The sequence below is a fragment of the Carex rostrata genome, chromosome 30, assembly GCF_964058835.1.
Source record: "Carex rostrata chromosome 30, lpCarRost1.2, whole genome shotgun sequence".
NCBI lineage: Eukaryota > Viridiplantae > Streptophyta > Magnoliopsida > Poales > Cyperaceae > Carex > Carex rostrata.
This window is the reverse complement of record NC_135947.1, coordinates 3,829,125-3,890,360: the sequence shown is the minus strand read 5'-3', so window position 1 is coordinate 3,890,360 and position 61,236 is coordinate 3,829,125. Positions and strand designations below refer to the sequence as shown.

General features: G+C 34.9%; 6 protein-coding genes and 1 pseudogene across 8 annotated transcripts; 3 read left to right on the top strand and 4 right to left on the bottom strand.

Moving 5' to 3' along the window:
• Positions 1–1,676: 1,676 nt before the first annotated feature.
• On the top strand, positions 1,677–8,262 carry LOC144546958 (peroxisomal membrane protein PEX14-like). 2 transcript variants are annotated; one of them, XM_078295551.1, is made up of 12 exons: positions 1,677–1,762; positions 2,637–2,815; positions 3,439–3,487; positions 3,567–3,724; positions 4,418–4,631; positions 5,342–5,467; positions 5,649–5,683; positions 6,157–6,199; positions 6,657–6,724; positions 7,027–7,071; positions 7,354–7,422; positions 7,970–8,262. In XM_078295551.1, exons 1-12 carry the CDS (start codon positions 1,729–1,731, stop codon positions 8,126–8,128), a joined length of 1,179 nt encoding a protein of 392 aa, XP_078151677.1. In that variant the 5' UTR covers positions 1,677–1,728; the 3' UTR covers positions 8,129–8,262. The 2 variants fall into 2 exon arrangements, with proteins under 2 accessions (XP_078151677.1, XP_078151678.1); XM_078295552.1 differs by lacking the exon at positions 1,677–1,762 and having other exon boundaries at positions 2,655–2,815; positions 3,572–3,724.
• A 2,993-nt stretch (positions 8,263–11,255) lies between these two features.
• On the top strand, positions 11,256–14,659 carry LOC144546642 (putative F-box/LRR-repeat protein At5g02930). The gene is made up of 4 exons (XM_078295178.1): positions 11,256–11,376; positions 12,668–13,586; positions 13,876–14,040; positions 14,132–14,659. The coding sequence occupies exons 1-3, from the start codon at positions 11,256–11,258 to the stop codon at positions 13,934–13,936; spliced, it is 1,101 nt and encodes a 366-aa protein (XP_078151304.1). The 3' UTR covers positions 13,937–14,040; positions 14,132–14,659.
• A 6,972-nt stretch (positions 14,660–21,631) lies between these two features.
• Positions 21,632–23,645, bottom strand: LOC144546876 (putative F-box/LRR-repeat protein At3g59170). The gene is made up of 3 exons (XM_078295461.1): positions 22,536–23,645; positions 22,249–22,413; positions 21,632–22,158 (listed from the first exon to the last, which is right to left on the bottom strand). Exons 1-3 carry the CDS (start codon positions 23,493–23,495, stop codon positions 21,916–21,918), a joined length of 1,368 nt encoding a protein of 455 aa, XP_078151587.1. The 5' UTR covers positions 23,496–23,645; the 3' UTR covers positions 21,632–21,915.
• A 1,173-nt stretch (positions 23,646–24,818) lies between these two features.
• Positions 24,819–27,227, bottom strand: LOC144546853 (putative F-box protein At1g58310). The gene is made up of 5 exons (XM_078295424.1): positions 27,090–27,227; positions 26,924–26,995; positions 25,683–26,759; positions 25,281–25,445; positions 24,819–25,188 (listed from the first exon to the last, which is right to left on the bottom strand). The coding sequence occupies exons 3-5, from the start codon at positions 26,703–26,705 to the stop codon at positions 24,949–24,951; spliced, it is 1,428 nt and encodes a 475-aa protein (XP_078151550.1). The 5' UTR covers positions 26,706–26,759; positions 26,924–26,995; positions 27,090–27,227; the 3' UTR covers positions 24,819–24,948.
• Positions 27,228–39,741: 12,514 nt separating this feature from the next.
• On the bottom strand, positions 39,742–41,954 carry LOC144547103 (small ribosomal subunit protein RACK1-like). Its single transcript, XM_078295711.1, has 5 exons — positions 41,695–41,954; positions 40,991–41,218; positions 40,319–40,632; positions 40,134–40,239; positions 39,742–40,006 (listed from the first exon to the last, which is right to left on the bottom strand). The coding sequence occupies exons 1-5, from the start codon at positions 41,935–41,937 to the stop codon at positions 39,854–39,856; spliced, it is 1,044 nt and encodes a 347-aa protein (XP_078151837.1). The 5' UTR covers positions 41,938–41,954; the 3' UTR covers positions 39,742–39,853.
• A 4,014-nt stretch (positions 41,955–45,968) lies between these two features.
• Positions 45,969–48,723, top strand: LOC144546877 (uncharacterized). 2 transcript variants are annotated; one of them, XM_078295462.1, is made up of 4 exons: positions 45,969–46,360; positions 46,698–46,936; positions 47,324–47,407; positions 47,492–48,723. In XM_078295462.1, the coding sequence occupies exons 1-3, from the start codon at positions 46,233–46,235 to the stop codon at positions 47,404–47,406; spliced, it is 450 nt and encodes a 149-aa protein (XP_078151588.1). In that variant the 5' UTR covers positions 45,969–46,232; the 3' UTR covers position 47,407; positions 47,492–48,723. The 2 variants fall into 2 exon arrangements, with proteins under 2 accessions (XP_078151588.1, XP_078151589.1); XM_078295463.1 differs by lacking the exon at positions 47,324–47,407.
• A 3,024-nt stretch (positions 48,724–51,747) lies between these two features.
• On the bottom strand, positions 51,748–53,351 carry LOC144546640 (UDP-glycosyltransferase 88F3 pseudogene; annotated as a pseudogene).
• Between the last annotated feature and the right edge of the window lie 7,885 nt (positions 53,352–61,236).

The window sequence follows — 61,236 nt, the reverse complement described above, 5'->3', positions numbered from 1 at the left end:
GACTTCTTCCTGATTTTCCATTTTTGAAATTCCCATACAACATTTCCTATTTTTTTTTTCATTTTTTTATGAATAAACATTTCTGAAAGAAAGAATGAGATGAGAATAGATGTCTCTGCATCATTTATGCCAAAATTTTTATTTATAGGAAATAAAAAATATTAAAAATAAGAACCATTGGTTGAAAATTTTAAAAACAGAAAGGCAGTAACGAGCCGGGGGGGTGCTTGTTATGATTAAGTGAGACTATTCTAGCTGGGAAATCAATGCTTAGTGTAGATGTGCATGTATAACTCAATCATAGTTAGTACTGTACTACTGTTAATAGTAATTTGTAAATATGTAAATATTAGCCTCTTGCACAATGTCAAACATATTATGCTTGTAGAATATATACCATGGGTAAGAATTATTCAAAAGAGTATCTTGTCATTTTAAGTTTACTTAATTTGTCAAACACAAAATAAATTTTTAACCAAGGATTTGGACCTAATCATTTATAAATTAATATATTCAGTAGTTGGATGATTCGACAATAGAATTATATAGGAGCGCTCTAATGCAAAATAATTCGATACCAGGAATGGCAGACACATGTTTCATCAATAACATAACAAAGATTTTTTTTTTTTTTTTTGAAACAAACATAACAAAGATTTTGCATATAAACGGACCACCTATGGCCCATGGCGTTCTAGTTTTAATTTTAAATTTTTTCCAATTTTCAGGCCCAATTGGCTTATGGCGGCCCATTATATAAATTTCTCTCTTTTTTTTTTGTTCTCTTTCAGATTTGAAGGGAGATATGCCATAGCGTCCTTTATTATTATTTTTTTGAAAAATAAGTGTGCTAGAATATCTCATTTCCCTATCTAAAACTGAAGTGACAAGATTTTTTTTTTTTTTAAATTCCACCCGTGTTGTCAAAATTATGACAGTAGATACGAACTTGTATATATATAGATGTGCTTAATTGAGGAATGGATGTCTTTAATAATATAACCAACATTATGTTAAGCTGCTAGAAGGCACAGTTGTTATACCCAAAAAAAATTAAGAAGAAGCTAAGCTGTGAGTGGAAGATTTGTGGAGATATTTATATTTGCATTTGACTATTATCTTCAGCATAATTTCAGAATAGTTTTTGTATTCACAACATTTGACTATTTTCTTGCACGCCCCTTGTTTTTACAGAGAAACTGACAAACGAGCTATATTACCACCAGGCGGTTTCTACATTGAGCCATCCTTTCAAATATGTGCATGCATGAAAAATAATCCCTTCTTATAAACTAATTCTATTTATGTCGTTGTATTGGACCAAATCAATTGATTACAGAAAATATGTTCAAGACCAACTAATCATAGGCTCTTCAAATAATGCTATTTTTTGTTTTGTTTTTTTTATTCAATCCAATTATTTACGAATTCCTTATCCAATTGGGCCCGGCCCGGTTCGATATGAGTCCAAATCCACTGAGGTAACAGAATATTTTTATTTAAATACAGACCGTACGATCAGAATCCGGCCTGATTCAGGACGAGTAGGAATGCAAGGGATCCCTTTAAAATTCATGCAGATTCTGATTGAACGGTTTGGATCTAAACATATATATTATGTTACCTTAGGTGACATGAATTCGTCCGATATATAGCAAGCATGACTTCTTTCTTGCCCTTTTAATTGCCATCAATTTGGTTCTCCAAGCGCGAAGCTGAAATAGTGCGATGGCTAAGCCGATCGATGAATCTCAAACTGAAGGTATTTGATTGCTACTAATCACTTGCTCTTTCTATTTTATTTTTTATTTTTTTTTGCTGTTCTTACCGAGTGGAATTATTCCGTTTACACCAGCTTGCGAATTCCTTGATGTAATTTCGTACTGTTCAGATTGATCTTTACTTCTCAGCTTACTACTTGCGGAGAAAGCTAAACTGATATTGTACTGTTTAGTGGGGTCCACATGTATGTGTCTGAAGGATAACTGAAATTGCAGTGGGAATTTGGGTATGAGGTGATAAAACTTTTAGCTGAGGTTTAACCTGAATTATATCAGATGAAGCATACTGGATAATACTAGGTGAAAGTTTTAAAAGAAGAATTGAAGAGAAAAAGATAAACAGGAACAAAAAGAAAGAAGTAATTTGCAAAGAGAGGTGTTTACCACCAAAAAAAATTCCTTTTTCTTGCTTTAAATTTGTCCAAGGTTTACTCTTCAAATGTATAGGGTTCGCCCTCTCTGAAGTGAAAAAAGAGGGAACCCTTTACTGGAGGAAATCTATGTGATTTTTCCTGGGAGAGAGAAATCGTTACCCTTTTGCAAATTATACCAGAAACTTTCTTATATTTGCTAGTTCTTCCAGAAATTTCTGATAGTTGCAGTAGATCCATGAGATTCACAGGGTTTATTGGTTAATAGAACCCTATGTGGCGAAACCAAGGCCAATGGAAGAGAAAAAATTAATAGTTTGCCACCAAAAACTTTCATATCAAATTGCTTCTCAAGTGGTCCATGTGTCGCAACATCTGAAATATGCTCATCTTAATTGACAAGGATACATTTTCCTTACACTAATACTTATACGTAAGAAGTATAATTTCTGGTAAGTTAATTGCTTCTTCGTGCAATGTCCAGGGGAAAATGAAAATATGCTAACGGCCTCTGAACCAATGAGAGAGGAGCAGATACGAAATGCTGTTACTTTCTTGCAACATCCTAAAGTAAGGGACTCTCCAGTTGTATACCGACGTTCCTTTCTTGAGAAGAAAGGTCTCACCAAGGAGGAGATTGATGAAGCGTTCCGTCGTGTACCTGTAAGAATTAAGCTATGGTGCATTTGGGTACCTGGATTGCGGTACCAAATTTTGTTTCTTGCACTTTATCTATTATTATTTTTCTTGGATTGGGTTTTGGGGGATTTGTGAGAGTGAAAATTAGGATGATTGAGGATTTTGGTTTTGAGAATCAGGCACGATTTTAGGCCTTATCAAAGCAAATTTGGATGGATTTAGGGCTTTAAGCATAATTAAAGCTTAGTCGGGCTTGATTGTACATTTAGGGTAAAATGGACCAGAAATGTCTGTTACACCTTTTCTTATTTATGGAAATAAAACCCTCAACCTTGGTTTCGTGACTACGGTTTGGGTTTCATTTCTAGCCTACCCCAACTTGTTTGGGACTAAAGGCTTTGCTGCTGCTGCTGCTGTTGTTTATTTTCACAATTTTCCTAAAATACACTACTTCCTGCCTCGCTTGATGAAAGAGAGGGAGCAAGGGACCCACTTTGAACTTTCTTTATAGAAAATGGAAAGCCAAACCCATGTTTCATGTCCTTTCGGTGAATTTCAGTTTATTTCAGGGTCTTGGAAGGCTATAGTGGGATGCATGCCCTTTTTATTTTTACAGTTCTCACACTAAGCTGTTGTTTAAATTACAGGATCCACCACCAAATGCAACACCTGCATCAGCTACTAATACAAACAACGGTAAATTTTTTATTTCCAAGAATGCCCCCTTTGATAATCTGCTCAACTTTCTTATAATATGCTATCAATTTTTATCCAGGACAGGGGACTCCTGTTGTTCCTTCCAGTGCTCAAACCACAACTGCTATTGCTTCAACAAATCCAAGCTTGCAGCAGCCTAGGTTTAACTTGTACCATGCTTTAGGTGCTATTAGTATACTTGCTTCTGCAGGAGCTGGAGCGGCTGTACTCTATAAGGTACTACATATTTAAAATTCAAACGATGAAATTAACAAGTTTGTGGCTCTAGAATATTCAACTGATCAATTAATTTATTATGATGTACTGGATTTTTCTTTGGCAAATAAGCCAGCAACCGTTGATGTTTTCCCATAATTTTTCGTAGACCCCTTTCCAATAAAAAATCTTTTTTGTGCAGTTGAGTATGGAAGCTTGTAATCCTTACCTTAATGAAATTCATAACTTTCTGTTGAGAGCTAAGCATTTAAAGCAAAATTGATGCTTGAGGAGTTCAATTAGAAAAGCATATGCCATTCAAGCCCTATTTAGTTTAGCTGTTTCTTGAAGATGATACTTTAGGCAAACTAGGTATCTTACCATGTAAATTATGAATATCAAGCCCCATAAGCATTATGGAAGAAAGTTAGCAAAATGGCAGTAATAAGAAGGATATTAAAATAGCATCAATGCATGCGCAAAACTAAGATTTGTGTAAAAATATCACCAATAAATGTGCAAACTAAAGATATCGTGCACGTCCCTGCTTGAAATAAAGGGGCATCACTGATGCGATCGCACCTTTGCTTTCCTGTTTTGTAGAAAATACCATACACCCCTTTCAAACATGTATATGCAATTTATATGTTCAGTGTGGGCATTGCTAGGTTTTTCAAATGAGTAATTGGTTGCCATATTTTATCAACTTCACAGAAAGCGGTAATTCCTAGATTAAAAGCCTGGATTAGGAAGGTTGTAGATGAAGATGGGGATTTAAATGCAAATGATAAATCAAAATCAAACTCAGCTAGAGAAGCAACAAAATCAAATTCAGCTAGAGAAGCAACAGAGGCAGCCAAAGCTGCTACCTTGGCTGCAGTTGAGGTGGCCAGAGCTAGCCAAGAACTGCTCAACGCTAAAAAAGAAGGTCACCTTTTGGTCAATTCTTATATGAGTGAGGCTATGTTACTATGCAAGTGCATGTTGATTCGTACTGTGGATCAATATCTCTATTTTTGAAGTCCAAACAGAATATTGAACCGTTTAACATGATCTTCAATTGAAAATGTACTTGTAGATCAAATTTTGCATATTTTTGGAATTTCTTTACTATTCTTTTAGATAGGTTAACACTTGATCTAAAGATTCTAGACCATTAAAAAGTATTGATTTCTACCTATATAAAAATATAGTAAATAAAATTCTAAAAAATGTAAAATTTAGTCTGCAAGTACATTTTCATATGGAGATCATGTTGAATGGCTCAGATCGATTGTTTGGAATTCGAAAACAAACATATTGATCCATAGTATGGACCAATCTACGCTATGCATAATACCATAGCCTCACTCTTCTTTTATCTCTTTATGGAGTACAGGTTCTTTTGTTAGAACAACAGGTGTTCCCCTCTGTTTGCTAAAACACCCAACACATCTTGTCATTTGAAATAGCATTATCCCCACGAATTAAATTTCTATTTTTTAATATCTGGGGTTAATTTAGTTATTTTTAACTTGATCTGACATTATTTTGTTCACTTGGATGTCATAGGCAAATTACTCAAGAGTATTATAAGTGCTACAGAAAAAAAAAATATATCTATATTGAGTGCTGTTTACAAACTACATTTTAGTGCAGATAAGAAGCATATGGATGTGGTGATTGACAGAATTGATGCAAAGCTTGAAGAGATGGAACTGATAGGAAAATCTCTTCGCAAGATAAAAGTTCAACGACACGTCGATAAGTCACGGACTGAAAGGGGTATGTTGCCAAATAATTTCAATAAAAAAAAAATGTTGCCAAATAACTGGATGCATTCTTTGTACCATGTAGGTATGCAGTAGTCTGGTACAGATGGTTGGTTGTTGTTTCCATTCTTTTGTTTTTCTCTTTACCTGGTAATGCTCTTGACTTGCTCTATTTTTCTCCCCCTGTTCTCCAGGCACAAGTATACCGACTTCGAGCTTTCAATCTAGGGTAGAGTACCTCTCATTCATTCTTTTTGTTTCTTTTCCAAATATAAATTTACTTCCGGCTCTGATGTTACCATCATACTTTGAAGGGGAAAATATGCTGCCAATATGCGCAGGGGGGGGGGGGGGGGGGGGACATTTGCCTAGAACTGTCCGTGTGATATATATTTTTGTTACATATTAATGCTATGTCATTATTGTATATACAATATATACCTTGTTCATAATTGTATCAACTTCAGGTAGTATTTTGGTTATTTGTCTTCAATTGTGAGTACCTCAATAAAAACCTACCAGATTATGTGCTTGTTATTCTTCTGATATATTGTAATGAAAAAGTTAGCATAATTATTTCAAGGAACCTTGTTTGGTTTTTGATGATCAATAAAATAGTACGCAGTGGTCTAATATTTGATGAATCTCTGTACCTGTTTACCTTCAAGTTAGATCTAAACTTTTATTTTCCTGTTTTCTTAGCGCCAGCAAATAAGTGGCACAACTAACCGAGAAGCTCAATCAGGTGAGTATTTTGTATTTTAACTTTATTTTTCATGAATATCCTAGAATAGCTGGATTCCAGTACCCCCCCCCCCCCCCCCACCACCACACACACACACACATTGTGCCCCTTTCTATAAGTTCAATGAATTTTTTATGATTAAAACTCAGAGAATAATAGAACTGCTTGGTATGATTTACATAATCTTCTCTTCTTGCACATAAAAGATTCCCATATCAGTAGAATTTTATAAACCTCTCTGTAACCATCAAAAGAAAGCCAAAATGCTGCAAATCTTGTCAAAAGGTGATATGGATCAAATTTTACGATTTTATTTTGAAAATTTGAGTTTTAGATTTAAAATTGTTAAAGAACTTAAAAGAATAAAGGTATGACACGATGGAGGCACAATAAATGGAGGCATTTGAATCCTCTGCATCTTTGAAACAAAGTATAATTTGACATTTGATTTATGCAGTACTGCAACCTGCTAAGCCAACACCTGCCGAGTCAACTATGCCACCTCACCCCAAGTCATATATGGAGGTACTGATATTATCATCACTATGGATAGTAATCTTGTTAATGTTGTCATTGACAACTACTATTATAAAACTATTGATTTGCATTACATGTTTGAAAATAGCATCATAAATTATGAAAATGAAAATTTTAAAAGATCTGAGAAGGTTTAGATTCACAGGTGGTACTGATATTTTATGATGATATTCTGAATCGTAACACCATTTGAATAAGCATGAACATCAGGAGTCAGAGAAGGAATATATTGCTTTTTTTCCAAAGAAGTATCAGAAGTAGAATAATAGTGGGTTTTACTTCCTTTTCAGATAATGGAAATGATACAAAGAGGAGAGAGACCTCCAAATATCAAGGTATGTAAATATTTGCTTGACCCATTGTTAAGCACCTTAATTCAACCCGAATATGTCAGGTCAGTTGTAACCCTAACATGTGAACTTGTGATAACTATCATTCATACAGAATTAGCAAGCACCTAGTAAACCTGAACATATGTTACCGTCCAACTGGTATAATAAAAAATGAAATTTTGAGTTGGCATTTGGTTGGTTTCATCTACTAGGTTACCGAGATCACAGATAATTTCTATTTGTTTCCTTTATATGATTGATATTTTTCTACTGTTGCTATTACAGGATATAAATGACATGCCACCTGACCCAAACCGGCCAATACCAAAACCACGCATGGCACCAAGACCCAAGGTGAGAACAAAACAACTATCTCTGATCAACTATGTTTTTATTTTGTTGGTACAAACTAAAGATTGCATGATCCAGCACTTTGGAAACGTTCAATTGTATATCTGGGTTGATTCATACAAGTAGAAAGTTTGAAATTAGATATTCAAAAAACTTTTCTTAAGATTGCATGACAAAGCAGTTCACATTGTATTTAATTTTCCAGAATTACCAGGGGTGTTCATTTTTTAGAATTATATGTACCTATCTCATATGCAATATGCATAGGCAATATAATGGGTATCAGGCTAGTTCCATGTAGACTAAAATCATAACCTATCCATTATAGAGTAACGTCGAGGTCATACTTTGAACGATTTTAAGTCTAACCCATAAAATTAAATGGGTATGTCTTTGGAACCATGCCCTTTTGTTGGAAAAAATATTTGATCCTCACAAAAATTGGAATCTATCTTTTAATTCGTTGCTACCATATTGCATCACATCATGGAAGACAAATAATCTATCTTTGGAACCATTCCCTTTTTTGTTTTTATTTTTCATTAAACAGCCCTGGGAGACAAATAATCAACAGCAGGAAATGTTGGCTGCACCTCAGTTGCAGCCTATCATAGGTGATATCTCGCAACCTGGCTCAGATCATCTAGGGAAAGTATCTAACTTTGTTAATTCAGACGCGAGTTCCAGTGGGGTCACATATGAAGTTTGAAAATGTTTTATTTTATTTTATTTTGAGGATTTTATTTTATGTAATTTAAAAATGAAGGAAAATGGGTGTAAAATAAGTTACTGTGTAATAGCAAGAACCAGTTGAGGAAAAAATATATGGGTACTTTTGGAAGTTATTAGTTTTGTTTATTTTTGTGAAAGGGGAGCATTCTGTTTGTTGTGAAATCAAATAGAGGACCAGTGTACAAAAAGATACATGAACGGGTTCATGCAAGAAATGAGATAATTAGGAATGCATTTTGTTTTTCCTGTTATCGCCATTTCTGGCTTCGACCGAGTTTTTTAAAAATACCCAAATTTATTAATATTTTATTATAAATAACCAGATGTTTGCCAAAATTATATTTTTACCAAAACCGTAAGAAAATCTTACGGTTTGAATTAAAAATCCAAATCGTAAATAATCCTTACGGTTGGAATTTTTAATCCAAACCGTAAGATTTTCTTACGTTTTGAATTTTTTTTTTATCTGTTTTATTATGTTTTATTATGTTTTCCTTTAGCGTGGTATTATGTTTTATGTTTCATATCTTATGGTTTATTATTTTTTGTTCAGTTTAGTTTCGTTATATCGTTCTTGGGTAGTATTTAAAAACAACAAAAATAAGAAAGTTAAATAGAATAAGAAAACTAAATGAAACTCCTTCAGCTGTCATCCCACACAGATAAAATTCGTACAAATCTCTAACTTAATAATTTGAACAAACTGAACGGCATACTATTTCTTACAATGAGTCTTGAACCTACATGGAACAAAGTCATCATCTGAGGTTGACGAAGTCGGGTCAGTAACAACAGACGACGTGCTAGCCTTAGTCGTAGCCTTAGTCTTAGCATTAGCCGTCCAACACCAACCTTTTTTCCTCTCAATCCATAGCCGTAGGGGTTCTCTACAAAATCATCATCAGATATGTCATTTCGGTTAAAAAATTCATCTATCTGCACACATTTTGGACAGTCATTTCTAAACTTTCCGCAAAAGCTACATCTGCGGTTTTTATTTTCCTCGCTCTTTCCTCGATTATTGCTGTCCATCCTGCTCGTCTACAACTTACAAAATAATAATTAAAAAAAACTTTCATACATATGCAAATAAAGTTCATCTAATAAAATAAGTTCTCAACACATTGAAATAGACCGCATGTTAAGTTCTACAACTCTGGAGAAAACACAATCCCATCAATCGTCCAGATCCCCATGATGATGTGCTCCTTGTAGCTGGTTGCACTGCTTCTTCTTGATGGTGTGCTGTACCAGATGGTCCGGCGCCAGATGTGCTGCTTCTAGCTGGTTGCACTGCTTCTTCCTGACGGTGGGCGGTACCAGATGTGCTCCTTCCAGCTTGAGATGTGCTCCTTCTTCGCTAGGTAGTACCTGAAGGCCCTTGCATCCCAACCGCCTCTCCTCCTGCCAGTCTTTCTCCCATTGCCTCCCTAAACATCATAGTTGCATTTTCACGGTCAGCTGTACGGCTTTTGGCCGTGCTTCGCCGCGACCCTTGCGATCCACTTGCCTCGGCCATAACTCGTTCATTTTCTGCTGTATTTGCTGCGTTATGAGCATCTGCATCCCAAAAAATGTTACTTATTAAGTTGTTCAAGATTGGAATGAAATATAATTAACATATTAAAGCTGTTACATACCTAGACTCTGCCTGTCAGTAGTGGAACGGCGAGGACGGTGCCCCTGTCACCTACCTTGCATTTCATCCATGGTCATTACATGACGGATGTGTTTTCTCCTACCACGCCATATCCAATCTTTGTTTGACTCAATTTTAGGAGTAGTGGACATAGGCCAATCTTTAGGATTGCCATAAGGAACAAACATGACATTCCAAGTACTCAGAAGGTAGTCCACCCTATACCGGTGGTCAACAAATAGGTCGAGTGACCAGTTATTACGGCGACAAACAGCTAACACATGAGTGCACAGAATTCCAGTTAATTGGACACCTCTGCATGTACATTCCACTGCTCTGTTGGGCCCGAATGTCACGATATACTGGAACCTTCTGTGAAGAATGGACATGGTTCCATCCTGCGTTTAGACTACTGGAACATTTTCATTTGGGCCCGTGACTTCGTACTTACCTTCGCCGTGCGAGTATGGGATGACATCCATTTTTGTGGCTTTCTCCCACCGTTTGGCAAGCTTAACCTGTACCCGTTTGGAGAAAGACTTTTCTTCATTGCTTTGCTCCATCGCTGCCTGTCGCCGCTGAACAAATCACTTATTGCACTTGTAGAATGTCTCCTCCACAAGTGCAGCCACGACAACATTCGGCTGTCCTTGAAGACAGCGTTCAGGGACTCGGAGCCGTTTGTTGTCATGATACCAAATCGGTATCCTCCATCACAGGTCTGAAAATTTTTATCGAAATTTGATTGCTCCATGACATCATTAGGTCGTACTTTGCCCACTCTCCTCAAAAAAGTATTACATCTCGAATTTTGCTGCAATATAACAAAATAAAATTAGACAAAATGCATCTAAAGGAAAAATACTTAGATTCTGAGTTTTTGATCCCGGTTCAAAAGTCACTTCTAGGTAATTCAGAAAATATTGTGATCTTTTTAATACATTTAATTTATAAAAAATTATATCTATTCTGATAATTATTTTTAAAAAATAATCATTAAATAAATTAAAGTTTTAATTTTTTTTTCAAAAATAGATACAACTTTTTATAAATTAAATGTATTAGAAAGATCACAATATTTTCTGAATTACCTATAAGTGACTTTTGAACCGGGATCAATAACTCAGAATCTAAGTATTTTTTTTTTCCAATAACACATAAAGAAATATATTAATTTTTCTTACCGCCGTGAAAAATCCAGCCTGTAAAATATTGATCCGAGTTATTTGTTACAGTCTTTCTAATAAAACAAATTATATTGTATTTCATCTATTTTTAAAGAAATATATTCAACATTTCTAATATTTCAATTCAAAAAATAAAAAATAAATAAAAAATTCAGTTTTGTAAAAAAAAAAAAAAAATTGAGACCGTGGAAAAATTCCACGGCTTGTGTAGTTTTAATAATGTTCTTGAATTATGGTTATTATTATTAAATTATTTTTTTAATTGGGTAAAAATAAAAATGTCGGCGCCTGGACGCCGCTGGACCCCAAAAAGATATATTTGTCGCACTTCACTTCTAAACCCGGAAAAAGAGAGATTCGGACTTCACTTCGGCAAAGATGATCTGATCGAAATAGTTTGTTTCATACAGGTGAGATTTTTTTCAAATCCCCTTCTACCTATTCTTATTCTTATGCTTAGGGTTTACAATTTAATTTGATGTATACTTTTAGTCGCGAAAATGAAAGTAGCGGGATTGTTAAACCTCACTTATTTCTTTTGATCATAGTTGTTTCGGTGTCTGATAAACTCTCTCCTTCGCTGACTGTGAGTAAATTTGTTTGATTGACAATTATCAGTGCCTGGATTTGTTTAATCATTTGACCGTGAATCCTTCTCATGTTGCCTTTCTCTTGGATTGTGAGTCATGCTTGAATCAGTAATTGTCTTTGATAGTTTATAGAGGCTGCTTGTGGGAAACTTTACTAAAAAGTATTGGACTTGAGTTTAATCGGGTTTTTGGGCAAATTGTGAAACCTAGAAGAAATCTTACTAAGAGATTCATTTCATACTACCTATGTTATTCTAAATTTAATGGCTCAAGTAGGCTGTTATGAAAAACATAACTAAAATGGAAAATGGTAAATGGATTCTTATTCATGGATCATACTTCTATTAGATTTCGGGTTCAAATTCTGATTTGGGGCAACTCGTGTTAACCTTTCTTCTTAATTATGTCAAAATATGAGTGTTTGTTTGTGAATTTTTTGTTATAATACAATATCAGAGGGTCAAAACTGAAAGTTCGAGTGATAAAAACTAAAACAACGTGCTTTCGAATTGCAGAATTTATATAAACATCTAAAGAAAAAAGAGTTTAATGAAACTGAGTTTGGGTCTCTTATTCTCTGTTTGGCTGCTGAATAATTTCTACTGTGGCATGCTCTGGGAATCAATTGATTGTTTTTCCTTTTTCAGATTTAGGGATTATCACCCATAGCTCAAATATAATAAATTCACTGGTATAATTGTTTCAAATTCTTCGAGTCTTCAGATTTTGCATTTTGCCCCTTAAAAGTATTAGACTATTAGTTCTGTAAAATTTTGTAGATTCTTTTTGCGGTCTGCATATAATCAAAATGTTTTATGTAATTAGCAGTATGCTAATTGATCAAGAGAGGTTCTTAGTTTTTTTTTCCCAATTTTCACTCTAGTTTGATTAAATTCAATGTTGTGCATAGATGGTTCAACTGATCAAGAGAGGGAAGAATTGTCTAAATATGCAAATGCACAACTACCTCTCTGGCTTGCTAAAATGTACTTGAGATTGTCCTAGTGGTCCTTTTGTCTATTCAAGTTGCATGTTCTAATCATCTCATGATTGTGTAAACTGTAAACTAAACTAGCTTTCTTTTGTCTATTCAATTTCAGTGTTCAAAACCAAGTCAAGATGGAGGGTTAAAATCTCAAGCGGAGGAAATTGTGACTTCATAAGCAGATTGCCAGACCCGATACTTCATCATATCTTGGGATTGCTCAATATTGAGGAGGCGGTGCAGACATGCGTGTTGTCAAAGAGGTGGGAGCACCTTTGGACCTCTTTATCCTCCCTCAACTTCCATTGTGACTACGATGACTCTGAGGCATATGGCGATGAAGGGTTTGTCAAGATGGAAGCTATTAATGGGAGGTTTGCAAAATTTGTGAACTCTTTGCTGATGAGGCGCCAGTCCTTGGATTTGGATGTGTTTCGCTTGTTCTGTCATCAAATCTGGTTAGGGTATGAAAGGGAGTGGGTCCATTATGCAGTGAACCATAACCCTCGAGTTCTCCATCTTACGCTTACTCGTTCCGTGCCGTGGTGCGTCTACACGTGCTCATCATTAGAGGAATTGTACCTCAGTGATCCTGGTATATATCCATCTGACCTGATAGTAAACCTTCCTAAGCTTAGGAAACTAACCATTTGTTGGTCGGATCTTAATTCCATTTATGTGAAGAACCTTCTTTATGGATGCCCAATACTGGAATTGCTTCGGTTAGATTCTTGCGTTGTTCGTGATTGTGTAATTGCTCATGAATGTCTAAAGCATCTAGCTATTGAAAACTGTCATATAATTCATGAAGAACACCATCTGTTTATCAATGCTCCTTGTCTCCTTTCATTTCTCTATGAGGGTGACCTATCATTACCATATAAAACAACCCTAAACAAGCCATCTCTAACATCCTCATGTTTAACGAGTTTTGATGATTCTGCGGACATTTCCTTGGAGGGGATAGCTACTTGCCTTCATTTCCTTACAAATATTGACTTCTCAAGTTGCATTTCAAGTGCGCTTTGGACATGGTAGGCACTTCATATTCTCATTTTGTATATAATGTTAATTTGAGCTTAGGTTGATAAAAAAAAAAAAAACTAGAGGAGTTCTATTATTATATAGGATAATCGAACTGTCAAATAGCAAATTTCTAAAAAAATGCATAAATAAATAGTTATAAAAAATGAAGTCAAGTATGTATTAATGAAAATTTTCTGCTTTTATATTTTGAATCTTGCACTTGATTGAAAGGTACCAAATTTAATGTTTGATTTGTTTCTGACTTCTGACCTTGTGTTTATATGTTTTCAAATTTAGGAATTGTTATCAGCTGATTTGCCATTTGAATTGCCAATTTTCCAAAAACTCAAGAATGTGACTGTTGCTTTTTCTACGTTTTCTTGTTTCCAAATGGTAACTTGGATCTTAAAGAGTTCACCAAACTTGACGAAGCTTACAATACTACACCGAGAAGAAGAATGTGTAAGTTTATTTTCCCATTACTACTAACATTCAATCCTTAGTCTTTTTATTTGAATGGTTAAGTAAAGATCTCATTTATTATTGATTGCAGTTGTTTCATAGTGAAGAGGATGAAGATGAAGCTAGTGCCCCATCGATGATTGTTGTTTCTCCATGCGAAAAGTTTGTGATAGTTGAGGTCATATACTGGAGATATAACAAGATGGTGCGACAAGTGGTAGACAGTTTGATGGATGGCACAAAGGAATTTAAAAATCTGAAGATCCATTGTCGAAGTATGAGAGTAGTGAACAATATTTAAAAAGAAAGAATGACTGAGTTTTTAATTTGGAGTTCTTGTGTTTTGCCATTTGCTACCTAAAGCCTACTTTATATTAGTACGTAGTAATATAGTTTTGTAAGTCAGCCTTGGTTTATATTGGTAGTAATATATTTTTGTAAGTTAACCTTGTGATATGTTTATGTTTGGTTTGAACAGCCTTGGTTAACCTTGGTTTGTTCGGATGTGTAGTTTTGTATTAGTTGGAAGTTGTTGGAATGGTTATGTAATTGTGACAAGCATCAATTTTGTAATGCGTTGGAATTCAGTAGAGCAGTTGAGAATGTACTTTTACTGCTATATATGAAGCGTTAAAAATATTTTTTTATCTATGTAGTTGTTTCAGGGAATGCCATTTTTATTTATTTTTGCATCAGGGACACGGATCAAGATTCAATTATTGCCTGTGTTATCTCAGGTTATAGATTAATTACGATTTGCAATTGTTTTTTTTAATTCTTATTATTCATTCAGCAACACTCACCCAATGGAGGTTTCTGGTAGCTATCAAATAAAATTTAGTTCAATGTTTCAGTAATATTCATCCGATCGGTATTGAGATTACTGCAAGCGGACGGGTTCATATTTTGTGCAAGTTCAGGCGACAAAAATGTTACGTTAGCAAACCTCGCACATAACCACAATACATAAAAACTTGTTCTTTTGGGCATGTTTTGATTGATGGTACAAAGGAATTTGAAAAAACTGTGAAGGTATTGATCTCAGCCATCTGCTAAAATTCAGAATAAGGTTGGATACTGAAAATCTAATTATTAAAAAATTATACTTTATACACCCCTAAGAGAAGGTAGAATCATAAAAAAGGGGCTCGTTGTCTGAGTTAACGAAGAACATGAACATAAAACATCAATTCTCGTAGTGTGAGTTAATGAAGATCCATAAGTACACGTTATCTAATGTCAATAGGAATCGTTCAAACTAAAGAATATCACATTCATTTCATTGTAGTGAAGTTTGATAAAAATTTATCATCTACCTATCCTTTGAGCCGACGGAATATACAAACATCGTAGGGCCACAGACACTTCACATCGGATCGAAGCTTTGACATATCAAAACATCAATTTTTTTTGGTTGGCTACGTTTAATGTTTCCCTTTATCATTTAAAAACTAATTTGAAATTTTTTAATTGCAGATCGCCCATTGATTACACATACGAAAATGAACGGTCCATAATTATTAGCTCAATTTAATTGGACAAATATTGATGAAATTATATGAAATTGACTTGGTGTTTTTCTTCCAAAACCAAATCAGAGATGTATGATCCAAAACCCTTGTATCTTTCCTCTCTGGATCGCGCCAAAATCCCCAAGTGAGATAAATCACTAAGGTCCTGTTCGGCAGATTACTGTTCACCGTGGAAAAAAAAATTCACTCAGAGCCAATTTTTTTTGTCCCACGGTAAACAGTAAAAATTGGTTCAAAATTTTTTATTCCTATTCCCATTCCTATTCCTTAGGGTGCCACCGAACAGGGCCTAAGTGAAGAAAAAATCGCGTGGAAAGAGCTCAAATCGTACAGCTGTAAAAAACCCTAGGTTATTAACTATAAAATCGTGCACTGGAAGGAGAGGGGAAGGGTTATTAAACACAATCTGGAATGATCGTTCCTGATAGGCCATAATCAAGAGCAGTTCTTTATAAACGACTGTTCCTGATTTGTTCTGCCCTATTAGGAACAGTTGTTTATAAATGACCATTTCTGATACCTAATTTTTGGGTCGACCTTTAATTTTGCCTTATCTTGATATATATTAGCACCACGTTTTTTCTTTGCCCTGATGTGCCAATACTAAAAGTACATTCTCCACTAGTGTAGAAGAATTTCATCAGAAATAGGATACAATTCTTTTTAAATATGAGTTTTTGTTAAGCAGTATGCTTTATGTGGCACAAAATATGAGAGAATAACTATGAACTAAATATATACTTTTAAATATTGTAATGGAGGTTTCTTCTTCTTCATCCTGTGAGCCTTCTCAGTTTTCTTTGCTTCCTTGCTCAACAAATATTAAATAGCAATGTAAAATATAAAACTCTTTTGAAATGAGTTATAAACTTATCATTTATAATAAATAAAATTACTGTTGCCACAGTATAATAAATGAATAACATACCGGCTTATTTACAGGCATTACAGATAAACTTTCCTCCTCTAAATCCTTTTTGGCAACAACCGCCACCAAACCATCAAAATCTAAACTCTGAGCAACTCTTCTCTCTTCTTTGCTAACTCCAAGAGTTAGTCTTCTCTCTTCTTTGATCTTTTCATACTCAGCAGGAGTAATTTTCTATTTCAAATAAAAAATTGATCTATAAAGTAACATTTTTGTGTTATAAAGCATAATTACAGAAATTGAAAATTAAGAACCTTTACTATTGATAGTTTAATATATTTCCTAGCTTTTTTTTTTCTCTTCATCCATAACATTTTTCTCTCTTTTTCTGCCTTGTCAAACTTTTCCTGCAACACCATAAGAAAAGTGTCTTATATTAAGACTAAACAAAAACAGAAAGTTCAGTAATATATACAAACAACCATATATCCAAAATTTCCATGATAATATGTTGATGTTCTGGGATAGATTACGCCGTCACGATAAATAAAATATCAAGAAAATGAATTTATTACAATATAATACACACTTTTACTTCACTAGTTTTTTTTGTTTTCCTCTTCCTGGTGCAAAGCTTCTAACTTCGGTAATAGAGCTTTTTTTTCTCTGCTATAATTTCCGGCTGGTGCAAAGCTTCTAACTTCTGTAACATTGTTTTTTTCTCTGCTATAATTTTCGGCAGGTGCAAAGCTTCTAACTTATGCCACACTTCTTTTTTCTCTGCTATAATTTCCAGATACTTCGCAAGGAATTTATCCTATTTGATAGAATTATAAACAAAAAAAGGAAACATATCCAACAAAGAAACCATTCAGATATAATAGAAAATAAAAAACAACACATAGTATATAATTATACCCATTTCTCCTCCTCTTGAGGATCATATACAAACTCCAATTTTTTCTGAAATGCTTCTTCTCTCACAGAACATAAAAAAATAAAATTAGATTATCCTAATTAAATAAACCAATTAATAATTGTTCAAATATGAAGAAAATATGACCAAATAGATACCTCTCAGATTTGACTGAACTCCTCTCTGTCTTGTCACTAGCACCATCATCCGTACCCACTAGTGGAAAAACTGAAATCAGGATCGGCTATATGAAACAACCGATACTAATACCTATATGGATCGGTTTTCTTAAAACCACCGATCCTAAAAACTATTTAGATCGGTACTTTTGGTCAACTGATCCTAATTTATGAACTATTAGGATCGGATTTTTGTTAGAACCGATCCTGATAGTATCAGGATCGGTTTTTTGAAACAACCGATCCTAATAGTTCATAAATTAGGATCAATTGTAGTATCATGATCGGTTTTTTGAAACAACCGATCCTAATAGTTCATAAATTAGGATCAGTTTGTTTGTCAAAATCGATCCTGATACTATAAGAATTGATTTTTTGAAACAACCGATCATAATAGTTCATAAATTAGAATCAGTTGTTTGTCAAAACCGATCCTGATAGTTTAAAACAACCGATCCTAATAGTTCATAAATTAGGATCAGTTGTTTGTTAGGATCGGTTCTAACAATAAACCGATCCTAATAGTTCATAAATTAGGATCGGTTGTTTATAACAATCGATCCTAATAGTGCATATTAAAAATGAAAAATTGGAGACCGGTAGATCAACAAGTCTGGATTGATACGGGGACTAAACTGCAAAAGTGATTACACCAACATGTAGAGCATTAAAAAATAAACAGAATTGACACAAATTTTAATTTATTTGGATATTTCTACAATTAGTTATAAATTTCCAAAGTTCAGCTTTTGAAAAAACTTTAAACATCCATAACTTTGGCTAGGAAAATCAGATTTGCGCGTATTAGCACTTTTCGGAAATGGGAGGACAAGATGGATCTGATTTTTCCTAGGTGGTATATCGGGCATCGTTGCATCGGAAGCATCAGAATTTAAAAAAAAAATATCGTTTAGTGCCTCAAAAATTCAGTTTTAGTTTTCGTTCAACGGTAGGCATACAACGATCGGTATTTTGTTTATAAATGTCGTTTGGGTTATTTTTTTTATAATATATGTATATATAATATAATATAATACATGTATATATAATATATGTATATGTATATATAAAATGATATTGATAATTATTAAAATGATAATAATTTAAAATGATATTGATAAAATTTATACCAAAATATAATGCTAATGCTAGAACTTTTCTATTGTATTATTAAATAATTTTGAGAAATTAAATTGTATAGTTGAACATGTATGTTGTATCAATGACTTATGTCAAACATGCATGACAATAGAACATCAACTCTTGTTGGGTGAGTTAATGAAGGAACAAAGACAAACGTTGTCCGTTGATCGATCGAAACCGTTTAAATTAAATAGCACTACATTTATTGTCTTGCATCCAATTTTGATCAAAATTTGTTTTTAGTAACCCATCCATCTAATTGACCAAAAATTGAAGCATTGTATGGCCATAGACACTTCGTGTTGGATCGAAGATCATACATAATAAAATTTCCGAACTTTTAGGTTGGTTACGTTCAATGTTCTCTCTTGATCATTATAAAACAGATTTAGAATGATTTCACTGCAGATCGATTTTTAATTTCTTGCGTGAAAATGAACGGTCCAAAATGTTTTCTAAATTTGAAGGGGCATATAATGATAGAAGTCTATAAAAAAGGGAAAATTGGTTATTTGCCACTCCAAAAATCTTCCAATTGTAAAAATGACATTCTAAAATTGAAAATTGTGACAATGCCACTCTAAATTTCATCAATTTTCATTTTTGCCACTCTAAATTATTAATTACTAAAATACCCCTTTCTATCAGCCAAACCGTGTCCCCCCTCTCTCACGCAAAAGCCCTCTCTCTCAGGCGATTTCTCTCCGCTCCGCCTCCGGCTCAAACTCGGCACCAACATCTCCAGCGACAAACACTAGATCTCTGAACTCTACCCCTCTGCCCGCCCCTTTCCCCTACTCTATCTCTCTCGTTCTCTTCACCTTCTAAATCGCATAAACCCTAGATCGCTAAACTCCGGTATGCTCCCTCCCTCTTCTCTCTATCCCTCTCATCCAATTACAGTGGTTTTGGTCTGAATTGTTTTGTAAAAGAGGTGAATTGTTGAGTTGTGTTTATATGAAGGACTAGATAAAAGTTTGACTTGGGAAACTTATAAGAAATCATGCAATAAGTACCTCATATCCCGAATGTATGTAGTAATCATACAGTTACTTGTTTGTCCTTGAAAAATAATGAGTTCCTCTAGTCATATATATCTCCTTTGCTTTGTCCTTCAATAACTTGTAAGCTTACTGTTAAGCACAAGGATCCACTTGTACAACATATTGCAATTTTTAGTGAACAAAACTAAAAATTAGTATACTGTTAAGCACAAGTATTCACTTACTATTACTTTCACCGTTAATGAAGCTCAATTTGTTATTTATTAATTTCAATTTTTCAATACATGTTCAGTTATCTTCAAGCAACAATCAAAGACTGACGACCAGCTTAAGGAAGAGATAACAAATCAGTGGAGAAGCTCAATACAGTGATTAGCAATTGCATGGATAAAAATGGCATATGATAAATATGTTTTTACTTTTTTTTACTGTTACTGTTTGAAGCATATTTTTTCTTCTTTTGTTGGTTTGATTAAGGATTGGTACTGGTATATGATTGGATTTTTTTTTTTTTTTTGGGTTAAAGAGTTGTATTATTTTGTATACTGGTATATGCTTCAATGTAATGTATGCTTCGCTGTCAAGAATAGCTTTGCATAAACAATTGGTTCAGTTTCTTAATTGAGGTTATTTTGGAGTATGTTTGTGGGAGTTTTTTGCATGATTTAATTGAAACTGCCAAAACAACTAATCTTGGAATTTTGTCCTAAGCATATTGTTTTAGCTTGCTGAAAATAATGTTCTAAGCATACACAACTTGCAAAATGCAAAAAGACAGATAACAAAAAAAAAGAAATAAAATTGATACTCAAATGACCAATTTTCAATTATAGAGTGGCATTGTTACAATTTTCAATTTTAGAATGGTATTTTCACAATTGGAAGGTTTTGGAGTGGTAAATAATCAATTTTCCCTAACATCTAGTAGAGTGGTATTCAATTGATACTCAAATGGGCTTCCAGGGATCGAATCGCGCGGAAGGCAAAAAAAAGAAAGAAAGTAAATTGGCGTGTGTTTGGGCGGGGTTCATGAGCTCGGTGTATTCGCGGCTCAGGAGCGCGGGTCGCGCTTGGCCTCTTTCTGCGGTTCGATTATGACTGTATCCTGACTGCAGACGTATCCAGCCGTGTCGGAAAGGGTCAACCAGGTGTCAGAGACCGTATCAGACGGGTAGGGACACGCCAGCTGGCGTGTCTGACACGTATCGTACGCGTGTCGGAGGCGTGTCGGTGTCAGATACGTGTCGGACACGGGTACAATGGCTTTCTAGGAGTGTCGAGGTAACATAGTGTATAATTGTTTTATTCTGACAAAGCTCCTGACAGGTTTGTATATTTAATGTATTATGCAGTAGTCTGGCCGTTCCTATATATCACGGACAGAGTTTGGCTCTCTACCACGGACGGGATTTTTTTTTCGGTTTATTTCCTAGTTCAGTTAGAAAATAGTTAATCTAGTTAGAATGGTTAATCTGTTACTAATTCTGACTGTAATAAACCATAACGTCCAAAGGTCGTGATAAAACACCACGTTTTTCCTATATTTCGATAAAACCCAAAAACGTTCTCTAATCTCAATATTTATTTAATATATTTCCTATTAATAAAAATTTCGGCAAAATGAGGGTCCAAAGTTTCTCTTACAACATGTATGAAGGTGAACTGTTTATCATTACAACATTAGTAAAAATTAAAAATATATCATCTATGTTTTAAAAATAAAAATAATTTTAATATAATTTTTGGTTAAGATGACTGTCACCTTAAACTGATTTGTATTAATACAGTATCAGCTACAATTGAAATAGATATTATGGAACATCAAACTAAATTTAATCTGATAGCCATCAGAAACCTCCATTGGGTGATGCTTGCTGGTTCAATAATAATAATAAAAAAAACAATTACAAATCGTACTTATACTGTTAATTATCTATTGAGATGTCAAATTAAGTGAACTACAGGAATGCACTCGAATCCAAATAAATTTATAACCTGAGATGAACCAGAGCCAATTGAACCTGACCCAAGTCACTTAACACAGAACCTGGTTGCATCAGAATTTAAATATAAACACTGTCACATCACAAGATTGAATAAAAAGTTGATGCTAATCAGACTGACATAAAAAATCATATTACAACTAATATAGAGTATATTACAAATAGCAACTAGCAAAATAATAAGAAACTTCAAATAAACAAAAACTGATTTTTGTCAGATTTTCAAGGTTTTAGAAAAGAGAACGGGTAAAATTTCTACCATGTACCAAGTACTGCAATCTATATCTGGACAAATAGGTATACCAATTTTCTTTTGTACCATCAATCAAAGCATATATGGATCGTTTTATCATTCGATCCGGTATCTCATTCTTGACCTCAATTATCTCAAGGTTTTTGCATGAAGATATTGCAACCCTAGATGAGGCATCCTTTGACTCACTTGTGCTAGTTCCTCTTTCATCATGAAACAACTATAATTTATGAAAACCAAAACTTTTATTTATCATGCAATTGAAAAGACTAAGGTTTAAAAAAATTACTATTGAGGTGAGGGGGATTACATATTCTTCTCGTTCTTGTTCCAATAATGTAAGTTTCTTCAAATTTAGCGAATTCTTTAAGATCCAAGAGACCATTTGGAAACAAGAAGACCTACTAAAACCAAAAGTCACATTCTTGAGTTTCTGAAATATTGGCAATTTTATTTGCAAAACTGCTGGCAATTCCTATATTTAAACAATATAAACACATGGTCAAAAAAAGATTTTTGTAATAACATTACTACACTCTTTTGAACATGAAAAGATCTATAGAAATCAGAAAATGAGAATATGAGATATATATATACCTTCTGCCAATTGCAGTTGACATGTAACTCCAGAAGTTGAACATTTGCAAGAAAAGAAAGCATAGCAGTCATCCCTGCCAAACAATTGATCGTTGAAGAATCACGACTCACTAAACATGCAAATGTTAGAGAGGACATGTTCAGAATTGTTTCACATGATAACAATAATTTACCATCATAGAAAAATGAAAGTAGATTAGGAGCACTAATAAGCAGTTCGCGTGGATAACCAGAGTGTTTATATACAATAGCAAGATGCTTTACACATCCATGAGCAATTACACATTCTCTCTGAATGCAATTATCTAGCCGTAGATATTCCAGGACGGGGGATCCAGAAAGAAGGTTTTTTAGATTATCAGATTCTAGTTTCCCATAAGAAATGATTAGTTTCTTAAGCTTAGGAAGAGTTACTATCCCAGATTCAAATTCTCTGCACCAGTATTTATAGAGGTGGAGTTCCTCTAATGTTGTGTAGGGGGAGAAGCAACATGGCAAGCATTTGTCAACTTTAAGAACTCGAGTTTTATGCTTGACAGCATAATGGATCCAGTCCCTTGCTTGCTCTTCATCATCTAAGCAAATGCCATTAATGTTGAACATGTCCAAATCTAAGGACTTGCGCTTGAGCAACACCATGTTCACAAACTCTACATGCCTCTCACAACACAATTTGTTTTGCACATACACCGTGGTCAAAAACTTTTCAAGCCTCTTCCAACACACTTCTTTTAGCAAATCATCTTCTACTTCTTTAATTAGTCGACGCCGATGAAAGGAATCAGGATTGAAGCTGAGAGAGGGTAAAAAGGTCCAGAGGTGTTCCCACCGCTTCGACAGCAAGCACGTCTGCATTGCCTCCTTGGTCTTCAACAACCCCAAGATGTGATGAAGTATCAGGTCCGACAACCTGCTTATGAAATCACAATCTCTTCCACTTTTGTTATTAGTCCTCTCCATGACAATATTAGTTTTTAAGTAGGTCTCAGAGGCATTCCCTCGAACACCTTCCGTTCACCTTCATTTGCTAATAAACATAAACGCCACCCAAACACAAGCATAGATAAATTAGAAAATGACAAAGAAAAAAAGAGATTCTACAAAAAGGGCATTTACAAGAAAAAGGGAAATACATGCACAAGGCTGTCATGAGCCAAATTGAGGCTTTGGGCAAAGTAAGAATTCATTTCCCATTTTCCAATTTAAGTTGAATGATTCATAACCGCCTACTCAGTCATTAAACTTAGATTAACTTAGGTTTCTCCCAGGTTTGACAATTTGCCCAAAAACCCAATTATTCTCAACTCTCAAGTTCAATATTTGACACAACCAGACTCCATAAACCATCAAAGATTCAGTAACAAAGCTCATACAATACAAGTAAAACTTGAATCGAACTAACAAAAAGATTCACGGTTAAAAAATAAATACAAATTTAGTCAGTGATGATTGTGAATCAAAGAAGATCTGAGAGACAGGTTTTGTTTTGGGGAGCTAAGAGATGGGAACAAATATATAAACAGGTTTTGTTTTGGGGAGCTAACAGATGGGAGCCACCTGTCGGTTTAATTTGTTTGGATCTTGTGTAAATTTTCTACTGTTTTTCACAATTTCGTTTTACTCAAATCATGAACCCTAGAGCTAGAAATGACTGAAGGGGAAAAATAACGAATTAAAAACTGACACGTATGAAACTGACTATTACGATCAGATTTTGATCCTGACCCATAAAAAGGACCATCTTAAGAAAGAAAAAAAATTATTTTTTGGTTAAGAATTAAGATGGGTAGTGGCTCATCTTAAGAGAATAAAAATAGAGAAAGAGAACACAAGGCTTTACCTTTCATTATAAATATTTCCAAATCATCTCTCTCTCTGTCTACTGTTTTCCAGACTAAATCAACCCACCTTGAATTTACATCACAATTGAGATTAACTACATTTTAATCTTCCATATATACACTGCTCCAGACAGACTCTTACAGATTTATGAGGATTTTGATACAAATTTCAACAAATTTGCACTGAATCATGAAAAAACATTATTGGTACCAAAAGAGTTGTACCAGTTCTCTTACCATAATGTTACTCGCACGCACCTAATGAAGGTGCATCTCTATACAACGGCTTAACATAGCAACAACTAAACATTTATTGGGTTTTACATCCACATTTTTAAATACTGAAAATTGCCAAAATTCTAAACGCACAAGTTGGTTTAAAAATCAGATAAATTAAGAATCCACATGCATATCAAATCATATTAAAATATGACCCAACTGATACGCAGCACAATATACAAGCTCAAACTGATACCATTAAAATCACATATGAATAAACTAGTTGAGACAACAAAACATATATAATATTCAAACCAAACATAAACAATATTAAGTCACAAAATAAAACTCAATCATTCATTTTTTAAATATTGTTCACTACTATCATACTTGGACAGATGAATCTTTAGATTTTTAGATTCCTTTGCACCATCCTTCAAAGTATCCACCAATCGTCGTACCATCTGATCATATATACAGTGCTTGATCTCAACTATCTCAAGTTTTTTGTTTGAAGCTGCTGCAATTGTCGATGAGGTGCTAATTATGCTAGTTAACTCATCCGTACTAGCTTCCATTTCATCAGAAGACAACTGTAACCAATAACAAATGAAGTCTTTACTTAAATCATGCAAGTGAAAATACTAAGATTAAAAACATAGTAATATTGGGAATGAAAACTTACACATCCTTCTCTTTGTAGTATTGTAAGCTTCTTCAAGTTTGGCGAATTCTTTATGATCAAAGTTACCAATTGAAAACAGTCAAACACACCAAAAGCTACAGTCATATTCTCTAGCTTGGGAAATATTGGCAATTCCAGCGACAATAGAGCTTGTGGATTTAACACCTATCATTCAAGTACAGTATTCAGAATATACATAATTTTCATAAATACAGACTTTAACTTTATTTTTAAAATTATTTATATATGCATTGAATTAGAATTTTGCTATTCTTTTGTTAGATTACACTAATGCATAAAGGTGTACAATATATAATAACAAAACTCTAAAAGTTCAACAGGTTAAGATCTAAAGAAATTAAAATTAGCATAATTTGCAAAATGAGAATATGAGGTTTATACCTTGTACCCAACGCGCTCGAAATATAACTCTAGAAGTTCAACATTTGTAAGGTAACAAAGACATGTAGCCATCTGCTCCATGAAAATGGTCACGATATTATCACCATACATTACATATGAGGATGATCGAGTCAGAGAGTATGCATAATCTCTCACGATATTATCACGATTCATTAAACATGAGGATGTTAGAGATGGCATGTTTATAGTTGTTTTATATGATGATAATTTACCATCATACAAAAATGAAACGAGTTTAGGAGTACTAATAGAAAATTGGGTTCCTTTTCGTATCGAACAATTCATAATAACTAGATGCTTCAGACATTCATGAGAAATTATGCATTCACTTAAAAAACAAGTATCTAGCCTAAGAAATTCCAGAATTGTGCATCCGGAAAAAAGATTATTCAAATGATTAGAGTAAAGATCCGCATCTATCATGCTTAGTTTTCTAAGATTAGGAAGATTTAATATATGGACAGATGATTTTAGCGAAACTCGATGGAGGTATAGTTCCTCTAATGATGTGCACGTGAAAATGCACGATGGCATAGAACCAACAATTGAAAGATGGAGAATTCGAGTGTTATGGTTCACGGCATAATGGATGCATTCCGTTTCAAGCCCTAGAAGTTTATGACAAGACAAACGAAACATATCCAAATCCAAGGGCTTGCGCCTCAGCAGCAAAGTGTTCACAAATTGTTTAAACCTTCTAGAAGAAGCTCTCTCTCTAAACAAATAATCTTCATCAGCATCATCATCATCATCATCATGTTCTGATTCTGTAAGTATCCGCCTTTGAACCAAATCAAAAGTGAAGTCGATGGAGGGTAAATTGGTCCAGAGGTGCTGCCACCTCTTTGACAGCACACATGTCTGCACCGCCTCTTTCGTTTTCAATAACCCTAAGATGTGGTTAAGTATCGGGTCAGGTAACCCGCTTATGAAGTCACAACTTCCTCTACTTGAAATATCAAGTCGGGCAACCCGCTTATCAGGCCGGGCAACCCTTTTCATTACGTGGTTTAATTAGCAGCTCTCAAAGGCATTCCCTCAAACACCTTTTAGTTGCTAAAAACAAAAAAAGAACAGAAAAAAAAGCACAAAAACAACTTTAAACTAAACCAAATATAGAAAAAAAGTATTTACTGGAACAAAGGAAATACACAACACATGATTGTTAGACCATGGAAATATCAAACACCAAAACAGAAAAGTGGTTACCAACTGGTTACCTGAAATTGGCCAATGACAGTCCGCGAAGGAGAGTGTTAAGTTTGCTATTCACCATATCAGACATGAAACAACTAAAATAAAAAGAAATAAGTCAGATTACATCAACCAGAAAACCCTAGGAGCAGGAGCAGCTGAAAGGGAAAAAATCGCAGAATTAAAACTAACCTGTAGCAAGGATTTGAATACCCCCGCTTGAGAATCCAAGTGGCGAAGTGAAGTGCGATTTAGATATTGGATTTAGGTTTTAGAAGCAAAGAGAGATTTTAATTTCTAGGCGACAATACAAACCTTTCTTTCTTTCTTTTCTTACTGGTGCCCTATTTCATCGGGAATTCGGATCCTCAAAAGTAATCTTAAGTCTGACTTTAGATCCAGACCATCCGATCAGAATCCACAGGAATATTGAAACGACCGGTGAATTCCAATTCGGACCGGACTGACGCGGATTCTAATCGGACGGTCTGGATCCAAACTTAAATTTTTAGTTGGGTTTCACCGAAATCACATCACATGCATGCGCCTGCGCTGCCTCAGTCCGGAGTCCTGCTCTTGGCCCAATAAAGGCCCAAAAAGAAAGTAAAATTTTCACAGAGCAAGGCATACTGCTGATTAAAATTACTGGTACAGAGCAAGTCCAATATACCGTTTCAATTTTCACAGCGCTTCTTAAAAGTCTTATTAAAATTACTGGTACCGTACTCGGTCCAATGAGCTGAAATTAACTCCAACTAAGCAATACAAATTCAGTGCCGGTTTAGACATAGGGTGTCTATTTTTGAGATTCGTGCCACAATAAAGAATGGTTTAGATTTAATAATTGAACATCCGGTACCGGCGAGACCTGAATTCCATAGATTCTGGGATATAAATTTTGATACCAATGGTACTTTGCAAATCCTGAGGATTTCTTAATTTGATTGCATTTGAGCAGTGCCATTTGAGCAATACAATTACATCTTAATTATGTGATCTTCATGGATAATTTGAATCAATACTGAGCAGGATGTCGGGTAATCAATTTTACACGCACAATTAGTTAGACATTTTTACACAAATTTAAGTAGCTGACCATTGAAAATGCAAATTTTTAATCAAGAGATGTACTGAAATTGAGCATCAGGACCACTAACAATTTCTGCCAAAACATTATAATTTTATAAATATAGCTTTGCCTAATTTATATGAAATCAATTTTTCTGGTACTGATGCCAATATATTCATATTGAGAATCAAAACCGTCTCCCTCTTATGATAGAGTGCAGTTTAGTAACAGAAAAATTGATTTCATATAATACTTGTTTAATACTGGTTTCATATAGAGGTGCCTGTTGCAAAACCAAATTGAATCAAATCCTGACATGACATAAACCGATCAATAAATAGAAAATCATACATCTGAACAAACTAGTTGGTACAACAAAACATGTACAAATTCACACCAAACATAAACAGTATCACATCACAAATTAAGGCCAACTTATAAAGCCATATTACCATTAATATAAAGTAGCGAATAACAAAACACATAACAACTCCAAATTAAAACTCTATTGTCATTTGTACTTGGACAAATAGATCTTCAGATTTTCCAATTCATTTGTAACATCCATCAAAGCGTCTATCATTTGTTGTACCATCTTATTATATTTGTAGCATTTGACCTCAACTATCTCAAGTTTTTTGCATGGAGATGTTTTAATTGTCGATGAGGCGTTAGTTGGGTCATTTATACTAGCTTCATTTTCATAACAAAACTGCAACCAATAACAAATGAGATATTTACTAAACTATGTAAGTGAAGAGACTAAGCTTAAAAATTTAGTAATAATGAGAAAAAATTACACATTCTTCTTCTTGTTGTCGTATTGTAAGCTTTTTCAAGTTTGGCGAACTCTTTAGAATCCAAGTTACAATTTGGCAACAAGAAAACATACAAACAACAACAGTCATATTCTTGAGTTTCGAAAATATTGGCAATTCGAGAGGCAAAACAGCGGCTGACAATTCCTAAAATTGAAAAAAAATATAAACACAAAGTTAGAACAAAGTCAAGCATATTAAAATAAATTCAAATTAACACCTTTGGCACAATGAGAATGTGGGATGTACCACACACGAAGATTCTAAAGAGTTCAGATGAAGAAAGTTTTAGTCTTTACACATTGTTTTAGTCAAAGTCAAGGACCATTTAAATTTTATATAAAATCAGCAAACCGAAAACACATTGTTTTAGTCTTTACATTGTACTAACAAAAATTCACAAGAAGAAAGTTTCAAACCACACACACGCACACAATTCATGCCAAAAGCAAAACATAAAAGGGGGTACCATTGTTTTTGGGCAAAGTAAGCATTCATTTCCCATTTTCCAATTTAAGTTGAATGATTCATAACCGTCTACTTGAGTCATTAAATTTAGATTAACATATCTAGGTAGTATGAAATGAATCTCTTAGTACACCAATTTTTCTTCTAGGTTTCATAATTTGCCCCCAAAACCCAATTAAACTCAAAGTCCAATAATTTTTAGTAAAATTTCTCACAACCAGTCTCTATAAACTATGAAAGACAATTACTGATTTAAGAATGAACATCAATCATAAATTTAGGCACTGATGATTGAATCAAAGAAAATGTGAGTTGAGACAATTACCTGAAATTGGCTAATCACAGCAAACGAAAGAGTTCAGATGGCCACAGAAAGAACTAAAATCAAAAGAAATAAATCAAATTTAATTTAACAGTCCCGCTACTTTAATTTTCGCGATTAGAAAGTAAAGTATACATCAAAATAATAAACCCTAGTAGGAATTGAATAGCTAGAAGGGGAGAAAGCCCCCAAATTAAATACTAACCTGTCGGAAAGAGACTAGGATTAAGGGGTGTTGCCGAACAGCCCCAAGGGGTTTTATAAGCAACAAATATTCTCTTGTTAATTGCTTGGTTTTAACGGTTGGGTTTTACAGCTGGTCCGGTCCATGCGCAGTTGAACCGCTTAAACTTTAGAAATGATTTTAGTTTGGTTCACCGCCGACATTTTTATTAATATCCAACCAAAAATATAAATTATCAAATCTGCCACCAAAATCTGAGTTCTTTAAATAATGCTCAAACCAATCACCTAATGGTATAATAATGCTAATTATATATTATAGTCGCTATAGCGTTTTCGAACCATAAAAGCTATGGCATTGTTGACGCCATTTCGTATTATAGTGGCGCTATATAGATATTGTACCATTTTCTTAGCCATTTCGCTATGACGTGATAAACATTATTTAAACTGTTGATTATAATTATGCTAATTATACATCAAAGAAAATAATCTAATAAATATTTTAAAAAAAATGAATTTTTAATCATAAAAAAATTAAAATTTCCAGACCGGCCACCGACCAATTCATAAAAATACTCGGATTTTAGGAGCCGATTTGATAATTTATAATTAAATTTGAATATTAATAAAAACGTCGGCACCGACCAATTCATATTACCTTAAATCAAATTTCGTGTTTAGATTTGAACAGTCAGAAAAATTGTAAAGGTATTAATTGCAATAGGCAACAAACCCATTGTGCAGTTTAGTGTAATTCTTTGTTATTATTAAAATCACCAACAGTTCAGGTGGATGGGAGATCATGTCAGGTGGATGAGAGATCTTTCGAGTTTATTGACAACCATTTTGAGAAAGATATGTATGTTGGGAGAATTTGGGTTTCATTCGCATCTTCTCCTGAAGAAGACTCTGTGTCTACTGTTAGTATGTAATAATCTAGAAGTCAATAATATGATAATTTTATCATATATATTTTGTTCATAAATTGAATGATTAATAAAATATCATTTCGTTGTCTTGAGTATTATTGCATTTATGAATCATTTCGAGTTAATGACTGAAATTGCGAAACTTCATAATATGGATGATATATACTCTTAAAAGTTTCTAACCGAAGTAACTAACAGGAACACTAATTAACCGCTATAAGGTTAGTATGTGGATTAAAAGATGGTCAAGTTTTACAGATTATAGACAAGAGATGTCATTTTAATCACATAGATACATGTTCCGGAACATGGTATTTGACAGACTCCGAATAAAGCATTAAATTGAATTGTGTTCGTGTCATTAATACATGGTATCTTGAAGGCCCTGCACCAATCTCAAAGTCCAAATATGACTAAATGAAATCCTTTTGTATATAAACCCTTCTGTTTATATAAAATTTGCAGAGACACCCTTAGGAATTTACAAATAAGCCCCTCACAGCATAAAATCTCTTCAAATAGGCCCTTCAAAGCCCAATTTTCATTCCAGACCTTGTCAAAAGCTCAAATTACAGTCTGCGTCCCTGAAAATTACAAATAGGTCCCTGAAAGTACAAAAACTTCACAGACAAGCCCTTTTCAGTCCTTTTGGCCATAACTTCTTATTTTTAAGTCCAAATTAACTCAAACCAATTCCAAATGAATCCAAATTTAATTTTCTACCATTTTAAGTAGTAATTGAATATGTCCAAGCTTCAGCCATAACGTGAAATGACCAAAATGCCCCTCTCTTGACATATTTTTATAAATAAAATATAAAAATAATATTTTAAACATGTTGTCTTAAATATAAATCATATAAATGACATTTTGATGCATATTCACATATCTTAAAAATATTAAATGCACATGCACATGCACATAGGACCAAAATGAATGTCCGAATCATGTCCAAATCAATCGAGAACCTTCCAAATGACCAAATGAACCTTACATGAGCCTATTTTAGCCCCAATTACCCAGTTTACACCAAAATAGGCGTAAATCCTGGAATGAACGAGGTATTCAGCACTGACCCGAAAGGTCGTCTGATGTAATTAACGGCGGGGGCTTGCGCCCGTCGGGAGTTAAACGTCCCCACAATCAATAAAACCCCGACGGACCGATTATGAATCATAGGTTTGTCACAAGGGTGAACCAAAAGGAAAGCCGAGAGAAATCTCGGGACACCTGTCCCCATTGCACTGAAAGGGATCAGGACATACACATTTATAAAATCTGATCTCTCATTTAGGGCAGCTCTTAGCCACCTACAGGTTTTGGCACGCCCGGTGGGACATTGTTTTATAGACAGGTTCGGGATCCGATGCGAATATAAAAGGAACTATACCCAAGTAACCAATGACTTTCCAAATTCCCAAAGCAACAAGTCATTGGATCGTTTGGGTAAAGTCTTGTCCTTTTATGTTCGTTATCGCTGTCTATAAACTGAGTAATCGGGCTAAACTCATGTAAGAAAATTAGGTTCTCACTCTTCAAGTAAAAATTGACTAATGAAGTGTCAAGTTTTATTTAAATTGCAGGAAAATGACTATGATGAACTTCCTGAATGCGGCAACCAGCCAGATGAACAACCTTCCAGCTAATGAAGGGATGATGTTTTTCGGGGCTTTCGCATTCCCAACTTCTGAAGTGCTGAAATGTTTTGCACCTGCTCCTATAACTGAACAGGAATCCCTCAGGTCCATAACCGATGAGGAAGCTGAAGTGGGAGATGAGGTGTGTTATTACCTCACTCCAAAGGGCAAAGATGGAAAAACCTTTACCTTGCCTCCCAAATCCAGGCGCAACAGAAAACGCGCCTCTAAACAAGTGACTTGGGTCAATCAGGTTGCTGTCCCCTGCCACCAAAAAGAGATTCCTTCAATCCTACCAGAATGAGTTGGTAGCTAAATCGGCTCTTCCTACCCGTAACTCCTTTTCTCTTCTGAGAATTGTGAAAAGGAACTCTTCCACTGCACACATACGTGCAGCAGGAGAAATTCCCCAACCCGTCTCCTTCATCTAAAAACCGCGAAGGATGACTTCAAACCTCAGCCCCAAAACGGCTGACAAAACTGTACTGGTCATCTATAAGGCCCACAAGCAACTCCACAGGCTCAAACAGCGTAGGAATCGAAACTATGTTCTTCCTGTTACAACCTCTGCGCCAAGCATACCAGCTCAAAAGCTGGGGCACCCAAAAGCGCTCAACCCTCTGTCATCACCAGGCTTACCTTCCCAACCCAAACGCTGGGGGCATTTAAGGAAGCCTCATATCCCATGACCAAACCCATGTCATCAGCTCCAAAGCTGGGGGCACCCGATGGTGCCTCATTGAAACCAAAGTCCCGCAGAGAGATGCGTGCTAGTATCTCTCAGCAATTTGACATAGGGGAATCAAGTCAAACCCTTCAAATTCTAAAAAGACCGACCAGCGTACATGACAGGCTGGGGGCACGGATTAACCCGTGCCCATCTCAACCCAAAACCTTGACAGTTGTTGCTCCAACTGCCATCCACAAGAAGAGAATGGTCATAGCAACACCCTCCGAACCAGACGATGAAGCATCTGTCTATATGATAACCATACAAGAAGGTCCTACAAGAGAAGAGGAATTTCCTGATCAAAACGTTAACCATGCCGTATACGCAGTTGGTGATGGGCCAAGTAATGAGATGAGAGACTCAAATGACCCTCCTGTCCATAGTAAAGATAGACCCTCCAATCCTGTCAACCGAAGGACGTCTTGACGGCTCTGTTCAAGGCTTCAATAATGCCGTGATAACTTCGCCACATGAAAGTCAGCGGGATACTATGACAGTATAAGTGTTAGAGCAACTGAACATGTTTAACCAGATGCAAGCTGAGCTCCAAAACATGAGAGCTGAGTTACATCAATCCCGAGAAAGGGAAAGGAAAATGGCAATTATCTTTCGTGGGAAGGGTCCAACTGAACCTGAATTTGACGACTTGCCAGTGAATCAGGCAGGTTTCTCATAAATTGAAAGGACAAATCTCCAGAACAGACATAGAGTCCATTGGGAAGTTCAGAGACAACAGTCTCCCCCCGGTATTACTATGGAAGAAATCCAAGAGATGATAAGTCAACAAATGCGAACAATGGGAATAACCCCAAGCACGCCCCAGTATCGCATAGGGAAACCATATCATCCCGCCTTCGATATACCAAGATATCGTCCGATGTATTATGTCCCTCTATTCACCAAGTTTTCAGGTGATGGCATGAATGAGCCTAACCATGTTACACACATCAACCATTATATGGTACAATGTGCAGACTCGGCTAGAGAGGATGCTTTCCTTTGCCGACAATTCTCTAAAAGTCTGACTGGACCAGCATTTGATTGGTATTGCTCCCTCGAACCGGGAAGCATACGCTCGTGGGACCAGATGGCGTCCCTGTTTATAAAAAGATTCACCGCCACCACCAATCAAATGGAACTGGCTGACTTAGCCTGGACGAAGCCTCAACCCGGTGAATCCGTCATGGCATATATCATCAGGTGGCGCAATATGAGCGTCAGGGTACAACACCCTATGTCCGAGAAGGATGCCATAGATGTTGGGTTTTGACGGTTCAAACTCATTTATTTGCTTAAGCTGCGGAAAGAGTAAAACAAAGTTTTTACATCTAACTTAAGCGACGGATTAAATGAATCAAGAAGATCCGTTTAATCCTATTTACAGATCTACTCCATAATTGATTTTCTAAAGCTTTAATCTATTTACCAATTAAATAGATTAATATAACATGTTTATACCTTGTTTCCAAATCACAGTTGGAATGCAGACCGAGCGAGTAGATCGATCAGGAATGGTTGCCTCGGAGTATCAAACGGATGATACCTCTATTGGTTATCCACCAGGACTAACCGGAGAGCAGTTTATTTCTTTTGCCAGAAATACCGTAAACTGCGGAATTCTGCAAAAACACTATTCACTTATCTCGTGAAAACCGAAACCAAGGAAGAGAGAAATTATAATTAACGAAGTAATCAGATTAACACGTGAATTAGTAATTTTTCTCTTTCACCTCACCACTCTATTTATAGGCATTTGAGGAGGTTCGTCAATGACCAAAATATCCCTCAAGTTTGACCTATTTACTAAAATGCCATGCCACCTTTCATTCCATGCCACCTTGCATGATACCTTAGGATGTAGAAGCATGTAGAAGAGTGTGGAAGGTGGTGTGTCATGATTAGTAAAATGCTTTATAAATTGGGCTATGACTTTGGGCTTTTAATTTTAATTAAGGCTTTGATTATTTTTGGGCTTTAAACCCATAATTCAAATCCATAATTAACAATTAAAATCCAAATCAAATATATATATATATATATATATATATATGATTGTCATGTACAATTATATTTCTTTTCGGTCGTTGTTCGGTAACTTTTATATAATGTAACGTGTACGTTTATAAATTAACCGTTGTTTCTGCTTGTCATTTTTATATGACATTTATAATTTAATTATATCATGTATAATTAATTATAACCATCTTAATATTAATCATAATCAATTTATAATTAATCAGTAAGATTCTCCGAGTAGCTCCTATATGGTGTGACCCAATAGGATCTGTGTTATGTTGGTAAATAGCGTTAAAACTATTTTAACTTCTATAATCATGAGCGGCATCTGGCAGTATACATCATGACCATCCAATTACACAGATGATGTTGTACTGTACAATATCACGATCCAGTAAACAATTTACTTGTGTCAGTTCTTTTGTCACATAGCTATCAGATCAGTTTCAAGGTAGATGTGTGTCATCCTTGCTAACTGAATCTTTTCTTGATCTTGAGCAGATTATCAAATATAATTACTCTTGTAATTATACCGCATGCAGATAATCTAACTCTATCAAGGGGCCCCAGTGATGCTACATCTCGTATAGAGATACGATAGACAAATAGTATTCTTGGTAAACTATCACTTCCTCAGCTGAGCTATACATATGGAAAAGCTACCGTTATGACTGCTTTTTACGGACATCGTTAGATAACAATCACACATACATATTTCTTAGTGGGAACGATAAATACCTCATACTTTAGAACCTGTCACTGAATGAAAACATAAATGACACGAACACAATTCTATTTAATGTTTCATTCGGGGTTTGTCAAATACCATGTTCCTATAACATGTATCTATGTGATTAAAATGTCATCTCGTGTCAAGTGGTTTGTAAAACTTAACCATCTTTTAATCCACATACTAACCTTACAGCGGTAATTAGTGTTCCTGCTAATTACCTTGGTCAGTGACCTTTTTAAGAGTATATATCATCTATATTATGGAGTTTCACAATTTCAGTCATGAACTCAAAATGATCCATAAATGCAATAATACTCAAGGCAACAAAATGATATAAACATTCAATTCATGAACAAAGCTTTATGATAATTTATCGTATTATTGACTTCTAGATTATTACAAACTAACAATAGATTTCATAATTAAAAATCTATCTGACAAAATGAGGGAATGGTTAAGTGTCGCCAATATCCGTACCTATCAAGAACTCATTGATACTATATCCCGTTTAGGACACGCGAAGTTAGATTAACCTACAGCTTCATCTTCGCGACCAAGGAACAACTTTCCCAAAAGGAATGAATCTAAGGCAGTTTATGCCGTTAAAAATGAAAACCCTGAATCCTCTGATGAAGATATGGGGAGAGCTAACAATAGACGCACTCCGTCCAACCCCCGCGGTAACCAAAACAATCGCTACACAGCAACCTTTGAGGAATTAAAGAATAAAAAATATTCCTTTAAATGAGAGAAAACCTTTAAGATCTTCAAGCAAGCATTGGAAGACGGCCTGAAGTTGCCCCGGTGCAAGCACCCTGAAGAAGCAAACAGGGTCAATGATCCCAAATACTGCCCATATCATAGGGTAGTGAGTCACCCAATAGAAGATTGTTAGGCTTTCAAAGACCTGATCGAACAAAGAATCAAGGATGGTCGCATGCACCTAGCGCCAAGTGCTCATGCGGCTCATGAGCAGGTGAATGTTGTTTCTCATGTCGAGACAGTTAAAAGAAGTGAAATAGACTATCCCACAGATGGAGATTGGATAGTTCATCTCTCCAAAGAGACCAAGAAACAACTGAGGCATCTAATAAGAGCACCTCAGGCAAAATGGGATCAAAATTTAAACCCCACAGGCCCCAAGATCGGGTCATCCATCGCAAACCAAACAAGAATGGGAGCGGGAAGAATAAGAAACCAGCCAAACCCGCTGAAACATCTAAACCTCTTGAAGCCCAAAAACAAGCACAAGACACTGAAGAACACATGCAGAGTGTCCCTTTGTTGCCAATACTCTTGGATTTCCTCACGGAAGATGTTCTGGCCGCCATAATGGCCCACAAGCTTGAAAAAGGGGAGAGTGGTTCAACCCCTCATGAAGAAAACGATGATGACAACCACGACACATGCAATGTGGTTGTCTATGGAGATAGTTCCTCGAGTGACTCAGATGAAGAAGTTACTTATGTTAGAACCAATAGGCTGGAATGCCAAGCGGTGCTCCGCTCGAGTACAAATATCCCTGAGCGTCAACCACCTTAGAATGATGAAGCTGAGAGACCAAGAGCCAAAGCTAAAGGAAAAGATCCCCTTGACCAAGCTGAGCCAAGTAACTCAAAATACCTAGTCAATGACTATAATATCCTGTCCCAGCTCAGGAACATACCGGCTGCAGTCAGCATATTTGACATTTTGATGATGTCCGTGGAATTGAGGGAGGTGCTCATATATGCACTTCAACACCCCGAAGAATTCCAAGCGCACTTCGCAGAAAAGAAAATGCAAGAAGTTGCTTTGGTAAATGATAAAGGACCATCCATCGCCTTCAATGATGAGGACCTGCTTGTTGGTATAAATGATCACAACCGACTGCTCTTCCTAACTGGTGAATGTGAAGGCCAGAGAGTAACCCGCATGCTTATTGACATGGGTTCCTTCATAAACCTTATACTCAAAAGACTTTCGATCGTCTGATCCTCAGTTCCCATTATTATACCAAAGATAAAATCACGATCCATGGCTTTAACCATAAGACTGAGCAATCAGTTGGAGCCGTCAAGTTACACTTCAATATTGGAGGAATCCATGAAGCGATGAAATTCTATATCATTGATGTCGATACAATCTACAATGCGCTGATAGATCGGCCATGGCTGCATAAGAAAAATGTTGTCCATTCAACCCTCCACCAATACGTGAAATATGTGAGAGATAGTAAAGTGAAGAGGATTAATGGGGAAATGAAACCCTTTGAGGTTCATGAGATCGGATTCAGAGATGCCAAGTACTTCATGAATGTCCCCAAGAGAAAAGGAAAATATTCAAAGAAGCAGCAAGAAGTCAAACCCGTGTTTGGCTAGCATTTACATTACAATGAGTTCTTTACTCAAATATGCAATGATTTGTAACATATTTTATTCGGTTATGATATTTTAATAGAAGAAAATAAAAAAGTCAAATGCAATTTGAGTCAAACGGTAGAATTCTCCTTTCATTTATAATATTTTAATAGAAGAAAAACAAAGGTCAAATGTAATGTGTCAAACCGTAGAATAAGAAAATTCAATTATTAAGTTCAACAGGCCGAACAAACTTGTTCGGACATAAATGAACAGGGCCCGGGCCGGTTGATTAATCGGACAGTCTTTTCGTGAAACGGGCCTGGTTCAGACATTTTGAGTTTAATTTGGTTTGGACATGGTTTGGACTTCTTCTCTTTCCATTCAATTTGGACTGGGCCCAATTATCCTTCCACTCAATTTGAACAGGTTATGATTCGGCTAATATATAGGCCCATTAGCAGCCCTAATTGGCACATGGAAACCACACAGGGAGTGCAAGCGGACAAAAAAGAACATGATTTCTTCAAGTCGCGGCATGAAGGGGACTCCACATTATTCGGCCAACGTGGAGCTTATAAACCGTTTCTTAATAAGAAACTTTCCTGCATAGTTTCTAAATAAGAAACTCTTTCACATCCGTAAAATCAAAATAAGAACTATTAAAAACTCTAATAATATCAGGGATGGAGATGCTCTAATGTATTAATATGATATTTTGGATTACTATGTATTAATCAGATAAAGATAAAAATCAAGTTTTTAATTTTATAATATTCATATAAGAAATCCACCAAGTGAATTTCTAATCATCTCTGGATGACTGTGCCTAAACTATCAGCCAAATGATAGTGTTTTCAAATCTTAGTTCCTAAATTCTTATTCGGGACTTTGAGATAGTTTTATCTATGAATTGAGTTCTCTTAACCTTAATTTAACCATTTGAAAAGAGATTGTTCCCTTTAAACACGCTTAAGAATATTACTTTCTTAGAAAAAGCAAAATAAATAAATAATCAACCTTTTTTATCTGAAAAATAAATCGGACGATTCACTCAACCAAGACCTTCCATTTTGGATATGCCTACCAATAGAAACACAACAAATATTATGAAGTGGAACCCTGCTTAGCAAATGATTTACACTTGCCACTTCAGAATTAGCATTTATTCACACGAGATTGGTCGATGTGACACATGTCTATTGACGAAAGTTAAAAAAAAATGACAATTTTCGAAGATGAATAAGCTCGTCTTGTATGCGTATGTAAAGTCCTTTGTTTAGAGGGTCCCGTGAACAATTTTACCCAGAAGATATAGGAGGTCAGCATTAAAAAAGGGGAGAATATTTACAAAAAAACAACGTTTAAAATTCGGCAAAATCAGATTCAAATAAAGACACAAAAACCTAATAGAAACAGAGATTCCAAAAGTTGTAGCAGCAAAGCCCAAGTTCGACAATGTCCAGAAAAGCAGAAAACAAAATACGGAAGTCGCTATTCGCAATTCGCAAAATAATAATCAGGTTAAGGCGTGAAGCCACACTTTCTAAAATTGAAGAAAAATAACAAACATCAACAAGTCATTAACATCTCAACATTTAAAAGAAAAATTAAAATTGTACCTTTACAATATTTTGTTTAGACATAGTAAACATCAAAGACGGCGAATAAAATGTAAAATGTTAGGAGCCAACATCCACCATAGTTATTTAAGATTTCAGAACACTTGACAAAGACACTGAGTCCCTATTAGTTGTCGTAGTTGCACCACCTGTCACACCCCAAACCCTAATAGTGCCATCTGAGTAGCCAGTGAAAAGGGTGTTTCCATCTACACTCCAGTTCAAACTTGCACAATACATCTACAATGAAATTACAAAAAGAGGTTAAATTACTAAACTTTGGATACAATAGATTCAACAAAAGACAATCTACCATGACCAAGTATAACCATTAGATATATAACTATTTATTCATAAAAATAATTACCTGGTTCTTGCTAGGAGGCTGGTCGGGCTTGAGGTCCTGCACAATGGACTTGCTCTCAAGGTCCCAAATCTTGACACTATTCTCGGTCGCTGCACACAGCCAGTACCTGAAACAACAACAATACTTCAGTTTAAACCCACCAACATTTCATTTAAATCAAGCATGTATTTAAACCAGAATGATACCTGTTGGGGCTGAAACAAAGAGAATGAATAATGGCACCGGCATCAAGGGAGTAGAGACGCTTGCCCTCTGCAAGGTCCCACAGAATAGTGACACCATCCTTGCCACCGCTGGCACAGACCGAACCATCAGGACTGACAGCAACAGAATTGACGTAACCTCTGTGGCCTGTCAGGTTGTAGCGAAGCTTGCAGTTGGACAAATTCCACACCTTGACAGTGCAATCCCACGAACCAGAGACAAACACTGCCTCTCGTCCGATGGCACTGGGGGAGAAGCGCACACAGCTCACACAATCGTTGTGAGCATCCGCATGCTGCAAATGAAGATACCAACCGTCTTATATGCTATATATTAGAGAGATGTATCTAAAGATGTCCATGTCCACTTTTATATTAATAATGGTCACAATTAGACGTGAATCAACAATAGAAAAGCAGGACTATCCTGATCTAAAATTCTATTAATCAACTCAAACACCAATAGCAAAATTATCCTTTCCCTAAATAAGCAAGAAACAATATTCAACGTTTTCCACAAGAAACAATATTCAACATATTTATAGGGGCATAAACCAAATTTCGATGTTTCTGTTACCAAACAACAGAGAAGCAACAAGCATGATTTTGATTATTGTTCAATCTGCAGACCTATTGAAATCTGTTGTTTCATACCATGATGGTGTACTGGCACTCGCCAAGGGTGTTCCAGAGCTTAATTGTGCAGTCTCTGGAGGCTGAGACAATATAACGATCGTCAAAGGATATTGCTACTGAAAGCACCTCCTCGAGGTGGCCCACAAAAATCCGTTTGAGGGTCCCAGTCGACAGGTCCCACAGCCTCATCGCACCATCCCTGGCACATGACAATGCAAACCTCGAGTCTGATGAAAGCACGACGTCCTGCACAAGTAAAAAAATTCATCAGGGATTTAAAAGTGCATTTCTTTTACTTCAATTCGTAGTTAGGACCAACTATGTATTGATCTATGTTATTCAGTTTAATAATTGACTTGTAAGAACAGCTTCATATCATATTAGTCAAACGTTTGATAATATAATTCACTTAGATTATTCATTTGTGATCCTATATTACGCACCTTAGGAAGTAGTGCATGTAATGGTTTCAGCTAATAAATTTGCGTGATATTCTTAATAATAACATATTTTCTAAGAAATCATTGCATACGCGTGTAACGGGTACAACTTTCCACTTATGTTAAAATAATTTCCAGCACAGGCATATTGAACCGTACAATAAGGTTGCATTATCTACATGTACAACAGTAACCTCAGATGCAAATTGAATAAAATTCATACAATTCAACTATATTTCAATGAATTCCCCTTAGATCTAATAAGATAAACCATCTACATACCTGGACAAAATATCCGTTGCCAGTGAGGCGACGGAAAGGCTTTCCGAGCGCCATCGAGTCGCTGTCTCCCTCTTCGACCAATCCATTGGCTGACAAGGCAAGAGGGTTGAGTTTCCACACAATCACAGACTTGTCACGCGACGAGGAGACGATCCTCCTTTGTCCGTTAGTCAGCATGGCGATCGCCGTCACAGTGTTGGAGTGGCGGCGTAGCGTGCCCCGCAAGATAAGGGTTTCCGCCATTGTTGTCTGAGAAAGAGAGGCGGAGGCTAGGGTTTGAGTTTAGAGCGGAGGATGGGATCTGATGGTTTATTAATAAAACGGGAACGGGTTTGAACCCACATTACGGAACAAATTAGGATAGACTTGGTTGTTTGCATACCATTTCATTAACAGCATCGTTCATTGTATTCAAACCTCACAAACCATGTTCATTCATCTCTGATTTCCAGCGAAATAATATTTCCTTCACTGACTTGGGGCCCTATGACCAGGTTTTTCTTTGTAACTCTCAATTTGCACCCAGGATCACTAGGTTAATTGCTAGGAGTACTCAGGGCCAGGTGGCACCAGTCAGAGGCTGTCATGTCCTCATATTTTCAAATTTCTATAACTTTTCAACCATTTTGATTTAGAAAATGTATAATATATCAAAATTCATATTATTTGTGTTGATTTTAATCATGAATTTTATTTTGCGGATTTCATTTCTTATTTTGTGGATTTTAACCAATTAACATATGATTCACATGTTAATTGGTCAATTTGATTGAATTGACTGTTATCTTTGTCCAGATAATCATTTGCATCATTTTAGGGTACAACAAAATCATTCTCAGATTTTCACATAATTTTGTTTCAGTCAATTCAGAGTTGATATGAAAAAGATCTGGCTAAAATACCAAACGTTGCCACAGTTGTCCAAATTGCATGATTTTTTTCCTTTTTCACCGAACTTTTTCATTTGCTCCTGTAATCAAAATATCAATTTAGTGAGCTAAACTAGGCATGAATTATCCACAATAGATAGAATAAGTATAAGGGAATAAATATAAATATATTTTTGTACTTATCAAATTCCCCCCACACTTACAACTTTGCTTGTCTTCAAGCAATTGAACTCAAGTGAATTTCTAGGACTGGACGTAAAATGCAAACCATCCATCTTGAGAAACTTACAAATTTATTTAAAAGCAATGAGGTTAAGTAGGAAAATTGGTCATGACTTTTAAAACTGCAAACAATACTATAGGGTTATTTGTTTTTATTTTTTTTAAACTTGTATTAGCTCCACAAATGTTTTATTCAAGAGCCATTCGAAATAAAATTTCTCAAATGATATGTTACATAAATATTCTTAGAGGTAAAAGTGCCAAGTTCCTCCCTCCAATTACAAAATGACCCCTTAGAGATTTATAATTTACTTAGGGCTTATTGATACTCATTTTTTTTAATATATCCAAATGTTGGCTTTTGGAGTCCTTGATTTACTCGTTTGACTGGATTTGCAAAACATACATAACTGCATTTTACAGTTTTCCTTCTTGAGACATGCGCAGGTTCATGACAGCTAGAGATACAATAAATACACATCGAGGATGAATTGATGAACTGCAATATAACATCAAGGATGTGGTCATAAAGCACAAGAATATGGATGACAAAAGCATAACTCGAGATTAAAGACAATTAATCTGTAAAATTGGTAAAATAAGCTTGAGACTGAACAAAGTGAGGCCTACCGTTTTAACAGTCCATGAACTGTTGCAACAGAATAAATCAGGTCACAGAAATGACTGCACCGCGTTAAATCAAATCACACGGACCAGACAGAAAAATAAGTCAGAGAGTTACCGTTGTAGTAACCGTTGCATAGCCAAACCTGTTCGAACTACCCTACCGGTTGTAATGGTCCATGAACCGTTGCAATGGTCGAGGTCACTCACTTCCTTTTTGGCAGCTCTCTATAAATAGAAGCTATTCCAAGGTTTGGTTTGACACTTTAGCCGCCCTCAACTTTAATATTTCGTATTTTCAGATCTAGAGAAAGCCATTGTTGCTTGTGTGCTTAAATTTCAATACTCACAATCAATCTCAAGCTTATTCAATCAATTACACAACTCCTAGAGTGATGATCTTGCGTGATCAATCCATTTACTGCTTTGAGCTATAGTGCTCACCCCGGCAATCCTTGAGTCCTCGCGAATCGGATTAACCAACCTGAGCCTTTAGTGCTCCTTGTTCGGGCTGTGTGACTTCCCAGAAGATTGTAAGGGCTTACCGGTTCCACTTTACAATACTTTCTCATTGGGTAAAGAAAGGCGCACCATCTCGAAGGTCGCGGGCCCCGGAGACGTAGGGGTTAGTGCCGAACTCCATAAACAACTCTCGTGTCAAGTGTCTCTAAACTCTACTCCTTACTTTACTTATTTTATATTTTTTTAGTTTAGAACAAAGTTATTCTAAGTTTCCGCCAAAAATAACTTTAAGACACCCTTGAACTGTATAACTTAGATTAAAATTTAAAAATGACCTATTCACCCCCCCCCCCCCCCCCCCCCCCCCCCCTTTAGGTGCCTTTGGGACCAACAAGTGGTATCAGAGCAGGAAATTCAAATTAGGACACACTTAATTTGAATAATATATTAGATCATAGATATAGCACACCGTATACCAAAATTTGTTAGAGAACCTCCCATGTTAACACATGTTGTTCTTTTGCACATGTTGTTCTTTTGCCCGATATCGAGATTAACATGGTTTATGTCACAATTGGCTCTCAGAGTTGGTACATTACCACTTAATTTTGTGGAAACTGTGTTGATGATCACTGACAGTTTAGAAGATGACCAAATTGTTATCTTTTGTAATATAATGTGGGAATTATGGAAAGCACGAAATGAAGAAGTAATAGCGGGTAAAAAAGCAACTCCATCTGTCATTTTAAAAAAAGCAATGGCAATGCAATTAGGCATACAGAAGCAGGTTAACACCCCAACGATAAGAGAATCTGAACAAAAAAGAATACCAATGGGAGCAAGGGTAATCCAAATTGATGGATCATGGGATAACAGCCGGGGAGGGGGTACTGGTATGGCGGTTTACAATAGAAGAGGCGATCTGGTATTTGTTCAGTTCAAAAAAGGGAGGGGTACGGATCCATTTCATGCAGAGGCAGAGGCTTTATTTGAGGCACTGAATTACATCATGCAGGCAAGGCAGGAGGGTACTTTCTATGTATTTACTGACTGCAAGGTACTGGTAAAGGCAACTCTTGAAAACCAAACACAGAACTTACCATCATGGCAAGCGGCTGAAACAGTGAAAAGATGTTGGATGATGCAACAAGAATTAGGAGAAAGGGTGCTCATAATGCACACAACAAGAATTGCAATGAGGACACCGCATGAACTTGCAAATTGGGCGAGAAGATCAGGGAAGGAGGGCACTGGTACACCGATACAGTGTCAGATCACACACCTCCAAGTAGAGCATAGGTTGAATGGAAATTTCTTTCTTTTAGAGTAGCTGGTGTTAGGAAGTCGTTGTCTCTGGTAATAAAATGAAATTAGGGAGATAGATGGAGGTTTGCAGCGGTTACTGGTAAAAATTTAGAGCTGTCAGAGTAAAAAAGGAAACTTACAGCTGGGCCCTTGAAGTTACAATTTTTACAAGAAATAGAGAGGAATAGGGAGTTAGCTGTTTTCAAGGTTGTTGAGTTAGTTGTTATTTTAGACTTTTTACTTTTAAAGTTTGAAAGAGGCTTACCTTTTTCTTAGATGGAGTTTATTTCTAATATATTAGGACCTTGTAATAGTTTGAGTTTTTAATACAATGTGCCTAAGGGCTTATTCTAAAAAAATATATATATTTGTTTCCCTTTTAATCTTCAACTCATATCTTATCTGTTGGATCCGCCTTAAAGTTCCGCACGCACATAAATCAAATCAAATTCATATCTTATTCTGTCTTCTTCTCCTGTTCCAAGCGACCGTTTGAATAGAAAAATCTCTCTCTGGACTCGGTCTACTATCCTTAACAATTTTACTAGACGCTGACATCTGGGCTCATTTCTCGTATCCTAAATGCTCTAAGAGTAAACAATATGATATACTGCAGTTTTCTTTTCTGAACGGGCCCCGAGCAAGTCGTATAATGGACCGGTTTCTTCATTCAGCATCTTGACGAGATCACTGAAATGTGGGCCCCACCAAGCGGTCTATATATTACAGTAAGGCCCCTATTTAATTTTTTTCGAGTCTCTCTAAGCACAGTAGTGTATTGACTTCTCGCAAGAAAAGAGATTGTTTTAGCAAGAAAGATAGACTAAGAGAGCCGATAGAATAGAAGCGAGGTCGAAATCGCACCTCTAAACCCTTCTAGTACACGGAGAAAGAGAGCGATGCCGACTCCATTGCTGAAATCTGAATCGATGGATCAAGCTCCAGTGGCAGTGGATTACGAAAAGTGTAGAGAGGAGAGGATCAAGTCTAACATGGAGAGGATGCAACAGCTTGGCATCCTCAATCTCTCACGAAATGTCAATAGTGCTTTCAAAACCCCTAATTCGAGTGCAAACCCTAAGACAGGTTCTTTTACCGACAGATGGATCGAAGAAGAAGGTTGATTTATTAACCCCTTCTTTGCCTTCTAGGCGCTCTTCGAGGTATATATATACTATCTATCGTTATGATTTTGGCGGCGGTTTTAAGACTTTTTCCGTCAAACCCCTGAAAGATAGAGTAATTAGAAGTACAAAGTACAAGTGACACATCTTTGTTAAACATTTTGTTTTAATCCTATTGAAGAAACGAGCAATTTTAACTATGCATAAAATATACATTCTAATTATGCAAACAACAATGAATAAGTTGAATGTTAATAGTAAAATTAAAAACTTAATTGGGCTAATAGAGGACATATATCCATATATCACTATCATCTGCAAACATCAATATCTTATATAAAACAACATTTTAATTTTCCCGGTGTATAAAATTAAGGTTGCAAAAGGTGGCGCCGGTAAACTACACGGAAGTCCATGGCAAGAAAAGCAATGATGATCTTACCGAATCTGATGTAGCATTGATTGGAGAAGGAAGAGAGAGGAGTTGTACACTGAAGAGAATGAGAAATTGCTTGGTTCATGTGAGGCGCCATGGACCCTGTTTGTGGATGGATATGGTAAGGATAACAAGCGCATTTATGACCCGGTCAAAGGGAAAACATGTCACCAATGTAGGTACGCATTTTTCCTTTTTTTTAACTCATTTTTTAGTTGCAGTTGCAGTAATTGGTTCTTAATTAGTCTTCCCCTGGAAAACTTTTACCATGGTACCATGTACAGTATGAACTTGTGCTTTCTGTAATTTTAAAACTAACAGCTTTGGTTTTGATTTACTTCATTCTAACAATTGCAGTCCCCTTTTAGTTAGTTTCTTTTTGTATATTTTTTCTGGTTTTTTATTGCCATGCTTACCAGGAGAAATTAATTAGCAAATTTGGGTTCATTAGGGCTGAGTCATATCATATTTGCGGCTATATTGTGAAATCGGTGCTTACTGGAGCCTCAATTGATATTGATTTCATTAACATGAGTTTTGTTCGTTTAAAAATAAATTATTTCCAGACAAAAGACTATGGGTTATCTTACCAGCTGCTGCAAATGTCAAATTGTTCAAGGTCAATTCTGTGGAGACTGTCTTTATATGAGGTGCATTGTTGTGAATTTGTAATTGGCTTATTTTATAAGCTTCTAAAGTATATTTTAATTGTATTTATTGTTAATGCAATACAGATATGGTGAAAATGTTCTAGAAGCAATTAAGAACCCGGACTGGATGTGTCCAATTTGTAGGGGCATTTGCAATTGCAGCCTATGTAGGCTTAAAAAAGGATGGAACCCCACTGGAGCTCTCTATAAGAAGGAAACCTTTTTTGTTATATTTTTATAGAAACTTGGTCCCATGCTGAGATGTGTAAATATGATAAATACCCCTGCAAAACGCAGATATTGTGAATACCCCTAGAAGATCACTGAAATATCACAAATGCCTCTGTAAAATTAATAAAATTTGGTCAATCTCTTTATCAAACTCTTATAGTTTACCACGTATCAATAGTAATTTGCTTGCTTGGTATTTACATATTAGGAAAATAATTGTTTGTCTTGAAACAAATTAACATCTTATTTAGAATAGTATTATATTGGGCACACGTGATGTTTTGATTACTTTCACTGGGGATATGTATGTTGACGGTCCCACTGGAGTACAAATGAACTTTTCCCTGACAAATTTGTAAAGGGATGTGGTATTTACCTGAGAAATTGATTTCATTGTAGGGGTGTGGTGAGAAGTTTTGAATCTTTCAAATATGTTCTATGTTTGTCATAATTTATCATAATTGCAAATGTAGGTTGTGAAACTTTGGATACAAATCTGTGGCACATTATATGATCGAAACTCGTCGGAAGCCAGCTAATTCAGACCAGGCACCTTCTTCTGAAATCAATGGTGCCATGTCAGATAACACAGAAGCTGCCAAAGAAAATGAGCCAAAACCTGAAATTTTATCAGATGAGAGTTCAATAGTGGTTATTACAAATGAGAATAGTGCTATTAATGATGGAGAAACCATGGGAAAACGTTGTTGTCAGGTTAAGAGAAAGAAAGGAGAGGTGCATACTCCATCTCCTGGCCCAATTGCAACTAGGTTTAGATGACGTCTTTACGGTATTTAAGCTGTTAAATGGGTTTGGAGTTTGTGTTTTGTCTAACAATTAGGGTTAGTGGATTTCTTTTGTTGGCTCAACAGCCTTTTTTTCTCTGTTATGAAATCAACTGCATCATGATGTAAGTTGCCAAGTTGGCTTCTTTTTATAGGGTTATTTTTTGTATGTTACCAATCCGGTATGGTGCTAATTGATATAACTAGGCTAAAATGGCTAATTGATATAACAATAGTTGATGTGTTCAAGTTAGATTTTGCATCAATTAAGATGTTTTATCTTGATGGAACATTTAAATTCTGAAACGACGCATGGAGTTAGCCGCGACTCAGTTTATGGATACGGAATAACAACAATTATAGATAGGGAAAAAAATGTATGAATCTAAAAAAATTATAGATAGTTCAATAAAAATAATTTCTTCTACTCGAAAAAAAGAAGAAAAAAAAATAATGTTAAATGTCTCCAATAAAATTTTAAGGGCAAAACCAAGGTGTGATGTGCTCATCAAGAAGGATTGGTGAACACACCTTCAAAAGACTATTGGATTGATTTGAATTACGGATCTAAACCGTTGAAATCTGAGTAGTTCATGGCTGATATATGTATATGTAAAAATTTTAAAGTTTCGAATTCATTTAGTACATGGTCAAGCGGTAAAAAAAATGATGAAAAATTAATACATAAAATAATTAAAAAAATAAGTTATAAAATGTTCATTGTTTTGACCGCTTGACCATATGCTAAATAAATTCGAAACATTAAAATTTTTGCATTTACATACATTACTCACGAAGTATTTGGATTTCAACGGTTTGAATTCGTAGTTCGAAGTCAATCTGATAGTCATTTGGAGGTGTGCTCACCAATCCCTCTTGGTTAGCACATCACACCCTAATTTTGCTTAGATTTTAATATGTAAATAATATTAAGCGATTTGGATCGTCCATTTGAACATTAAAAATTGAGACATGAACATAGAAGATCTGAACTACATATATAGTTTATATTAATATTTATCGTTTATTAATTTTTAATTATTTTTTGAGCAAATAACATTGTATCAACTTTTTTTTATTGTCCAAAATTGTTGTTAATTAGTTAATTTCATTGATTGACAATAGTCACATTTCGTTGGATGGAGCTGCTGGATCTTTTATTATCTCTCTCTAGGCTCAAATGGGCTTGCTAAGTAACTTGCTTGATTTTTCTGTAAGATGAAAATCTTGAAGCCTTGCGGGCCTTAATATTGAAAATGTTGCTATTTCTGATTTTCGAAAAATAACAAAATCAATTCTGAAAGAAGTGTCTAGGGCTGCACAAAAAATTCGTAGTTCATGGTTCGATTCGAGTTTGATTCAAAAAAGTTTGTAAATAGTTTGATTTGAAATGATTCGAAATTAATTCAAACCAAATTCAAACTAGACTTGGTTGGTTCGAAATAGGTTCGCGAACTATTCTAGTTCAAATCTCAAAGTAACGTGAACCGTTGATAACTTATGTTCGCTGATGACTTAAAAGTTAAACATTAGGCCGCTCAACCATAAATCATAACTAGTAAGTCTTAACTCCTGCTCTCAGTTTTAAAACCCTAGACGACTTTCACCTCTCATTTTCGGCGACTACGATCACTCTTCCTTGTCGTAAAAAAGTTTGTAAAATATTCAAAATTGAGTTCGTAAAAAAATAGATTCGAAATTAATTCAAACCAAACTTAGTTCGAAATTAATTCAAGCCAAACTCAAACTGAGATAAGTTCAATTCGATTCGTTTGCAGCCCTAGAAGCGTCCTTTGAATACATTGAAATGCATGGGTTCAGATGTTAAATCCAATAATATTTAAAATTCGAACGCCTTGTGTCTGAAAATCTAAACACTTGGGTCCACTCAATTTTTTGAACACATGCATTCATATCATCATATGTCAAGTATAAATTCAGATGTCAAGTATAATCTGAATTACATCAGATTATATTACCAAATGATTGGAATTCAGTGACTAAACATATGAATATGCCTATAATTATGTTATTCGATAATTACCCATTTTATACCGAATTATTCCTTAATAAACTAGCAAATATTTAGAAGAATTCTTTTATCATATCCAAATTATTCTCACTTTGATGATTAAATTATTTTTTAATTCATTGAATTTGACAACCGGTGCTTTATTTGAGAACAATAGTTATTTATATAGGACTGACAAAATTCATATTCCAACAGACATAATAGATTGTTAAAAAAAATAATCATCTATTACTTTTTTTATATTAGTTGTATTGTCGAAAAAAATATTTATAATTCTTTTCCCGATTTACGAATGTCATATTTATATTTCGAAATTTTAGTTTTTGAATGATGATATCAGATGGGGGTCCAGCAACATCTGCATAGTGGACAATGTTGACTATTTCTGGTAGTGTGATAAAAGTTGAATTCAAGATAAGCTAATAAAAATGCACGTCTGTATCAAACTCTTGATATAAGAAAAAAAAAAAAGATTTTTTTTTTACCAGAAGAGTTTCGACAATTATTAATTATCCATGCGTTCAGATTTTAAATCCAAAAAAAAATATTCAAATTAAATTCGATCGAATTGTGCACTTGCAAAAAAAACCCAAAAAAAAAATATATATATATATATGGGGCTGCACCTGTATTCTGTGGCCCCTAGGCTGGACCTACATCGGCATAGTGTGGCCTCTCAGTTTTTGAGACCGCACTGGTGTTCTGCGGCTAAGGTAGAATTTGAATTCCTCAGAAAATGGAACTTTTTCATTTAATTTTTTATTTGGAAAATAGTAGAAATTAAAATTTCGGTACTTTTTCCCTGATGCCGGGATGCACTAGTTTGTTTGTTTTTTTTTCACAATTAACCTTGCAGATACTAATATTAACAGTACATCAGTTTTCTCTCTTAATCCTAAACCCCCCCCCCTTAAATGAACATTCAAACGTAGAAAATATTTTTTAACTGGTTTTTTTTTTTTTAAACCCGAGAGAAGCTATCAGGTTAATTTAACTAGTTTCTATATATAAAAAGGATGTTTAGAACTATTAAAAAAAGTTCCTGATATGTCAAAATAAATCATAGACGATTTTCCAAGTTTCTTATATGTAAAAAAGTTTAGGGAGATATACCGAAGTTCTGCAAACCACTTACGACTAATTTAAACTTAATTGATTTAATTGCATTTTTAGAAAATGTTTTAGATTAATCTTGGAGTATTTTGTGTAATGTTAATGGACTGCCAACTAAATGTTTGGACGAAGAAGAATAAAAGTTGATAATCAAAATTCTCTCAAATTTGTGACTCCAATCCTGACAAAATGAATCTCTTCACAAAAATCATTCATCACAACAATACATGTACATCACATAATTATCAATCTTTCATTATAAGGATCTCTCCTCTGCTTTCAATCTAATTTTCAGATCTCTCAACAATCCCATAAACGCCATTGCTGACGGTCCATGTTCGGCAATCGCTTCCTTAATTAGCCTTCTCCTTCACCACCAACATGCGATCTTTTAGCATTCTTCCACCTTACTGACTCCATCAGCCATTTCACTTTTGCCTCCACCTCGTCTGCTCGCACAAAATCATCGTCGACGCAACCATTCATCGCCACTCCAACCATGATCTCCTCTGTCAACAACACCTTATTCAGCCCCTGCTCTGCAAATATCGGCCAACATATTATCGGCACACCAGATACTATTGTTTCCAGTGTCGAATTCCATCCGCAATGGCTCACAAAACCACCGACTGAAGCATGGTTCAGCACCTCTACCTGTGGTGCCCATGACTTGACCACCATTCCTTGATTTTTTGTGCGGTCAAGGAACCCTTCAGGGAGAACCGAATCTAGATCTGGATCGTCTTGTTTCTCGAACATTTTGCTTTTGTTGTCTGCACTCCTCACGACCCACAAGAATCTTTGTGAACTATTTTCCAATCCGATAGCAATTTCGTGGATTTGATTGATGGGCAAAGCAACGAAGCTACCAAAACAGACGAAGATCACACTTCCCTTAGGCTGCGAGTCGAGCCACATTAGGCACATGTGTCTCTCCTCAATTCCTTCGCTTTTCTCATTCTTCACAAACGGGCCGATAAAATAAACGGGTGGCATCTTCCCTCCAGGCAAACAAAGCCCTTCGTTCAATGCTCTGACGGCTCTCATCTCCAATGATTCGAAACTGTTTACAAGGATCCCATCAGCTTCAGCTAATTATTTGAATTTCTTGATACGAGTTTGGCATATCTTGGTGTCACGGTCTTGTAAAGTTTGTGGGATATCAGAAATCGGTATTGGAGGTACACCAGGGAAATCAATAGATGTACACTCCATGTCTTTAAAAGAGGTGTCAGTGGTATTGTAAAAAAAAGGAAGGTGGATATAGATTGCCAGAACAGAGGCAGCACATGGAAAGTGAACATAAGCTGGGATACCGAGCTGACAAACTATATCTAGAGCATCAGTGCAGAATACATCAACAATGAGAGCACGGATTCTGTTTGTACTAGACATAGATGAGATAAAGTCATCAAGATTTCTGTTATTTGCATGAATTGCTTCGAACATGAGGGTCATAGGATGCTGGTTTGGATCGCTTTGAATTACCACGGGTGAAATGAAATTAACTGGTTTTGTTTGGAGAGCTGCTGTATGAAATTGTAAGCCGAGCCAGTTTTGTTTGGAGGATCAGCTGAGACAACGGTGACAGAGAAACCATGCTGGTAAAACAGGTTAGCGAGCTCTGTCATCAGCACCAGGTGGCCCACTCCCATACCAGAGTAAAGCACAACGCTCTCTTTCACCATTGCTTGTTGGTTTAGCGTTGGTTATGCTGATGATTTCTTACAACCAGTTAATTGTGGGAGAAAAAAACAAGTTGCTTAGTTACTTTGGAAAAGACTAGTTTTCTCCTTCGTGAAATTAACGGGATAAAAAAAAAGTATTTTCATTTTTATCAATGATACAAGACAACTGACACTTGCATTATTTTTATCCGGCATTAGAAAAAGTGTGGTATCATTTAGAATAAAAACATATCCAACTTGAGGAACAAGTAGTTTAGTGGTTTTGACTTTTGACTTTCTGTTTCTTTTCGTATAAGTTTTGGTGACATCAAGTTTACCTGCCTGCCCTTGTGCATTTATTTGTTCATTTTCAATAATTGGTTTCTGCACGTCTTGTACATTTGTTTTTGTGTTCTCCAGCTGTTTTTAAACTCTTTAGGTGGTTTCCTGCACAAGTTAGTTTCCTGCACATCTTGTGCATTTCTTTTTTGTATTTCTTCTGTTTTCGTACTCTTTCGTTTATTTCAACAAAATAGGATGCGATACTATAACCAACTCCATTCTTAGAAAAAAAACAAAATTAAGAAACTATATTGGCCTCTTCATCTTGTTTTTGCACTGATACAAAGTTTAATATATACGTAAAAATTGCAAATACAGCCGAAACAGTAAAAAATAAAGAAAAATAATTTATTGATAAAATATGAAGAAGCTTAATTCGGCTGTACTGGTAAAAAGAGATGCAGGAAAGAAAGCCGGAGTTAAGGCAGTGCCAGTTCTTTGTTCAAGGGAATTATAGTTGGTTGGAATCTAAACTGAAAATGATGAGAAGAACACAGTTGGCAATGATGTTTGCTATATGGAGAAAAAGATGCAAAAGAATATTTCAAGAAGTGGAGAAAACTCAACTCAGTTAACTTGGGATATAATTCAGGATGTCAGACTGGTTTCTGAGATGTAGACCAATGCGGCTACTTTAATTTTTTTTTTTTTTTCCTCTTTACCTGGTTTTCTTGTAAATATAATTTTTGTACAAAATTTTTTAATCACACCACTGGTGTGAGCATTAATGGAATTTGAGGGTTTAACCCTCAATCCCTCATATTTTTCTTTCATAAAAAAATAAAGAAGCTTAATTCATGTTAGTGATGCAAAATTCCTCTGATCGTCTCATGGTTCAATACCTATCTCTGTGGTGGAATTCGAATCACACGTAAGGTACCTCACAGGGTAAGTTTATGCCCGAGCGGTTTCATTTATATATGCACAAATCTTAAAGTGTCCCCCTATAATCTAAATATGTCTGAAATACTTTTGACTAATCTCATGTGATGAGATAGAATAGGCGTTGTGGAGCAGGAGATGAGTCTTCTTAAGCTTCTTTAAAGCTCTTTTAGGTTATTAAATCGCTCAAAATTTTCCGAAAATTAATTCAGATTAAGATCTCTTGCTTCATGCTTCTTTTGTTTGAAATCTTAATTATGCCTGAGTTTTAAAGCACTTCTATTTCTAAATTAATTAAGTTTATTTATATATTAGAGCCTAATAATTGTACTCCAAACAAAATTTCTGAACACATTCCCAAGTGGTTTAACATAAAAAAAATTTCAATATTATTTAACTTCTATTTCCAGCATTAATATCCAAACGTTTAAAGCTCTGTTTATAATATTTTAAAATTTTACTCGCAAGTATTTAAACATTTATCTGAAATCATTTAAATTCTAAATTTAGATAGTTTTAACTCTTAACTACTTTTGTCTTCAAGTCAAAAGAGAAAATATTATTTTCATCCACCTTTTTTTTTTCCTCTGATTATTCTCGTCCATTTTCTTCGACGACCCATGATGAATTTTGCGAATGTAAAAATACGAACGTTTTTTACTCGATTTTCTCTTTCAAATTAAATCAATAAAGAATAACTTTCAAGCTATATTTGTGTCGTCTTTTTTTTAACCACTTTGAATCTCCTTCACTTTCAGAGCATCTACATCCCTAAAACTCAATAGGATTTCTAAATAACTATTAACTACTTTTTAGAAATTATGGTCTCTAAAGTTTCTAACTCTCACATCCCTGAAACTCATTTTAGAGTTTCTATTAAGCCACGTCAGCAACAAATTAAAAAGGAGAAACAATTTGAGCCAATCATTTGACCAACATAAAGTTTATAAACAGTTTCTTAATAAGAAACTTTCCTGCATAGTTTCTAAATAAGAAACTCTCCCACATCCCTGAAACTGGATTAGAAACTGCTACATCAGATTAGAAACTCTAATAGTTTCAGGAATGTAGATGCTCTCAGTTTTTTTTTTTTTTTTTTTGCTTCAAAATAATTTAAACCTCTGTTTACAAGCCTTCAAATCTTTCGTATAAACCTCATGTATAAAGAATTTAAATCTCAACAATAATACTTCAAATCGTATAAACCTCAACAATAACACTGCATGTACAAAACTCATGAAGCATATAAACCTCATGTACAAAGCCTTGACAATTTTAATGGTTGTAGACTGAGATTTAAAAACTGAAAAATTTAAAGTGCTCATGAGTTTTACTTTTAAAAAAAAACAAATGAATTCAAAATTACTCAAAAGTATTTCTTCATGGATCTTATTTGAAAAATAAAATCGAATAGACAATGTTTGTATTTTTAGATTCGTAAAATTTATCACGGACCGTCGGAAAAATGTATTAGAATGATTAGATAAAAAAATTAAAAAATATATGGGTGAAAAAAATATTTATTTTTTGCTTGAAAACAAAAGTAGTTAAAAATTAAAACTATCTAGAAATTCTTTCGGATATAAGTTTAAATGCTTGCGAGTAACATTTTAAAAAGTTATAAACATAGCTTTAAATGTTTGGATATTAGCGATAAGAATGAAAGTTAGATAACATTGCAATGTTTTTTCTGTTAAATTACTTGGGAGATGTGGTCAGCTATAATGACTCAGGGAATCAGAATATTTCTCTTATATATTATCATCTATGAATTAAGACAACTGAGTATGAACTCTTTAATGCTGATTAAAATTTAATACTACTTTTCATAGGCCACTGTAGAGGATATGCTCCTTGTGGTGCCCATGATTACGGTTTATGAACTCTTGTGAAAATGAATCGAGGTCTGGCCGGCTGGGGTCGGGGCTCTGTAATATTCTTTGGATTGTTCTCCAGCATACGACCCATACAAACCTTTCGGCCCAAATTTTTTAATCCTATATCTCGGCCCCGCATCATCTTTCTTAATCTAACGAAGACATTTCCAAAACAAATAAGAAATAAAATATTCTAAGGATTCACTTTTAGCGCATGTAACCAAAAAAAAAAATCGGCAGTTACTTATGCTGGGTGTAAACGGAGCGGATTTGGAGCGGATAATGCTAATAGGATATTCATATCCGACTTTTAATGAGCTGATATGGATATAGATAGTAAATGGATATCAAAATTTAAAACTAAATCTGATTTAAACGGATATATATAAAGAGTGAATAATTTACGAATACAGATTTGAATATGAATACGAAACGAATAATTATCGGATAATTGAGTTATACAATTTAAGATACAAAAGAGTGCATTGTTGTTGTCATGAAACAATGACTAAAATCAATTTAACATAGACTAAAAATATACTACATTTATGGGTTAAAGTTTTGAATGGAAAAGAATGGAGAGTGAAAAATTGAGATAAAAAAAAAAAATAGCGCTATTGTAGCACCATCTCCAGTCAAAAAGATATTAAATTAGAAATCAGATCGTATTATCATTTATCCCACAACTAAGACTACAATGAATATGAGAAATTATATAACAACTTATATCCAGAGCAGTAAAGTTGAAGCCAATTAGGAACAATTTCAGATCGGAATAATTACAGATACAGATATGGATATTCACCTTCATAAAATTGTCCTTATTTGTATCCGCCATTATTTCATCATATACAAAAAAAAATATCTGTATCTGTATCCGCAATTATCCGTATCCGTTTAATCCGGATTCGGATAATATCCAGATATAAAGCGAATACAAATTGGATTATTTGTATCCGTTTACACCTCTACCTATGCACCACTAATATGTAGTTATGTACGGCCGCTACTCTGGATTTCACTTCGTGGTTAAGCTGGCGAAAGGAGGAGAGCGCGCACTCTGCCTCATACTTTTTTACTTCTTTCTTTTCTCTGAGTTTGGTGGATCTGGTCATTTTCCTTGTTGTTTTCGCTTAGTAGCTCTGGTCACCGTTTATTGCTTCGCTTTTATTCGAGCAAGTGCTTCCATCCAGTGGATTTGGTCATCATTTTTCGGTGTTTTCACTTCTTGGATATGGTTCCAGCTCTTCGCGTCACCTTTCTGGGGGGCTTTTATTCTTCACGACAAGCGGTTCGTTCTTTCTTATCTTCTTTCGAGCTCTCTTTCCCTCCTTGGCAATGGAAGAGTGGATGGATTGAGTTATACATATAGATACTTACTTCATATGTTGTCCGTTGGCTGTTTGTTGGCGTTTGTTATGTGTTGTCTTTTTTCTCCTCCTCTTTTCTCTTTCTTCTCTGGCTTCATACACTGACGTTTTTTCAGGACCTCTGAGTGGTGGCTGTCCTAGTCTGGTTGATTCAGTTCCAGATCTGATTTGATTCAGTGCCTCTCTTGGATCCTCGAAGTGGTGATTGTCTTAGTCCAGTTGATTCGGTTTCCGGTCCAGATTGATTCAGTGCCTTTTTCGAAGTCGTCTGCCAGAATAAATATGACAACTATGCGCATCGAGGAAACAATCACTAGGCTTCTCTCATTTCGATCAAGCAAGGATGACCAACTTGGTCTCAACATGATGCATATACTCCTCGTGCGTTTTTAGTTTGTTTACAGTTGTGGGCTTTCTCAGACACTCGTGGTCTAATCTTATGTAACAACTAGTTTGTAAGTATTTTAGTTCAATAAAATTTGTCTACGGGTTTCAGCAAAAAAATAAATAAATAAAAAAATAAAAATAAAATAATAATAATAATAATAATAATAATAATAATAATAATAATAATAATTTTAAATGTTTTAACCACAAATGTTTGAAAAGTAGAGACAGCCTCAATAGTGATACATTGATACTGAATGAAAAACAAAACATATCCTCAATTATTAAAACTAAAATTAGAAGTATTTTAAGTTTTAACAAACTCTACTAAACAAACACAGAAATAGTAACTTTTTAAGGCTAAAATATCTATTAATCATCTACGATCAATAACGTTAAACGGGCAGCGCGCCATAAAAATATACTTAATTTTACAATTTTAACTAACAACATAATATCTACAGCTACCGGATCATTCGCTAAAGTTTTCGCTATGACGGCTACTTAATCACTGTTTTTTTTTTCTGATTATATGCAGTTTTCTCCAGTCTTTTGGCATGTGTTTGTTAGTAGAGCGGACCTAAAGATTAGCCAGAGAGTGCTAATTAGTTACTTCTATAATATCAAATTTTAATGAGTGGGGTTAAAATGCACCTTCATTTTTGTGCTCCTAACGTGCACTCTCCCCTCGTATTTTCATTTTTAAAGTTCAAATAGTTGATTTGAATCCACCAACGTGTTCTACATATTAAAATGTGCTTGGAGACCAAATTTTACATTTTTTGGAAATTTTTTACTATTTTTTCAGAATTTTTTATTAAACTAAACAATAATAAAAAATTCAGCACAGTGATGATTTTCAAAAATTCTGAAAAAATAGTAAAAAATTTCCAAAAAATGTAAAATTTGGTCTCCAAGCACATTTTAATATGTAGAACACGTTGGTAGATTCAAATCAACTATTTGAACTTTAAAAATGAAGATACGAAGGGAGGGTGCACGTTAGGAGCACAAAAAGGAGGGTGCATTTTAACCCCACTCAATTTTAATACACATATTGTATATATATAGTCAGCTCCTCTTTGTAAAATATTAAATGCTTGTAATTTAGTAGTTATAGCTTTATTTTGTAGGTGCAGATACTTGGGTTCAAATATCACTAATAATTAATAATAATTACATATTGCGTATTTTAATTTTTAGCTTCATCTATCAAGATTTTCTAGTTCCGCATCAGCTTGTAGAGTAGTCTACCATATGCACTTTTAATTAAAGCGAGTCCTGTCATTGTTTGTGCTTGTGTCAAGCAGAAATTTTTTAACACGTGTTGTAATAGAATTAGGGTTCTAAATAGCGCGCTATAGCGTTTTTGTAGGTGCAGAGACTTGGGTTCAAATGTCACTAATAATTAATTATATATTTTTGTATTTTAATTTTTTAGCTTTCTCTATCAAGATTTTCTAGTTCAGCCTCTGCTTGTAGAGTGGTCTACTAATGGAGTTCTAATTAAAGCGAGCTGTGTTATTATTTGTGCTTGTGTCAATTAGAAATTTTTTAATACACATGTTGTGTTAGAATCATGGTCCTAAATAGCACGTTATAGCGTTTTTAGACTATAAAAGTTATAATGCTATCGACGCTATTGTGCGCTATAGCAGCGGAATATGAACATAACGTTATTTTTTAGCCATTTCATTGTGACGCGATAAATGCTATTTAAATATTTAATTAGAATAGTACGAATTTAACACATCAATTGTCATGTCAAAATATACCAAGGATACACCAACACTGCATGTTTTTAGTTCTTTCTTAATGTTTTTTTCATTGCAAAAAACACAAAAATAAAAAAAATACCAGGAGATGCCGTGTTATAGCCTAAGCTTTTACGAAATGTGTCTTACCAAATCATGTTAACATTTTCCATACCAAAAAAAAAATAATAATAATAGGAAGAGAAAAGAGTTACAATCATCTTTCTTTAAATTCTAAATTTTGTTGTCACTCGTCAGTGTTATATTTTGAATGGATTTGCAGGAATTAATTTGTTGTCAAATTTGTATTTGCGATAATTTCTTTTTAAGAAGATTTATTGTCCTTAGATGGTGAAAGTAATGGAGAGCCTATTAACTTGGTTCAGTCGTAGTACGATTGGGGGTGTCAATGGATACGATATAGTTAGGGTGGAATCATTTTCATACTCATATCTATTAAAAATTAATCTTATCTATATTCTATTCATATCTGTTAAAAATTTGCCTTACTCTATCATACTCATACTCATTAAGATTAATTAGCGGGTAACGAAACGGTAGTGGACGAATAACAAATAATACAAATATAATAATTTTATTATTTATAAAAATAAACTATCAAAACTTATCATGTCATACATATGCAATCACAATTACTAATATAAAATATAAATATAAATATGTCATTTTTTGACCGGTTCCAATTTTGTTCTCAACCGGCTATTTTTTGACCTGTCTGAACTTTTTTATAAATACCCAGCCAAGCTGAGTATCTTTATAATTTTATATTTAATGTTGGATATTAATAAAAATGTCGGAAGTTCTTGCATGATCGATCTTTCAGTGTAGACAAAAGTAACAGTCATATATATTTTTTTAATTAAAATAAAAAAAAGCTTTCAATATTATAAAAGATTAATATACCATATTATTTTCAGTTTTATCTGTGTACGTAAGTCTACATAATCCCAAACTAATACAAACAATACTTACACATTCATATATTATAAAATTAGGAGGATTGAAGGAATATAAATATATTGTTATCTGAACAGTTAATAAATAAAGAGTATTTACATGCTAAATGATTATAATATCTCAAAGTAAACAAAAAGGAAAATTTGAAATAGGTACAATTTTTTTTTTTCGGAATATGTGCCACTGTATAATAAACGCTAAAAAAAGGAGATGCACCGAAAGAAAGATCAAGGCCCAATAAATGATTCAAGGAACGGAGTAGCAGCAGGATGGGTGAGGGAAAACTCTGCTGTGCTTTGCATTATCATCAGCGGTGAGCCACCGCATTTTGAGTGATGTTGATCGTCACGGCTGACGCCTCTCACGGGGTACTTTTATCTTGAGAGACAAAAAACGAATTTGGAATTTTAT

Coding starts and splice junctions, on each gene's coding strand:
- LOC144546877 (XM_078295462.1), top strand. CDS start 46,233: ATGTCAATAGTGCTTTCAAAACCCCTAATTCGAGTGCAAACCCTAAGA. Junction 46,361..46,697: donor CCTTCTAGGCGCTCTTCGAG/GTATATATATAC, acceptor TATAAAATTAAG/GTTGCAAAAGGTGGCGCCGG. Junction 46,937..47,323: donor AAAACATGTCACCAATGTAG/GTACGCATTTTT, acceptor AATTATTTCCAG/ACAAAAGACTATGGGTTATC.
- LOC144547103 (XM_078295711.1), bottom strand. CDS start 41,937: ATGGCGGAAACCCTTATCTTGCGGGGCACGCTACGCCGCCACTCCAAC. Junction 40,633..40,990: donor AGTGCCAGTACACCATCATG/GTATGAAACAAC, acceptor CTTCATTTGCAG/CATGCGGATGCTCACAACGA. Junction 40,240..40,318: donor CTTTGTTTCAGCCCCAACAG/GTATCATTCTGG, acceptor TTGTTGTTTCAG/GTACTGGCTGTGTGCAGCGA.
- LOC144546642 (XM_078295178.1), top strand. CDS start 11,256: ATGTCGGCGCCTGGACGCCGCTGGACCCCAAAAAGATATATTTGTCGC. Junction 11,377..12,667: donor TGATCTGATCGAAATAGTTT/GTTTCATACAGG, acceptor ATTCAATTTCAG/TGTTCAAAACCAAGTCAAGA. Junction 13,587..13,875: donor TCAAGTGCGCTTTGGACATG/GTAGGCACTTCA, acceptor TTTCAAATTTAG/GAATTGTTATCAGCTGATTT.
- LOC144546853 (XM_078295424.1), bottom strand. CDS start 26,705: ATGAAAAGGGTTGCCCGGCCTGATAAGCGGGTTGCCCGACTTGATATT. Junction 25,446..25,682: donor TCGAGCGCGTTGGGTACAAG/GTATAAACCTCA, acceptor CTTGAATGATAG/GTGTTAAATCCACAAGCTCT. Junction 25,189..25,280: donor TACTACAAAGAGAAGGATGT/GTAAGTTTTCAT, acceptor TATTGGTTACAG/TTGTCTTCTGATGAAATGGA.
- LOC144546876 (XM_078295461.1), bottom strand. CDS start 23,495: ATGGAGAGGACTAATAACAAAAGTGGAAGAGATTGTGATTTCATAAGC. Junction 22,414..22,535: donor TCAACTGCAATTGGCAGAAG/GTATATATATAT, acceptor GTTTAAATATAG/GAATTGCCAGCAGTTTTGCA. Junction 22,159..22,248: donor AACAAGAACGAGAAGAATAT/GTAATCCCCCTC, acceptor CATAAATTATAG/TTGTTTCATGATGAAAGAGG.
- LOC144546958 (XM_078295551.1), top strand. CDS start 1,729: ATGGCTAAGCCGATCGATGAATCTCAAACTGAAG. Junction 5,468..5,648: donor TAAGTCACGGACTGAAAGGG/GTATGTTGCCAA, acceptor CCTGTTCTCCAG/GCACAAGTATACCGACTTCG. Junction 7,423..7,969: donor GCATGGCACCAAGACCCAAG/GTGAGAACAAAA, acceptor TTCATTAAACAG/CCCTGGGAGACAAATAATCA.